The sequence below is a fragment of the Alligator mississippiensis genome, chromosome 5 (assembly GCF_030867095.1).
Source record: "Alligator mississippiensis isolate rAllMis1 chromosome 5, rAllMis1, whole genome shotgun sequence".
Taxonomy (NCBI): Eukaryota; Metazoa; Chordata; order Crocodylia; family Alligatoridae; genus Alligator; species Alligator mississippiensis.
In genome coordinates, this window is record NC_081828.1 from 210,812,075 (window position 1) to 210,882,680 (window position 70,606).

Genomic DNA, 70,606 nt, shown 5'->3' on the forward strand with positions numbered 1-70,606 from the left:
TAATCGCCACTCCTGGGCTAATAGTTCTGCATGAGACAGTATTATTCCTTTATCACTCTTATATTTGCTGCCTTTCAGTTTATCTCTTGCTTTTGCTTTTAGATGGTGATGATAAATGCTCGGTTTCCCTTCCCTGTAGTATTCATTCTACAGCCTCAGCCTTATGGAAGAGCACTATACTCAGACTTAAAAACCACCCTGATGACCTCACACAACAGGCTGATAAGGGGAGTGCCGCTGGTGTCGTGAACAAGACAGCATATGTACAGGAAGCTAAGAAACATCTTTCCAGAGTTTAACATACCCCTGACCAAAGACCCCATGTAACACTACCATAGGAAAGCTCTTAAAGATGAACACCTTCAAAAACACAGGCGAGGATTTATGCTTCCATCTTCTGGGCACCCAAGTCGGACACATTTTACTTATTACCCAAGGTCCACAAACCTGGGAACCCAGGACACCCCCTTGTCTCTGCCCTTGGCATCATCACGGAAAGAGTTTCTGGCTATGTTGACATACATTCCCATATGCCAGTGGAGCTGCCAGTTGTTTGGAGGACACCACATTTCCTAAAGAAACTAGGCTCCGCTGACAAACTTCCAGCAACCACCACATTAGCTATCCTGTATGTCACATCCTTGTACACCAGCATTCTCTACGAGGATGGGTCACATCATCCCTGATGATGACACTACCTCTGTTTCCATCATGCTCGTCTGCTTTATACCTGCTATTGTGGTTCAGTGGTAGACTCCTTATCTGCACGTGGGAGATCTGGGTTTTATTCCCACATTGCATATAACTACAGCTATCGAGGCACCAAATGTCTGGACTTGGTCTGACCTTTGGATGGTGTCTAAAGCGGGGATGGAAGGTCTGGGCAGCCTCCATTCCTCCATGCTCCTTCCTAGGTGCATGTGGCAAAGGTCTTGGTGACCTCTTATGCATACACCATGATCCAGAAGAATTGCCTACTACCATGGCTTTATCCTCACATGCAACTATTTTATTACCGGTGGCTCCCTATACCTATAAATGAACAGCACTCTCACGGGCGCATGCATGGCCTCCCCATATGCCAATATACTTATGATGGACTTTGGAGGCTGCTGTCTCTGCAGCTGCTCTTTCATCTCCACCCAGCATATTCCTTTTTTTGGACACCAGTGGGAAACTTCTCAGTGGTCACATCATCAGCACATTGTATTGGAAACCAACTGACTGCTACAGTTATCTCCACGTCAATAGTTTTCATCCTAAACCCACCATTAGATCCATCATCTACAGCCAAGCTGTGTTACAACTGTATCTGGATCCCACCAACCCAGGTTGTACACTTTAGGAATCTGGATCAGGGATTCCTACACTTACAACACACAGTGGCTTCATCCTGAGCCTTTGCTGGGAAGGGTGGCATATAAATCATATAAATAAATAACCCTGATCATATATATATATATATATGTGTGTGTATGAATGTGGTTTTTGATCATGTACTTTGGTACTACAGCTCTGATTCACTGTGGATTTGCATGCTGCCTTTTGGCATGCAGGTTAAAAAGGTTACGGGCTTGTTTTGTGCCTCTGCTTTAATTTGTATCGCAAAAGAGTTATGTGGGGGACCAGAAGGGATGGCAATGGGAGAAGCAGGCCCCTGAGAGGCAGAGAAGGGGTGGGAGAAAATCTGGGTTGTGACCAAGGAGCCCGGAGAGCCCAGGAAGACTTCAGACTGGAGTTGACCTTTGATGGCATTCCCTCTGAGACTGGTAAACCATCAATAGTGTAGGACAGCTGAAGTCATCTTGCAGGGCTGAATCCTGATGAGGGTGACAGCCCTGTCCCTGAGTGGCCAGAGACTGGTGCTTCCCTGGGGCTGGCAAGTCCCAGCGATGTACTTAGAGTGACCATCCAGAGAGCACCAAGCAGCAATGTAGGTGCCACCGCTCTGGTCTCCAAAGTAAGTGGCAGGTGGGAGCTCCAGCAGCACTCACCGAGTGGCAGTGATCACAACTGGATCTTCCTAAAGGAGAGGTAGGCAGTGACGCACAATCTTTCCCAGCAAAGCGGTGCCTAGCACAGCAGCAGAGTGGGCCAGAAAGAGAGACAAGTGTAGGTTATGAGAAGATTAGGCTCTAAAAGGAGCCGCTGCTTGAACAGCCTGTCCCCTGATACAACTCCTAAAACATCCTTACCGGGGTTCAGGAAGTACCATAGAAAAGTACAGTTGGAAGGGATCTCAGGTCGTCTAGTCCGACCTCTTGCTCAAGGCAGGCTCATCCCTGTCTAAACTTTTTACAGAAATATTTGTCTAATCTGCTCTTAAAAACTTCCAAGGATGGCGAATCCACCACTTCTCTAGGTTGACAACCTATTGAAAAAAATGTCAGTTTTAAAAAACCACAAGCCCTGAGGCTGAAGCTGGACCAGGGCCCAGCAACAGAAGTCGGGTTCGTTTTGGAGCATTCAGCTTAATATTCAATCCCAGTCCATTAAGTTAAGGGACGATGTAAATGTGCGTGTTTGAAGTGTACTTCCCCTGAGCTGTATTTGTCTTTACTTTAGCTGTTGCTTTTATTTACCAGGGGTGGGCAATTATTTCGGCTGGAGGGCCGCTTAATGAGTTTTGGCGAGCTGTCGAGGGCCGCAAGGATAGCCCTGCCCCTTGACAGGTGCCCTGCTCCCTGGTCACCATCTTGGGACCCCCTTACTTTTGCCACCAGAAGGCCCACCCTTGCCCTGAGAAGTACTCCTTTTGGGAAGGGGGTTTGCCATGTTGAAACAGGGAGAAAAAAACCAAATTACATACTAAAAATCAAACCCCGACAAAAACATATTTTAATAAGGACTCTGTTCCAGTGCTGAACCACCCTCGGAGTTAAAAAGTGCTTCCCCTTATTCTCCATATTTTTTTCATGTCACTTCAAGTTTGTGCTCCTGCTGGGAATGATTTACAGCGATTAACAGCAAGATCACATCAGGGCTGGGAGTGATGGATAGGAAAGCTGAGATCGCACTGGGATGGAGTTCATCATGAGATGCTTCTAGCAGAAAGCGCCCCCGTCATTTGTGTTGGGTTTGCAAGTTTGTTTGATGACACTCCCCTCCTGAACTTCTCCCTGACATTTCAGCCTTGTGTTTCAGGTCGGAAGGAGGCGCTGGAAATGAAAGCAGTTTTAATAACACTCTGCACCTTCTCATCCGCTCGCACAAGTTGCAGAGCATTGCATGGTGTCGGAATAATGGGCATCCACTGACCATGGCAGAGGTATGGATGTGACTTGTTTCCCTGCACCCAGAAGGTGTGGGGAGTCCAGCAACCTCCCAGAAATATGGCTGGGATGTGAGCTATGCCTTCGGACCGGTTTCCCCTCAGAAGGTGGATTCACATGGGAAAAACATAAGTAACTTCCATTTCATTAAGCATTGGTGCAAAGTTTTTCTTTGGCTCAGGTATTAGAAGCCTGGTCTAGCTCAAACTAAAGGCTTGTTTTCTGGTATCAGCTTTGCAAACATGTGCTCAGACTACTAATAAACGTGCCTTGCTTACAGCAACTCTGTTGCCGTATTTTCCCTCCCCTGAAAAAAGAGATCAATTTGGTTTTGGGCTTTTAGACCCAAAACAAAAAACCTGCCACCCCCAGCTCAGCTGGGGATCCAGTCATTGACAATTCACAGAAAAAAAACTACCACCAGGAGCAGATGATAAAGCCTATATTCAGTGACCTCCTAACTTCACAGCAAGATGATGTTCAGCTTTTTTTTTTTTTTTTTAGCTCAACACATGAACAAAATCATAGGTCTGACTTAAGATTTTTTTTAATAACCGAAGTCAATACGCTGCTAACTGAGGTGGACTTGTGTATTTATACATGTATTTTTTATTTAATTGCAATAGGATTTGAATGTACAGTGTACATCCTGGTGTCCCTTGTAACAGTGCGAGGGGAGTTATAATTTCACGGAGTTCACAGCGCGAAAGATTCACTCGATCATCTTGTCTGAGCGGTATACAATAGGGACTACTTTGTACAGGCATGTAAAAGATGTAGCCCTTCAAAATTTCAGCCTTAATATACAATTAAACATGAAAATGCAGGCTGTGAGCTACCAGAAAGGCTGTCAAGGACTTGTTTACAAAACTGGGAATTATGCCTTGATCTAGCAATGTGTGCTACAAAAAGGCTTAAAGAAGGACAGATGCTTAAGTTCCCCCTGAAGTCCCACTTCTGCTATTCTGCCACGTAATGAACTTTGCAATCAAAACTTTCCATGTTTTATTCTCCTTTCCATAACCCCTCTCTATCTGGCCAGGACTGCAGCAGAAATTTCTGGCAGCCTAGCTATGTTGGTTAGGGGTAGGAAGAAGTATAATCCTTGACTGGCGTTGCAGTGCCGGCAAAACCCTGTCGTGGAGATGCTATTAAACTAGAAATCCTCTGCTTTTACAGGAAACCTATGTAAGGCGCTTGGGCTCCTGATAAAGGACACAGACGGCATGTCTACACGAGCGCTGTACTGTGCAGTAGACTAATCTGTGGGGAGCAAAGCAGCACCGGGACTGGGGAGCTCTCTGCTTCCCTGCCCAGCCAGGAGCCGTCCTGCTTCTGGGGCAGCTCCCAGCTCCCCTGGCTGGGCGAGGAAATCCCGGAGCAGCCCGGGGCTGGCCGGGAGCTGTCCCGCTTTCCCAGTGGGGCTGCGCAGGGAAGCCCCACTGGGCACGGGGCTTGTCCCCATGTGCACGGTGCCAGGAGAGCTCTGCAGCGGCAGCTGTCCCACCCCCGTGCACATCAGGATCCTTCTCAATGTTCACAGGGCCAGGAGACAGCTGCCACAGACAGCTTTTCTAGCCCTGTGCACGGGACCAGAGCAGGGTAGGAGCAGCCCTGCACCAGGCTACTCCCATTGGGAGCAGATTTGCTCCCAACAGGGAGCACGTGTAGACGTGGTCCCAGGGAAGGCTTCCTGTGCAGTAGTTTACTGTGCAGTAAGCTTTATAGCATTAATAGCATGTGTTGATGCACCCAGAGAGACTCAAGTGGCTCAGGAGGTGGCCCTCTATCCAGACCAACGAGCACTCTTAGCTAGGAGCTACCTGAAGTCAACCTATTCAGCGTGCAACTGCCTGGAAGCAAGCAACAGGAAAAGCAGAGGATGGGGATGTGTCTGAATCCTGCTTAACCCACTGCCACCAAGAGGCCTTCCTTCTCTGGGGATCCAGAGCACAGAATGGTACAGCAGACCTAGTCTTGAGTCCTTGCTCTGCCTGAGGGGATTCAAACCTACCGCTCTTGCCTCCTTGGAGAGGGCCCTAACCACCTGGTGCAGTGCTCTCAGCCCTCCTCTGGAAAGAATTCAAAATTATTTGGGCCAGAGAAAGCACAAGAAGGAGCACGACTCTCGGCATGGTGAGAGCACTCACCCGGGAGCGGTGACACTGGATTCGTGTTCACTTCCAGGTCAGTTCTTGCTTTTTACATTGAACAACCATTAGATAAAATGCACGAAGTGTGTCTGGAACAGGGACGAATGGATTTGCACTAAGGGTTGTGAGGCACAGCTGAAAGCTGGGGGAGCATTCTTGGGTTCCCTGTGAAGTTTAACACGACCAGACCACAGGATGGGGAACATGCCCTTGCATTCAGGCTTTGTCTCAATTAGAAACTATAAAGAGAACCGAAGAGAGGAAAGTGGCAGGGCTGTGTTACACCATGAGGGGTGTGTTCGAGGATGACATCCTGTTACACTGGCAAAAGTGCAGCCCTGCCAAGAAAACATGTGCAAACTATGTGTGCTTTGCTGGTACAGAAGACTGTTACAGCAACACCAGCAAACAGCTTCTCGTGATGACCTGGCTCTTATCTCTCTTACAGTTTGATAGTACTGCTTATCACCATGCTACCTGAGTGCCTTCTGTAGGACTAGGCTTGGCAGGATTTGCTTTTTATCGACAGACATCGGTAACCATCAATTGCACCAGACACTCACGGACTGACGGAAAAAATATTTCCATCAGTAATCATCAGTGGTATAATGGTCACAAACTGCTGGAAGACCATTTTAGATGCTTATCCTGCTGGGGTGATCTGACCCTAGCTGATTTCCTGCCCCTCGGGCAGGGGGCTGGACCCGATGATCTTGCAAGGTCCCTTCCAGCCCTAATGTCTATGAAAATTTAAATCAAGGTGACTTAAAATAAAAAAATCTGGGATGGAGGAAAGGAAATTTGGGGCAGGGATGCACACACACACACACACCCAGCTGCTGCAGGATCTGGGGGCTGTGCTGGTGAGGCTGTCCTGGGAGGGAGGGTTGGAGGGGCAGGGCTGATAGTAAAAAGGGGCCTGGTGCTGTTGGCCACTTGCTCTGCCCAGGTCCCAGCTGGGGCAGGGACCAAAATGCTGTGGACCCTGTCCCGGCATCTGTGTGAGCATGGCAAACTCCCGTGGAGGCTGGAGTAGCACAGGCTGGGCTCCATGGGAGTTTGGACCCTGCCCTGCTGAGACCTGGGCAGAGCAAGGGGCCAGCGGCGCTGGGCTCCCAGGTACTACCAGCCCTGCCCCTTCCCCCCTCCAGCCTTTCCAGTATGGCCCCCGGCTCCTGCAACGGCTGCCACACATGCATGAGTACATGCATGTGCGCTAAATTGATAAAAATTGAAAAACACCCCTAATTTAGATGCTTAAAAATTAAATATCGATTTTAGCTGTCACCATTTAAAAAACATAAAAAGCGAATTCTGCCAAGCCTGCATATATCACACATGACAGCAATAGCAAAGTCTCCAGGACAGCGGTTCTCAACCATTTTGGTGCTGTAGCCCAGTGGTGTAATCGAGGCAGGGCTACCAGGACAGCCCCCCAGGTGCTGACTTAAGGGGGGTGGGCAAACCTTTGTTGCTGCAGCTGCCTAAATGCAACTGTGATCATGCGATGCCTGGTGCATGCCGGCTGCCACGGGTGCCCAGCCACATCGTTGTGCCCTTGCTACAGCCCACTTTTAACTGCACAGCGATCTGAGGGCCACTTGCTTGGGGTTGGCAGACAGGTAGACTGTGAGACCCCACATGAGGCCTCATGCTTATCTAATGGCACCAGGCCCAGCCTGTGCCTAAAGCTACCCTGGAAGTAACACGTTCCTGGATAATTTTGCCAAATTTTGCTAAAGAATGAGAGGATGAAGTTTCCTAGAAAAATGGAGATAAAAGAAGGCATTTTTAGGCACAGATTCTACCTTAAGTTCTTCACGTTTACTGAGGAGCAAAACAGAAGTGAACATCTCACATCTTTAAAATGGGAGTTTTGGTCTTAGTGGAAGGTGGAGACAAGTGAGCTTCAGCCCAAGAAAGCTTGTTCGTTCGTTCGTTCGTTCGTTTTTTCTTTCTACTTTGTTTAGTTTGTAAGGTGCAAATCTAACCTTGTCTTCTACATTTTGCTGTCCACCTGATTTTAACTGTGTTCAGCCTGAACCAGCTGCTCTTCAGCCAGGAGCTCAATTATTGTAGGCAATCTGACACTTCGATAGTGGGTGAAGCTGTATCAGCTGAGACTGAGATATATCTCATAGGTCTGGCAGACACAGCGAGCCCCTTGGGGCAGGGAATATTTCTTGAGTCTGGGAAGTTAGTTAAAATAAAGTCCCTGCAGGGTAAAAAGAAGCAGAAGAGAAAGGGGAACCTTTCTGCTCAACTATGTCCTGTAAGGGATTCAGTGCTCTTTCAAGCTTTGCAAAGTAGCTGCTGGGGGGTAAAGAGGTCAGAGATAAGAGTCTGGTGGAGCTGGGAAGCTCACACACCACTAGACTCCTGCACTGTAGTGAAGGTCTGGGCGGGACAGCAGTGCCTGTGGAGGGCTAGATGGGGAATTATAGAAACTGTATGCTCTTCATCAGCACTTTAGATAATAAAAGCAAGTAAGGTAATTAACTGGGAACAATTTTGTTAATTTTACATTAGGATTGCTTCTAAGTATGCATGCCAAAGAGTGTTACACAGGGGTGGGCAAATTATGGCCTGTGGACTGAATCCGGCCTATGGCGGGTCTTTATCCGGCCCACGGCGGGTCCCTCGGTTCCCTGGACAAGGCACAGTCCAGCCATGGTGCGTCCTGCTGCCCCCTGGGCACGCAGTGCGGCTGGGGCGGCTCTGCAGCTGGACTGCCTTTCTAGGCAGCTCAGGTGGCAGGCAGCTCCGTCCAGCTGCCGCTGCGGGCCCCAACCCCAGCCCCACGGTACTGCACTGCACAGTCCTGACCCTGTGCGCTGCGTGCCTGCTCCGGGCTTGCCGCCCAGTCTCAGCAGCGGCAATGCCAGACAGAAGCTGTTGCTCAGCGCGGGGTAAAAGCAGCCTCTTCTGCTCCCACTGCCAGCAGTTCCCTGCTGCAGCCGCCCAGAGCCCGCGCAGGGCTGCCCTGCGTCTCCACTGCCATCACTACCACCTCCAAACTGCCCTGCCAGGCAGCAGTGACAGCACTGAGCAAATGCAGGACAGCCCAGCATGGCACGACTTTTTTTCTGGAGCAAGTGTGCAGGGTCAGGGCTGTGCAGTACAGATCCCTGCTGGTACCGCGGGGCTGGGACTGGTGGTGGCGGCAGCCAGGAGCCACTGTCACCTGCGCTGCCTAGAAAGGCAGGTCAGTTGTGGAGCTGCCCCAGCCACGCTGCGTGCCCAGCGGGCTGCAGGATGCATCACAGGTGGGTGGCACTGGGCGGGCCAGGTCAGGGCAGTGCCCAGGTTCCTGCTGATCCGCTCCAGTGGGGGTGAGTCTGGAGCGGGCGTGGGGCCTGCTGGGGCTGTGCATTGCTGGTGGTGCCAGGGAGATGCTGCAGGGTATGCAGGCTCCAGGCTGTTGCAGGGTGGAGGTGAGTGCTGACCAGGTCAGAGGTGCGTTTGCGTTGGCTCCCATGCACACCCACCATACCCTCAACCCCCCCGCACAAACCCCAGAACCATACCCTCCCCATACACAATTACACACCCCACAAACACCACACCCTTCCCCCACACACACACCCATGCACCTTTGGGAGGTGTCCCTCTCACTGCTCTGCACTCACACCTTATAGGGTGGCCATCATAGAGGACAGTCTGGTTATCCTCTGTCCTCTATTAATACAAAAACCGGACTGTCCTCTATGATGGTCACCCTAACACCTTACCACACCTGCGCCCAAACCCCCTGTGCACACCCCACACCCAACCTCCCACACCCCCCCAGCCACCCTTTCTCCCCCTCCACACACCCCACAAACCCCATATACATACACACCTACACATCCCCACAAACACTCCCCCACAACCCTCCCATACCCACACACCCACATCCACATCCTCCCCCGCACCTTCCACACACCCCCACAAACCCCATACTCCTCCACCTATACCACCCTTTACCCTCCCACGATATACAAGAGTAAGACCTCATTTTGAGCTAGTATGCAGTCATCTCCACATACACCACACAAATAGAAATCAGGACAAAATTTTTTTTTTTTAAATAAAATTAAAATATGTCATTGTCAATGTTTGATTTTTAGTATATAATTTTTCTCCCATTCCAAGATGGCAAACCGCCTTCCCAAAAGGACTATTACTGGGGATAAGGGGCAGGACTTCTGGTGGCAAAGGTCAGGGAATGGGACGTCCAGTCCCAGGATGGCAACCAGGGGGCGGGGCACCTGCCAAGGGGAGGGGCTATCTTTGCAGCCCTCGACAGCTTGCCAAAGCTCGTTAAGTGTCCCTCCAGCCAGAATAATTTCCTATCCCTGGTATTACAGGTAAATAAAAAACAACAACTGTAAACAGCGATAAAAATAGCAGCTAAGTAAAGACAAATACAGCTCAGGGGAAGTACACATCGAACACGCACGTTCACATCATCCCTTAAAATACTGAACGGGGACAAAATATTAAGCTGACTGCTCCAAAATGAACCTGCCCTCGTGTCCCTGGGCCCCGGTCCAGCCTCAGCGACATCGCTTGTATTTTTTAAACTGATATTTGGCATTTTTCTCAACCTAGTGCCTCCCACCCACTAAATGCACTACGATGTTTTAAAATGTCCCTAACACCACCTCCGAATTACTCAAAGCAGCTTGCACGGGGATATTGCGGTCCCAGTTTGGGCACTGTCCATGCGACGGGTGCAGTCCCTTACCCATTACAAATTAGGGTTGCCAGCTATTCTGGGAGTATTTTCTGGGAAGCTATTCTGGGAGTGTTTTCCCCCAACATGACATCATGGCATTAACCCGTTCATATCCTATTAACATTTCCTAGATTGCTTTCAGTAGTCACTGGGAGATCAATGCCAACCCCATCACGAGTCTGAGGCGTCCTGCTCAGACCAGGTCTCCTGACGTCAGTGAGCGTGCTCACTCGTGTAAGGGCCAGTTGCATTTGCAAGGCAGGAGCAGGACATAATATGACTTTACACGGTAAAGCTTTCCTTTCCCGTGTCCTTTTTGACACGTGGTTTTAGCAGAAAGCACAGATTCGTTGGGATCTGCCGGGACTGCCCCACGAGCGCTTCTGATCCGGCCTCAGACTTGCCACCTCTGGGCTGACAACCTCGTGCCTTAGCGCCAGCACCCACGAGGGAGAAAGAGGACGGGGAAGGATTTTGCACGAGCCGTGCTGCAGCGATGCCGTCTGCGAACGCTCGCCACCGGACACTCAAAGCAGCCGAATGAAACAGAGGAAGGTCCAAGGCATCAAAGAAAAGCAAAACGTGGTAAATTCGCAAAGCCACCGAGCTATGTGAGCTCAAACACTGCAGCAGATGGAAAAAACAACAGGTTCGCTTGAGTCTTTAATGCGTCCCTTATCTTCCCCAATGACTATCAGGCACGTGAAGGGTGATGTCAGCGCCAGCAAGGTAATTTGGGAACCACAGCGTCCTAGAGCCATTTTTTACCAGCGTGTGCAGTGTTCATGTCGGGAATCAATTACTTTATTTTTTCTTTTTTAACCCGTTCCCCGGTCCCGCTCGACTCGTATCACGAAAACAGGCGACGCACCGAAGACCCCTGGACCCCGGCCGGCTCCGGATCGAGGGGCGCGGTGCAGACCGGCTCGTAGCTACGGGGACACGCGTCAAGGCAGCCGCTTCGGGCCCCCGAGGAGGGAAAAAAATTGCTCTTGAATATGGGAGGAGAGGCAGCCCGGACCCCAAACCTGCCCTCGCAAGAGAGCGGGCAGACGCAGGACGGCGCCTCCGCCCCCACGTCGGAGCGAGGCACGGACGCACCCGCTGAAAACCCCTCTCCCCCCCAAAATAGCGAGGCTTCGGTGGGCAACACGCCCGCAAGGCACCTTCGAGGGCGGGTGTTTGGGAGGGGCACAAACCCCCAAATTTCAGGTTTTAACCCTTGAGCGTGCATGGGGGGGGTGGAGCAGAAATGCCCAAACTGGGGTCTTAACCCTAGTGTGGGGGGAGGGTGGAGATCCCCAAAACTGGGGTTTTCACTTTCAAACGTGCGCGTGGGGGGCACACCTGCTTTAACCCTTGTGTGTGTGGAGAGCGCAGAAACCCCCCAATCTGCAGTTTTCACCCTCAAATGTACGGGGGCAAAGCCCCTAAAATGGGCTTTAAACCTTGTGTGTTGGGGAAGGGGAGAAACCCCTAAATCTGGGGCGGGGACATCCCCACATCCGGGGCTTTACCCCCGTGGTGGTGGGGGCGTGGCCGCGCCTGCGCAGTACCCGCCGGCCCGTGGAGTGCGGGGCGGGGCCGGAGGCGGGGCCCATGCGGTGGCCCCGCCCCCAGCCGTGACGCAGCGGGCCGGTTGCATCACCCGCGGGGGGGGCGGGGGGGGGGCTCCATGCCGCTGCCCGCCCTGCTCCGCCGTCTCGCGCCGCGCCTGCCCCCGCTCCTGCCCCGGCCCCTGCCCCTGCCCCTGCCCCGCGCCGCCATGGACGGGCCCGGCGCCGCCGAGACGCTGCTGGCCCCGCTGCGCCACGCCGTCCGGCTGCAGGTAACGGGGGGGGGGTCCCCTATAGCGGTGGGCTGTATAGCCCTGCGCCCCTATAGCGGTGGGCGGCACAGGCTCTCAGCCCTGCCGGCTCCGCTCCACGTGGGTGCCCGGAGCGGGTCGTGTCGGCTCTTCCCCGCCCCACGTGGGGCTCTTTCCCCTGTAGAGCCAGGTGTGCGCGTCCCCTGCACCTCGCCCCATGCGGTGCGTGGCGCCGCTGGCCCCCTGCCTGCTGGGTCCATAGGGGCTCCCTTGCTCCTGCAGCCCCGGTGTGGGGGGGGGGCTACACGCCCTTGCTGTCCGCGGCGCATCTCCACGGCCGGCCTGGCCCGGCCCCCCCGCGCCGTGTGGCGGGTCGTGCTCGCGTGGGTGGGTTTGCGCCGCATCTCCTCTACGTGAGCGAGCTCCTGTGCATCTGTGCGCGCCCCCCCCCCGTACATCCTCGATCTGTGCATGTGTGTGATCTCCATATTCATCCCTACACGCGTGCATGTACGGCTTTTTAACTACACATCTGCTAAAACACCTCCGTTTGGGTGTATTAGGAATAACCCTACAGCGTGGTGCCTAGGCAGGGGAATCGCCTGGAAAAGAAAATGCTGGTGGCTCGACTGTGCCAGGCTCTTATCTTTTTAAAATCCCCACCGCTCGGAAGAAATCATCCGCCCTTTAAAATGGGAATATGCCGGTCGTCTCCCCTCCCTCCCTCCCTCCCTCCCTCCCAGCTAGCGGCTCTGGGGATGGGGCAGAAACGTGGGGCGTCCAGGGGCGGCTGGGGCGCGAGTGCTGTATGGGAATCGCCTCCTGCAGTAATCGTATAAAAGGTGTCATTGCCGTAAAAATGAGGAAGATTTTCTTTTTTTTGTCTTGGTTTTGGGTGGTTTCTGCACCCTGTCATCCAATCCTAAGCGAGGGTGGACGCAGTTTAATTAGACCCTGAGGAAACCTTGCCGGAGCCAGTGTGTATTTGTGTTTCGGCGCAAACGAGCGGGTGTTTCCTCCTGCAGCAGTGCCTGATGCAATAAGCCGCCGCGATCCTGGGGTGGATCCCTCTTGGCCTCGCTCTTCCACGGGACAAAGCTGCAGCAGCATCGGCCGCATCGAGCGCTGCCGGGCGCTCCTCCTCTGGGCCAGGCTCATGGCTTTAATTAAATTGTATCCAGTCGGCAAACATAATTGTTTGCTTTGTTTCTCCCGTCTGAACCCTTTTTTTCCCCTTGTCAGTCAGGACAAAGAGTCGCTGCATGCCGTGGTGTGCGCGTAGTGGTTGTGCTCCATGGCGAGCAGTGCGATAACCTATTCTGAATTGCCACTCCTTGCTCTGACTTTGCTCCCTGCAGCCCCCACCCCAGCCCAACCAAGACAATTTTGGTTTCCTTTTTAAAAAAAAAAAAAAAATCAGATCCCTCCCTCTGCCACGTTAGCCTGGAAGCACAGTTCAGCCCTGCAGCCCCCGAGTGAAACTTCACATTTTGATGGAAGTAGTTAACAGGAAGGAAGCAGGTCAGCACAGTCTCCACTCCAGCTTTTTTTTTTAATGATTATTGGCTGGGTTGTGCAAGCTGCTTGTGCAAAGTGCACTCTGAGCTCAGCCTGTCAAGTTTTATTGTCCTCTCCTCGTATGTGAATTAATTTGCTGTTTGACCCCCTTCTTTGTGAAGTCTTATGACTTCCGTCATTCACAGGAGCTATTTTTACACTTCTCCCCATCCTTAAAGATAAACTCCCAACTGCAAGCCTCTGTCTGCCGTGCACTCGGTAGATGTAAGCATAATGCAAAATCATGCAGTAAAAAAAACAGGTAGATACCTGACAGTGGAAAAGCTCTGGATTATTATTATTATTTTTAATGAAAGAAATGATGTACTAAGAAAGACGCTAAGCTGAGCGCGTTAAACTACAGAAGTGATTGAAGGTCACGCTTATTTTATATCTGGTCCCTTAACACTTCTTTAATAAGTCAGGACTGAGCTTTGCTTTTGGAAAGAAGACTCTTTCCACATTAAGAAAAGACTGTTTGCAAGCAGCCCACGCTAGAAACAAAATCAAGCTATCACGTAGTCGGTGATGTGCGTTATAAACCAGACTGTAGGATTGTTGATGGTTTCGTGGGTCACCGATCGCAGTACGTGGTAGAGGGGCTGGGGGCGGAAATCCTATCTATGCAGGAGAGAAAAACCTTCCTACAACCTTCTCAAGATGACGACAGTTCATTTGTCTTTGTGGCCTTGTACCTGGATTTATCACTGGTTGTGTTTGGTTCCTCCAGTGCTTTGATAGCTTGCCGTCTTGAAATAATAACTGTTCTGTGTTTGTCATCCCTCTCCAAGACCATTGGATAGACTAATAATTGTGAGTTGTGGTGGTGCCTATTCAGGTAGCCTTAAAAAAAAATGAGTATGCGCACATACTGAGATGTGCAACAGTGGCAGGGAGGTGGGGGAAAATTCATTTCGGAAACTTGAATGATCTCAAACTCTGCTGCTGCGTGCACAAGTTTCTGAGTGCCCCTGCCTCATCCGGAGCCTCGGCTTGTATCCGTGGGGTGAACAAAGTCCGGGGAGATGGTGTCCGGGACGGACATCTAGGGCAGAATCCTTATCTCCTACTCTTGTCTCTTCTTCCTCCAGGGGGAACTAGTAAGAAAGTTGAAAGAGGAGAAAGCTCCCCAGGTGGACGTAGACAGAGCTGTTGCAGAGCTCAAAGCTAGGAAGAAGACCCTAGAAGCCAAGGTAAGCGTCAGAATTAATTCCAGGTTCCACAGAGTTTCCTGGGAGCCTCCTTTATAACTTAATAACTGTTCTCAACTATTTGGGTTGGCCTAATAAAAGACATCAAATTCACCCAAGGAACCTTGTCTGCCTGGGAGCCTCCTTGAAATTTTACCAGTTCACCATGTTGTTAAATATGGACCTGCAGGCTTAGACGGTTATAACTAGTAGCTGTTGTATTCATAGAACCACAGAGAAGCAGGGCTGAAGGGGACCGCCACCGGCTGCTCCGGTCCAACCCCCCGCCCAAGGCAGGACCACCTCCATCCGACTCTCCCACACAAATCTATAACTGCTTAGTAAAACTACCATCAGCTCTGACACAACACCAGACATAATGTCCAAACCACCACAGGTAAAGCAGAAGGCAGAACCACAACAGTCAATACCCTGCTTCTGTAAAAGGTTAATATATGCTCAAGAGATCCTAGGTAGAGGCCATGCCCCCTGCTACAGATGAAGGCAAACCCTCCCATAGTCCATACCAATCTGACCTTGGGATTACATTCCTTCCTGGCCCTAAATATGCCATTGGTCTGACGCGGAGTGGAGGGGCAAACCTTCAGCTTTAAATCCTGGCAGGAGCATTGGCACACCCCAGTCAAAATCCCCAGCCTTGGTTGCAGCCAACACCCAAGGCCTCTGCAGAAGGTTTAAAAAAGACCCCCTGACACGTGTAGTAGCAAAGACGGGGTGGGCAGCAGGGGAATGCCCTGCCAGCCCCATGTGGCAACCAGCAAAGCCCAAAAGCATAGTGAATACCCACAGCAGAACATAGGCATAGCTATACCTAGATCATCCCCGACCTGGTCTTGAACACCTCCAGTGATAGAGACTCCACAGCTTCCCGCTGCCGTCTGTTCCACTGCCTCGGTGCTCTGACTGTGAAGAAGTTTCTGCTGATAATCCAATCTACTGAAACCTACTTTCTTCATATCCTTGATAATTACTGATGTCATCAATGGGCTATTTCATTCCTTGCCTCTTTTCAGTAAAATGGTTAATTACAGAGCAAAGGTAGTGACTGATAAGTTGTAGACAACTAAAAAAAAATCAGGTATTTTAAAGAAATGCATTTCTTTCTGTCTTATGGATAAGAACTCAGATCACTAAAAGGATCAGTTTTGTCATCTTTTTTTTTTTTTTTTAATCCAGTGTATATGTCTCTCTTTGTTTACTTTGCAAGAGGCAAGGATTTTTGTGGGTGATATCTTTTACCGGACCAAGTACAGGCTTGGGATAGACTTAGACAAACTTTTGGATATCACAGTGCCATTCCTCAGGCTTCCTCGGCTTTGTTGACTTTGGCACTTCTTTCAGTGAGGACAGGGTGAATTGAGTGGGTCATTTTTTTTGCTTATACTTAGTCTCACCTTCAAGGTCCTTGTACAGTGTTTAGGCTTCAAACTCGGCAGTGGGGACGTTTTCATTTTATGTAACTTAACAAAGATTTTCAAAATGTTTCACTGTTTTATCATTTTAAAATTGAGGACCAAATATATGTTGCTTCCCTCTTTTTTACCAGACGCAACTCTTCTCTGAAAGGCGACTTAAATGAAACTGTGGGGTTCTGAGTTTAGCATGCAATTTTTGGATCAAATTTTGCTCAGTGTACAAAGGGATAAAAACCTCTCTATTTTTACAATAGCTAGTTCCCTAAACTTACCTTGAGGTTTGCGGGCAAACATCTCTGTCCTCTGTGTCACCCTAGAGCTGCCAAAAGAGAAGGAAGTGGAGGGGAATCCATAGAGAAATTCTCGGTTATATTTTTGCAGTCTCATTGCCTTCAGGGATGTTGTTTGTAAAACAAAGGCAAAACTCACCCTTATGTTTGGAACTTGAGTATCCATTGGAGCACCTGAATCAAATCCAACTCCTTCTGCTAGAGCTGCAAAGTCAGCTGGGGTGTTTCTCATGTCAGTAGCTCTTGACTGAGTAAGAAGATGCCATTTTTACTTAGTCACTGTTCAGTGCAGATCCATGTATTATAACCCAGGATTTGGTTATGACGAGTCTCATTTGCAGTGACTGACTCGTGAAATCTGTTTGCTGGTGATATCTCAGTTCTTGCAGACTTCATGCAGAGAAGCAGTGAGTCGGGTTAGAGTCTTGGCATCCCCTTCAACCACACCTTATTCATGGGAAAAAGGCAGGGCAGAGGCTAGGTGGTAGTTTCACAATTTGTGTGGGTTGCATCTATCTTATACTGGGATGACCTTGCAACAGCAGCCTGTGTCCTCATGAGCACAAGTCTCTATTATTGTAATTCCCTTCTGGCAAAGCATCCTGCAGTGCATTGTCATTGCTTGCAACTCGTGCAGATTGCAGCAGGCTGCATGCTGGCTGCCATGAGCCTCTGTGATCATATTACATTGGTCCTTTGACATCTGTGTTGGTTACCTATAAAGGGGAAGTGTGGTGCTAAGTGCTATCTTCTAAGCCAGTAGCCAGCACCCTTCCCAAGCCATATGCTGGGACGACCCACCCCTAGTCTGACTCAGATGGGTCAGGGTGTGAGGGGAAGGACTTTGACCGCACGTCAGTGGTCACGGGCTTTGCCCTCCCCGCTGTACTGGGGCCAGGCAGTGCGGAGCTGCACCCGTGCCACCACGGCTTTCCTCCCACACCACCCCCAGCTGTGCCCAATGCAGCTTGCCCACTACGTGGTCCTAGTGCAGGTGCGGACACAGGAAAAACCTGCCACAGCCAGAAGGTCATCTACGGGCCGTATGTTGCCAACCCCTTTTCTCGGCTGTTAATGTTCAGGACATGTCTGTGTTTCAGACTTTCAGTGGATGAGCTTAAGCAGATCAGTAGGTGAACAAGCCACCAGCTCCGGTGTGTAGAACTTCCCCAGACAGCTGCCCAAAGCTTCCCGCCCCAAGTTGTACAAACACTTTCTGAAACCCAGGGGTTAGCAGAGACTCCATTTCTTCCTCTTAATCCCTGTAACGCAGCCAGCTCGGCAGTCCTTCTCTGACTGTGACCACACATGGGTTCCTGAGGATACCGTCTGTCCCCCTTTATTCATAGCCACTTTCTATTAGACTATCTCACTGTCACTTCCTTCTTGCCCTTCTCTCCCTGAAAAATCTTGGCAGTTTTCAGTGTTGATTGACTGACACTCTTGGAGAGTGACTTTCTTAATCTACATTTAAAAGCTTTTGTTCTATTGCTGCCTACTTTTTTTTTTTCATTCAGAGCAGTGGCCTTGTATCTCATGCAGATTCACTCATGCCAATGGGAGCTGCCAAATACTCAGTATCTCTGGAAATCAGGCTGCTTTTATAGCTGAAAGGTGGTAACACAGTCAATGGAGGCACAGCAGGTGGGACTTGGGATAGGAATCCATTTATAAGTGGGGAGCCTGAAGCGCCCTTGCAGTTGTTTTAAACAAATGTAGGTATTTGTTGGGTGCAGCTTGTTCAGCAAGTGTGTTGACAATAATTACCTAGAAGGGGAATGGGTGAAATAACATCTCATGCGTGTGTCCTAAAGTCAGCTGTTGATTTTTATTGCTAATGTCACACTGCAGTACTTGGATAAAATACTCGCAGCTGTATTTGCTCTGTCTGTTTGACTTCAAGGAATGTGGCAATGGACACCGTATGGAACACTTTCCTAGATTTCAGTCGGTGCTACAATTCGATTTTTTTTTTTTTTTTTTCTTCCAGTACCTTTAGCCTTTATTGTGTTATACAGCATCCCACAGGTCTCAGAGGGAGAGTGCTTTAGAAATAGTTATTTTTGTACATGTAGCTGAGTAGGTTTCCTTGATGGATCACAGCAAGGATGCTTTATTATCAGAAACCTTCCAGTAAGTTTCTGCTTTTCAGAATTTGGCATACTCGGTGATCTCACACACAATGCCAGAATCCAGCATTTGACCAGTCATTACAGCAGGAAGGCATATCAATCCCAATTCAAACCCTTCAGCCTGGGAGGCGAGCAGCCCAGCTGAGTGTCTGGTTTTGAAAATGCCTCTTGCAGATCACTTTGACCAGAAGCAAGGATTCATTTTACTGTTAATGCCTGGATCCATTATTTATTTTCTCTCTGCTTGTGTGACAGGAACTGGCTTTGCAGCCCAAAGATGATATTGTGGACAGATCTAAGATGGAAGATACCTTGAAACGGAGATTTTTCTATGATCAGGCTTTTTCTATTTATGGAGGTAATGGCTTACACCATTTACATCTAAATCCCATTAGGGTAAAGTCGGTGTCTTCTCAAACGTTTTCTGAAGTGCTTTGCTCGGTCTTAATGCTGTCTTAATGGTGTTGTGAAACATAGGTGGGTTTCTAGAAAGTTGGCTTTAAATAATCTCCTCCTTTCTTTCAAGTCTTGGTCTTGAGCTTTGTCTTGTGCTTTCTGAATGCAGAGATGTAGGCCAGAGAGCGAATGTCAGCTGTATGGGGAATCTAATGGAAATAGGCTGCTTGGGAACCTTTTGAAAACTAGGTGTTCATGTTACCTCCTCATCCGTGCCACTTCAAAAAAAATCCGATTTAACCCTTTGGCCGGGCACTGGTCAGCAGCAACAAGGGCTGAGTTCAAATTTCAGGGTACCCAAAAGTTTTTTTACTGTGGCTCGAGCTCCCACCTAGAAACCTGGGATTATGAGTTTGGGTTGAGTGCCCCACATAAACAAAATCCCCTCCTTGCAAGCAGTATTAACACAAAAGGACAGATTTATTAGAGAAAACAAAGGCAAAGAAAACACCAAATGCAGGTCAAACACTCTTAATTACAAGGTACAGTAGTTTACAGTCTCCCACTCTTTTGGGGGGACTCACCCAAAGGGTTAGTTCTGGGTGCCTGCACCCCTATACGTGCCACATAGCATCAGGTTGGACAGAGGGGTCCACACCGGAGGGTCTTATGAGCTGTTCCTTGGGGTTCGCTGCGCCTCGGGGACCTGCTAGTGGGTGCTGGTCCCTCTACAATGCAAGGGGCCCCTTCCTGCTCTCTGGGAAGCTGTAGGGCGCTGATCTCCACTCCCATATGGTGGCTTTGAGGCGGTGACTGTGGTTTCAGTCAACATACTGCACTCCCAAAAATCCTAATCCCAATCTGCCCAGCTGCTTCACCTGGGCAGAATAGCTGCAAAATAACTCAAAGAGAAGCCAGGCCCATCCTGCCATGGGGCCTGCTACACAGCTAGGCTGAGTCAAAGAAGCTGCAAATGCAACCAGAAGAGCCAGGCCTGTTTGTACCAGGGCCCGGAATAGAGCGAGGCTCAGCTGCACAGCTAGACTGAGATGCAAGAAACTGCAATGGCGTCAAAGAGCCCGGCTTCAGTCCTGGCCCAAATTTGCCCCAGGGATAAATACTCGTATGGTGTTATCCCACTCAAAAGAAAAGGGGGGCGGGGAAGAGGGAGAGGAGAGGAGCCCAGACTTTCAGAGAGACTCTTTCTCCCTTTACCGCAGATTTCCGCTTCGCATAGCTCCAGCTCACTCCCCCGTCCCTCCCCACGGGGAGCAGTTTTCTCCATTTTTTTGTTTGTTTCAGGGGCCAAATCAGGTCCGACTTCTATTGGGCAAAACCCAATAGTCAAGCTCCAAGTTTCAAATGAGCAGAGCTCAATCGTTCAAGTCCGTGTGTCTCTACCACTAGGCAAGTATCCTCCTTCCCAGACTCATTAGTGGGCGCATCTACGTGTGCAGTTAATGTGACTGAATATATTCTGGCTCAATTTGAGCTCCAGTAAACTATTCCTAACATCACCGTCTACACATGCGTTTCAGCACAGTAATTTACTGGAGTGCCAGATACTACTTGTATCTGATGGGACTATTCAGCAGCACAATAAATTAATCTATTGCACCCTAATTACCATGCACGTGTAAATGGTGGTGCTTCACTGTTCAGCAAATTAGTCTGCTGTGCAGTAAAGCATCTTGTGTAAACATGTCTCCTCTGGGGCTTCAGATGCTCCCCAAGTCTATGGCTAACATCTCACGTGCAAGCCCAGGGACCCTAGGTTTCAGATGCTCTGTAGTCTCATTTGCTCTTAGTCAAAAGGCCAGGGAGCAAGCCAGGGAGAAGGCAAGAAAGCAAATCCCTCATTACTGCAAAATTGTGCAGTTGGGTCTCCTGCATCTGGAAAAACTCACAGGGGTCAGCAAGCCCACAGTGCAAGGGACAGGCCTCACCCTGGGAAAACCACTTCTTACTGCACAAGAGGCCTGGTGATCGTGGTATTCCCCTGCCAGGTTCTCCAGCTCCTAGTCTGGCTTCCTCAGCTGCAGCTGGAAGACTCCTATATACATTGGCATAACATCACCCCGTGTTTTCCAGTTGGGGATTGCCATGCTTCCAGTGTCTGTCCTATCCAATTAATTTAAATGAAAACTGCCCGGTCTAGTCTATCAAGCTCATGATCTGCTCTGCCCTGCTGCTATCGGAGTGAAACCAACAGCAGGCTGGAGTCCAAAATAAAAGCCACAGGTTTCACAACACTGCACGGGGCCTTTTTTGCCTATGTACTCAGACAGCACTTTCCTCCTCAGTTTACTCAAGACCAGAATGCATCAGATACAAAAACACAATCATATTTAAACTACAGCAGTATACACAAGAACACACTTTGCAATACAAACAAAATACCCAGCAACACGAAACTAGAACATCTTTGCAGGACAAAATGGTTTGTACATTTTGTGTGCGTTACACGGAGTTTTCATGGATAAGCTTAATGTTAACAGGTTGCTAAGATATCACACCGTGCTGTAAACTTCAGATCTTATTACTCTGATGGCCATGGTCAAAGAGTTGAATTAAAACAGTGGATAAATTGCTTTTTAAACTTTTACAAAGAATTATGTTCAGAACTCGTTTGCTTATAATAGAGCAGTCTGTTGGTGTGTGTTTCCTATTTGACTTCACAATCTGAATTGCATCTTCAGTGTGGGTCAGGCCTTTCTCTTTCTGTTCTCTTTTACTGTGACAATGTTTTCTCTTCCCTTTCATTTTTCACTTTAAACTGATGGTTGTAGGATGCACAGCTGTTACAATAATCATTTGCTCTTGGAACAAATTATCCCATTTTTCTTTGTGTTCGGCTCCCTCCTTCGATTTTTTTTTTTTTTTTTCTCCACCAAACCTGCCAGTAATCATTTGTTGGTGGAGGAAATATGGCATATAAAATTATAGGAAAATATAAGTCTCTTTATTGGAGGCTTTTGCTATAACTTGATCACTTTGCCCTGTGTGAGTGAAGTATGGAAACCATTCCCTGTATTACTCAATCCTTTTAAGTGCTCAGTTCTGTCTGCTTCTAGCAGTCTGCATGTTTATCTGCTGCACTGCAAATGTGCTAAGGCAATGGAACATATCTCATTCTTGTTAGTTGTCATAGCTGGTCTTTCATACTCAATTAATAACTCCAGAATGACCCCTATGGAGTGGAACTTTGGAATGGGTGGGCAAAATTTATTTGCAAGTGATTACGTGACCCCTAGTTTTATCTCTCTCTTGCAGGTGTTAGTGGCCTTTATGACTTTGGGCCTGTTGGATGCGCTTTGAAGAACAACATTATCCAAGCCTGGAGGCAGCACTTTATCCAGGAGGAGCAGATCCTAGAGATAGACTGCACCATGCTCACCCCAGAGCCAGTCCTGAAGTAAGCATGGACGCTTCTTTCTGTAGCGGGTGTTTATTTCTGGAAGTGCTAGACTGTTTTTCACAGGCTTCTTTAAAAATAATCGCAGGGACATGAGACTAGGTCCCCTGCATTTGATGGCACGTTAGTCTGTTGCAGTACAGAATAATTAGGTGTCTGTAGTCAGGCAGGTAAATGGAAACTTCAAACAACAAGCCTATAAAGGTGAGTAGGTACAGTGAGCAGATACTTATTTTAGATGCACACATGGGCCCTTTTAATGTAATACCTGAGCACTAGGGATGTAAATACTGATTTAAAAAAAAAAAATTCCTTTAACCTGTTGTAATTACAGAGGTTAAATAGTTAATTGGTATGACAACCACAGGCTTGGCCCATGGTGGGCTGCTCCAGCCCAGCCTGCAGGGAGCCCCTGCTCAGCCTGGCAGGGCACTTCTACCCTCCCAGTGTGCAGCGGGGACTCGGGGCTGTTGGGTGTGCTTTGAAGAACGGCATTGTCCAAGCCTGGCAGCACTCACAGCCCATCTAAGCCTCTGCATGAGCCAGGTAGGTGGGTCCTCTCCAGGCTGTGGAGTGGGGCATGCTGTGGGGCTGAGCTGCAGGGCTGGGGGAGCTGCCCCACATCCCCTTACCTCCACTTTGCCCCTCCCAGGCCTTGCAGCCACCACGGGTCCAGCTCAGGGCTGGGCACCACTGGCAGCTGCAGCAACAGAAGGTGCCACATCCATTTGGGAACGGGCAATGCAGTGCTGGGCTCCAGCCTGCAACAAGTGGCCTCTGACTTGCACGCTTCCTGGTGGGGGAGCTGAGCTGCTTTCCTTGTGGACAGCAGAGGAAGGGGAAGAGAGAGGGGGGAAAAGGAACTAGTACTTAATAGCTAGGCTCTGCTGACCCCAGTGCAGCTGCTTGCAGCTCCCCCGCTGCCTGCTGCAAGCAGCCCAAGCTCTGGTGGGTGGTAGGGGCCTGCCTGGAGCCTGGGCTGCTCATGGCAGGTGGAGGCTGCAAGCACTTGCACCGGGGTCTACAGAGTCTAGCTATAGGTATTAGTCCCCGCTCTTCTTCACTCCTCCCTCCCACCTGCCTTGCCACGTTCCGGTTCCTGCTGGAGCATTGCACAGCTTCACTTACCCCTTCTTCCCTGCCAGACTGCGCCCTGCTCTGTGCTAAATGATAACTGGTAAACTATAGTCAGTTATCCCTGGGTTATCAGTTAAATGATTAACTGTTTAACTGTTCACATTGCTACTGAGCACCTCACAATCTTTTCTCTATCCTCAGCAATGCTGTAAGGTAGGGCAGTGCTATTATCCCCATCTTACAGATGAGAAACGGGCACAGAGAGGCTAAAAGTAGCCTGCCCATGATCTTTCAGGGGATATGTAGGAGATAATGGACCCTCTGGATCATCCTCACCTTCCATGTAGAAGAGAGCTGCAAGGCAGTAGTGTCCATGTAGCTCCATCAGCTGTCTCAGCCCTGACTTAAAGGGAGCACCTCAGATGGTGAGGGTGCAAAGCAACTTGCATACCCTGCCCATCTTGGGATTCTTTGCTAAGAGTGCCAGCAAGGGCGCTGAGTGTTGGTGGGTTTTATGAATTGCATGCTTACCCACTAGAAACTCAACCAAGACCAGGAAGTTGCTTTGGGTTGCTGTGTAAGTCATCAGATGGTAAAGGCTTTCTTCCAACACCAGCTTGGGTCAAACTTGAATTGGTGATAGAGTGGGGGGTGGTTTATAAGTCCTTGTACCACTGACTTCCCCTCACAGTTGGATCCTTAGTGTGCTCCAGTAATGAGTTGGTGAGCAAGGAAGATAACATGCCACTATTTTGTTGACTCAGAGCATGAGCCTTAAAGTGAAGAAGTACCCATCTTTTCTGAAGGATCAGGATGGTCACAAGTGATTGCTACTTAATATAAACTTTAAATTGAAGGAAGAATGTATCTGCATTTTTTTAGATGCTTGATTTGGAGGATAGCTACTTAATGTCAGTCTGCTGTGGGCTGACAATACTATGCTTTTGCTGTTCAGTGGTAAAGTTTTGTGAATCTAAATGTGGTGTCTCCTATTCTAGGACCTCTGGCCATGTAGACAAGTTTGCCGACTTCATGGTGAAAGACGTGAAGAGTGGGGAGTGCTTTCGTGCTGATCATCTCTTGAAAGGTGCGTTTCCTGTTCGGAAACCAGTGCTGGCTGAGAGATCCTTGTCAGCGGTTTATGCGCTGTCAGGGAATATGTCCTGCTTTACAAAGGGATAGAAGAGATTAGATGTTAACTTGCAAGAGATTTATTAGCTGTTGTTTAGCACAGGTGACATTCATCCCAATGACTAAGACAACTACTCCATTTAAATGTTATATTGAAATCTTAAGCGATGCATGGGACCTTTGCATTAGAATAACCTTTATTCAGTAGTGATACCATAAAATCAGAATTCTGTTTTTTATATTAAAACTTATCTTTTCAGGTCTCTTATGTGCTGAGATCATGTGATGCAGTGGTCTAGCCAGTTTTCTTTCCTGACAAACGTAGTCCCTCAAGACCATGCTTCAGACTTATTAAGTTGGCTTTAGATAAAACCTGCATTTTTTTTTTTTCCTCAGGTCTCTGGTTACATTGAATACTGATTCAGTTATAGAACACTGTCGCCCCTCTCTCAGAGAAGTCTATTATAAAGTTATTGCAATGCTTTTTCCATTGATTATGTCTTTTTGTTCAGGAATCCTAGAAATGACAGTGGGAACAGGCCTGCTTCTTACCCAGCACCTTGCCAAATAAAATGTCCATAGTCTGGCTCATGCCAGGTGGGCTTCCAGTGTTTTACTTGGAAAATATTCTGCGGTTTAATATGTATTATGCTTGCACCTACGGATGAACTCATTCGCTATTGTAGGGCTCTCTTTTTGAAGTCTAACACGCTTTCTCGAGGCAGGTCATCAGTGGGCAATATGTCCAGGATCTCCAGCGCCAAAGCACAGATGCCCATCGCTTGGGCAAAATATTCAGTCTGTTAGCTCGTTGTAACAGTAAGCGATTCCCTTTGTGGAACTGCCAGAGCAACTCTGGGCTGGTATGGTCCATAAAGGAAGAGAAAAATTAAGTTAAATAGTATAAATATTATAATTAAGTTAAATTAATATAATATAATAATATACTATTAATATAATAAATTAATATATAGAGATATATAATATTTAACTTAATATTTATACTATTTAACTTAATTTTTCTCTTCCTTTATGGACCATACCAGCCCAGAGTTGCTCTGGCAGTTCCACAAAGGGAATCGCTTACTGTTACAACGAGCTAACAGACTGAATATTTTGCCCAAGCGATGGGCATCTGTGCTTTGGCGCTGGAGATCCTGGACATATTGCCCACTGATGACCTGCCTCGAGAAAGCGTGTTAGACTTCAAAAAGAGAGCCCTACAATAGCGAATGAGTTCATCCGTAGGTGCAAGCACAAAATTGAAGGACAGCTTTTTCCGGTAGGGAAACAGAATTCACTTTCAAGCTTCTTATCTATTACAAATACTGGGTTTAGAATACATGGAAGGAAAGGATTGCAAAGGCAGTACTTGGTATATTGAAATTGGGTTGCTCGTCAGGAAACTAGATAAAGATTGTTTTCTCCCTATGTTATGTTATATGACAAACTAGAAATGTTGATCTGGATTTTCAGCTATTGTATATCTGCATCAGTCCATTGACTTCTGTGGGTTTACACTGATTGACTCTAGCTGGCCTGCTGAATGTCCTCTGGGAATGCATATGTACATTTTTCATAGATTTCATAGACATTAGGGCTGGAAGGGACCTCGGAAGTTCATCAAGTCCAGCCCCCTGCCCCAAGGGCAGGAAGTCAGCTGGGGTCATAGGATCCCAGCAAGATAAGCATCCAATTTACTCTTGAAGGTGTTCAATGTAGGTGCTTACGGCAGGCTATTCCAGACCGTGGGGGCTCAGACAGTAAAGAAATTCTTCCTTATGTCCAGCCTGAAATGGTTTTTCAGTAGTTTATAAACGTTTGACCTTGTCATCCCTTGGGGTGCTCTGGTGAACAAACCTTCCCCCAGATACTGGTGGTCACCCCTGATAAACTTGTAGGTGGCCATCAGATCACCCCTGAGCCTGCACTTTTCCAGGCTAAAGAGTCCCATAGCTCTCAGCCTGTCATCGTAAGGTCTGTTTTCCTGACCTCTGATCATGTGCATGGCTCTTCTCTGCACTCTCTCAAGCTTCTCCACATGCTTTTTGAATTGTGGAGCCCAAAACTGGATGCAGTACTCCAGCTGCAGCCTCACCAAGGCCTAATACAAGTAGAGAATGATGTCCTGGAATTTCTTTGAGCAGTATCTATGGATGCAAGCCAGCGCTTTGGTCACTTTACTAGCCGCAGCATCACATTGCAGGCTTATGTTCATCTTGTGGTCAATCATGACTCCCAAGTCTCTTTCTTCCGTAGTGCTAGCCAGCGTAGCACTGCCGAGCCTATAAGGATGCTGCGGGTTTTTCCTCCCAAGATGGAGAACCTTGCATTTTTCAGTGTTAAACACCATCAGGTTCTCATCCGCCCACTTGCTGAGCCTCTCCAGGTCAGCCTGGATCGCCCTCCTGTCTTCTGGTGTGGATGCTTTGCCCCAAAGTTTGGTGTCATAGGCGAACTTGACCAGTCCACTTCTGACTCCAATGTCCACATCATTAATGAAGATGTTGAACAATATGGGTCCAAGGGACAGAGCCTTGGGGGACCCCACTGGTCACAGGACACCATGATGATTGACTTCCATCAACCACCACCCTCTGGGTCCAACCACGGAGCCAATTCCCCAGCAGCCAGCAGATCGTGGTGGACCCAAGGCCACAGTTGGCCAGTTTTGCCAAGAGGTGATCATGGAACACCAGATCGAAGGCTTTTTTGAATTCAAGATATATGATGTCAATCTCTTCTCCCTTGTCCAGGTGATAGGTCACCTGGTCGTAGAAGGTAATAAGATTGGTCAAGCAAGACCTACCCGCAACAAACCCATGCTTCACGTATGCTGTATAGCTCTTTGGATTATTTTAGGGTTAGAATGGTTCAGTGTCTTCGCTCAACAATGTCCTCTGATTCGTTTCTTCCTGTGCTTGCAGCTCACTTGCAGAAGCTGATGTCTGACAAGAAATGTACAGCTGAGAGGAAGGCAGAAATGGAAAATGTCTTAACACAGGTCAGTGTGAACAGGGTTGGCTGAAAACTTGATAGCAAAGGGTGATGTGATGGAAATGTCCTAGACTGACTGAAAAGAGAAGGAGTAAAAAGTTATCTCTACATGCAAGGAAAGTTGCACTGCAGAAGGACTTGGGTCAGGTGGATGCTAGGTTGCAGTTCTGTCCCTGGAGCTCCTTTGCTCTGCTCTTTGAGTGAGGAGCGCTCCATCTCAGATTGAGCCTTTACCGTGTGCAAGGCTCAGCCATCTCAGCATGATGCAAAGGGCAAAAGATACTCAAAAAAGGAGATATTTTAAGCAATAGCTATACTGGATCAAAACATGTAGATAGGCTTTTGCTGTTACACCCTTGGGACTTGTGCCGCTGTATAAAATTCCCAGTCTGGATTTCTTTGTTTACCACTAGAATGGCTTGTGCTAAAGGGTGACATTCCTGGGCATCTGCACAGAGAGATTTGCCTTCATTTTGTTGTTCTTGGAGCACTTTCCCATAACCTTTAGGGTAAGTACTTCCAAAGCCACATGCAGAGCAGATCGCGTGCTCAGATAGAATACTGGCACACGACTACAAACAAAAACCCAGCAGCTAGAGTACTGTATTGCATTGTAGAGCTGCCATCAATAGCTTTTCCACAGTATGGCAGTGAACTCTCCTACAGTAGTGCTGCCCCTTGCTGTTGTGTGAAGTAACTAATAAAGCTGGTGCTGCTCTTGCAGCTTTAGGAACGTTCCTGGGTTCTTTGCATCTCTTTGCATCCCAGTTAAGAGTCAAGAAATATGTTAAAGGTGGAAAAGCTCTGTTCAATCATAAGGTCTTCTAGGTTTTCACTGGAGAGTAAGATCACTGATAGACGACATGCCCAATGTGGAATCCTAAGCTTAAAGAGCTGTGCAGTTTCTTTTAATCTAGTCTCTCTCTCTCTCTCTCTGACTTATGAGGGGAGGAAGTAGTGTCTTGAGAGATTGGCACTGTTGTACCCATGCAAGCCCCTGGTCAACAAATTGCTGGTTAAGACAATTGGGCAAGCCTTTAGCTATATCTTCTCTACAGTTGCAGCCTGCTTCTCTAGTGAAGATTTCCTCTGCAGCATAGTGAGGTTTCAAGATATGTCACACATGGAGGTGTCTAACATTGCTTTAGGCCTTATGCACCAGGTCATTACTGGAGTAGGAAAAGCAAAGGGATCAAAAGGCAGCACATTATAGAAATGATCCCTGCCTTCCTTCTACTCTCTCCCCATAGCCCCTGCTTTTCTGCATTCCAGCTATTCCCAAGGTCTGACTGGAACGTGTGGAAAAGAGCGGCTGTGGCATCCTAGACATGCTCTTCTACTGCTTCACACCCACTCTCCTCCTGGGAGACAGGCCTTCTGCACAGATGGCAGGCCTTGAAAGGCCCGGTGCTGTGCCTTAATCACAAACCCACAGTGTTAAAGCTGGACCATCATCTTCCAGTATATGTTTTGCCATTTGTGCTTCACACTTTAGCCACCTCCCAACTTAAATGCTGGGATAAAATCCAACTGCAGGCTCCTGCAGCCTGCATTTAGTGGTGCAAATCACTGCTGTGTTACTCTGATAATGGAAATAACTGTCCTTGTATCTTCCTGCTAGCTGGACAACTATGGTCAGCAAAAGCTTGCAGATCTGTTTGTGAATTACAACGTGAAGTCTCCTATAACAGGGAATGACCTCTCCCCACCTGTGTCTTTCAACCTGATGTTCAAGACCTCTATTGGGCCTGGGGGAAACATGCCAGGGTAGGTAGCAACTTCTGTTCTTGGTCATGAGTTTTCCATGCTCAGGATTCAAAACATACTGGATTTCATCTTATGTATCCTGCAATTCTTTCCTACTTGGTATTGTCCCTGGGATGCTGTTGGAAGTTCAAGACTGCAGGAGCCCCTGTAGCTTTTGCTTTCATGCTTGTTTGAGGTTGGTACGGGTTGGTGGATGTTGTCTTCCTGTGCTGCATTAAGGATCGCAGCTCAGGGTTCTTCCAGGCTTGTGCGGCCCAGTGTCTTGCTCCCACGTATGGAAATGTCATTGTTCCATTGGTGGCTGTCATCTCTGTGAGTATGGAGGAGTGGACTTGCCACATGGTGACATTGCACAGAACAGCAGTCCATTGTAAGATTAATTACACAGTGCACGTTGCCATCATGTAAGTGTGACAGCTGCCAATGCAGCCAGTGTGTCAGGGACTTGGAGCTAAACACATGGGCTGGTGCAGTTTGAACACAAGGCTGTTGAATTGGGCACAGAAGCAGATCTGGAGGGCCTGCTAGCTGGTAGGTTACATGAGCCCTGGCATCAGAAGCCTTAAGAAAGCTTAGAGAAAGATGGTGCCCAACTCAGTCTGTGTGTACATTGTTGTTTAGGCAAGTCTTAACATGCTGTGGGGTTTGCAAGGTGGCGAAGCAACTCCAGCACCGACCTCTACATATGCAAACACCAGAGTGGCACATGGGTCCCTGGATCTCTAGGAAAAAAGCCACAATGAATAGTTACTGGAGTGTTTCCTGCCTTGCTGGAGACTAAACACAGCCTCTTTCTGAGATGAGGAAAGTCTCACTAGACCATGTAGTCCAACCTCTTGTGTGTCCTGGACCACTATATTTCACCCAAGTAGCATGTATCAAGGCCAGGGTCTTTGATCAGGTGACACAGTTCCATTATTGCTTGCTGCTCAAGGGAAAATGAGTCTTTAAAGCTCTGGTTTCCTATGGGGTGCTGCATTTTTGGCTTCTGTTGAGCCTGTTGCCATAAGGTTTTGTGCCTGGAATAAGAGTTGTGATAAAAAGGGGAAGTTGAGTTTGTGCTGAGACCATTTGTTTTGTCTGTGTACCTTCCCCCACTCATTTTTGTCATTGTTTTTCCCTTTAGTTATCTGAGGCCGGAAACTGCACAGGGAATTTTCCTCAACTTCAAGCGTCTCTTGGAATTCAATCAAGGCAAACTGCCCTTTGCTGCTGCCCAGATTGGAAACTCTTTCAGAAATGAGATCTCACCCCGTTCAGGCCTCATTAGAGTCAGGTACAGTGACTTTCCTTCCCCTTCAGAATATCCAGCAAATGATCAGCTGCACTGGTGGAAATCCAAGCTCCCTCTTGCTTCAGTGTAATACATGGCTTTTCTCGTACCTGCTGCTCCTGTTGGGTGGCGCCTAATCTTGTGGCTTCTAAAGGGCTCTAAACAGTTGCATAGAAAATAGTTCTCATCAGGGAACTCCAACTATGTAGGGGTCATCTTCAGTCGCTGCAGACTTCTGTCAGCATGGCTGTGTTGGTGAGAGGTGGCCTTTGACTGCCAGAGCTGTGCCAGCAGAAGTACCTAGTTTGGATGCACTTCTGTTTGCAAAGCGGCACTTATCCTAATATAAAATGCTTTGGTTGTTGTGGTGGGGTTGCAGTAGCTTTATTGTATCCATGAGGAGTACAATTTTGCAAGTATAGCTGGGTTTATGCAAACAGCCTTTTGCTGATATGCTCCATTCCTGTAAATAAACTATACTCTTGAATTTGTGCCCAAATTTTCAACTCCTAAGGAGGAAAAAAAACCCCAGCAAACATACTCTTACAAGAGGTCAGTCTCTATAGAGAGTGAATATAAGAGCTTTTTTTTTTAACTTTAGTCTCAGACTGTTTTTAGAAGAAATATTTCATTTTCAGGTGTCTTGTTTGAAGGAACATGGCAATATGCTGCTATAGCACTCTTACCGTAGACACTGCCTGTCTAGCAAGACCTTAACTTCAAAACACTGACAAGTTTTCATTCTTGGCACCAAAACACAGTTAGACCTTGGAACAGAGTTTCTGTCTCAACTTGGTAGATCTTATGACAAGGAGCAGGTAGGGGCTGTATATCTTGGATAAGATGTGTAACATGTTGGGGTCCTGGGGTGGCGGTGATGCCCCCTGGTGGCTCTGCAACTGTGCCCGCTCTGCCCCTAAGGCACCTTCCCGTCTTGCCTGCCATGGCTTGATGGAAATGATGATAAATAGGGGGTGCCCATAGACCTGTGTGTGCCCAGTTCCACTGAACCCCCACTAGGATCCCTGGCACCCTACTGGTCCTCGCTAGTCTTCAGGCCCCTCGCTGGGCCTTATGAGTCAGGTGTGCTTGGCAGGGTACCCAAATCCTTAAGGGCTAATTGTGTGGCTCCGAATCCTCCCCTACACTATGCCCCATGCCTCGCAGATGGTACTGTAATGTTGTTCCCTCTGAGGCTTTAGCCTCCATAGCCTCCGCCCCTTTAATCTCTCTAGGCCCATTGCATTGGACCTGGCCTTGAGGCACTAGCTTCAATCCATCCTCTCCAGTCACTGAGCCCCTGGCCCCTGTTTGCTGGGCCTCTGGACCCTCTTTGACTGTGCGCTTGCACTCTGCCCCTCTCTGGGCTCAACAGTGGCTTGGGCCTTAAACCTACCTCTGGCAGGACTACTGCTACCGCATACCCCACGAACACTAATGGGACCTCCATAAACTACCCCTTATAGCTCCAACCCAAACCGCCGATTTAAACACAATGTAAACAGTAGCCCCCGGGCTGCAACGTAACGTAAAGGGATAACAGCCCTCTGTCCCTTTAGGAATGTAAACTGTCACCCACTAACACAGCATCCTGGGCTCCTTGTGAGCTCCTTGAGCCCCACTGTCCCTGCAGGCAGCAAAGCAGTCGGCCTAGCATCCCTGGGTGGCTCTTTCAGGTAGGAGCTCCTTCTCCTGCGGCTACTAGGGAGTGACTCCCTTGCCAGCCCCAGCCTTGGGCTTATATGTTCCCAGGGCCCTGCTTGCATCTGGTCAGCTGGCTGCCTGCAAGTGTCTGCTAATTACCCCAATAGCCTGTTACCCTGGCAGCCTGCAGCTGCTGCTTAGCCTGCAGGGCACCCTGGCTGATCTTAAAGTAACGGGGAGCCCCAGGCTCTCTCTTACAGGTGCCACAGGGCCTTCTCCTTCCCCATGGTACCTGAGTTTCCTTAAACTTCAGTGGGTGGAGAGACTACATGGTTAAAGACCACTGTGAGGAGTTTACCCTTCAGCTGATCACATTAGGATGGAAGTGGCTTGTTTACTCGGCAGTGAAAAAGTAACCAACCCATTTCGCCTGACTCCATCTCCTTATATGTAGCGTGCCTACTTCTTTTGTAGATTTGATATCCCAGCTCACATTCATATGGAGCATATTCTGATCTCATGAACTCCTCTTGTACTAGATTCCTGGTGTTGTTACTCTGCCCATACACATCGTTATCTGTTATAAAACTGGTGACAGATTAGCCATAAGTACCAACAGCAAAGTGTGGTGCCATTTTTGGCACTTAGATATCTCATTGGGGTTTCCTCAGCTTTCTCATGCTGTCTCGCATGAGTTAACTGGCAATTTGTCACCGAAACCCTTTTTCCAACAGAACATAAATTATAGGCTTCTGGCACATTTATAGGAAATTGTGCTATTATTCTATCACAGAAAATTATATCTTGATGTTGTGACAAACTTAATGATTATACAAAGCCCTCTTTCCCCCCCAAGTTCTTATCAAGCTAATTTAGTGTAAAGCAATTCAGACAGTGAGACTAAGAAAGGTCCAATATATAAATGTGTGTGTTAAAGCAAGATTGTGAAATGGCATGTCGTGGTTGAAATAATAAGTCTGCTACGTGGTGCTAGATTAATGTGTCAGTTGTCTGAGTCTTTATTAGAGTTAAACACAACCTCTGAAAAGACGGTAAGATCCATCTCTAGGAAAATAAAGCCAGTGTTTTTTCCAGCACAGATGCCTAAGGTTTAGGCACCTGAATAGCAGGTTTGGCTTTTACAGCTGTGCAGCATCTGGAAATTCCATTGAAGTCAATGGGAGACATAGGTGCTAACTTCTGTTAGTAATCAGGCTAGTTAGGCCCATAAATGTAGCCAAGTAAGAAAATGAAATAAGTAAACTTGTTTAGGAGCTAGTAGGTCTGAGTCCTGGAAAATCCCATGCTTTTAAGTGCCTCTTGCTCTCTTAAGGTGGAAAAATGCTGGAGCTTCCACTATTTCATGATTAAAAATGTATGAACGAGGCTGTTCCTAGCTTTTCGTAAAGAAATCTAACCGAATCTGGGTAGGTTATTGATATCGAGAACAAGGACGTTGCTTGGATGGGAGACGTCCAAGGGACACATAGGTGACTTAGGAAAGGGGTTTGGGTATTTCAATAAATCGTGTTCTTCTCTCCGCTGCACCAGGGCAGTGCAGAGCTTGCAGCAGCAAAGAGCTTTCCTGTGTGGCCTTGCTGTGCTCTGGGTTGCACCGGCTGGGCTGTGGAGGCCCCAGGGGAGGGCAGCCGGGCGGGGAGCCTGGGCCCGCAGCGGACAGCCCACCCCCACCCTGTGCACAGATCTGGGGGGTATGGGTCCCCCCCTTTCCCCCAGGAGCGTGTGCAGTGGTGGGGAGCCACCCCCACCCCCCAAGCCTAAGGCTGCAGCAGGCAGTGTGGGGAGCTGGGCTTCACCCCACTGCAGCCTCCTGCCGGGGGCTGTGGACTCTGGTCCTGGCCATGTAGCTCTGGCAGCTGGGGGACCCCCTCTGGGAGGGCTGGGGGTAACAGGGGGCTATGGGGGGAAGTGAGGGGTACCAGCAGGGCCATGGGGGCTGTGGGGCATCTTTCACTTTAATCGTGGATTTTGGGGTTTATATCAGAGAATTCGCAATTTTATTTTTTTTAATCAAGGGCGGGTGGAAATCAGGATCCCTAGTTATAAATCAGCAGTCTGCATTTAACAGACTAAGCACGCTCAATATGAGAGTGGGGTAAGTTTTTCCTGGGAAGAGGGTGAAAACACAGTGTGTCTGTCTGTGTCCTGCTTAGGGAGTTTACTATGGCAGAAATCGAGCACTTTGTGGATCCCAACGAGAAGCAGCACCCCAAGTTCCAAAACGTGGCAGATCTCCGCATCCTCCTCTACTCTTCCAAAGCCCAGGTCAGTGGGCAGTCTGCCCACATGATGTGTCTGGGAGATGCTGTTGAGCAGGTAATGTCACGTGGCCATTTAGACTTGAATTTTACAGTCTGCTCCTCAGGTTAGAATCCCATCTGTTGTATGGGTGTAAATCTTAGTCCCCATGTGCGCGCCCACACGAGAGTGCACGTGCTGTTTGTGGTGCTGCAATCTTCATGTGCTGCACTTGCACACGTTCACTGTTAGTTTGGATTTTTTTGACACCAGGAGATCCCAGGGGCATGCCCAGGGACAGATATGTGCCATTGCTATTTGTTCCCAGGGAAATGCACGTTCCTGCCTGTAGGGACATGCACCATGTGTCCCAGTATAACAGAAATCAAAATCAGGCCCTTACTGGTAAAGAAGGGAGGCACCATCTCACTCCAAGTACCCACACAGGTGTAATTTTACTTCATTGTGCTCAGGTCCCTTATCTGACAAGACAGCAAGAAATTATTCTTTCAAAATGAAATGTCTTTCTCTTTTGATACAAAAAATATCAGCTCTGATGCAGTGGGAGTTAACCTACTGTTCTTTTTCTCATCTCTCTAGGGTGTAATCAATAACTCAGTTTTAGGTTACTTCATCGGCAGAATCTACCTCTTCCTTGTAAAGGTTGGCATATCCCCAGACAAACTGCGCTTCCGACAGCATATGGAGAATGAGATGGCTCATTACGCCTGTGACTGCTGGGATGCAGAATCCAAAACCTCATACGTAAGTAACAAGGTTAAACCCAACAGCGGGAGTTTGGGTGATAAGTCGCACTTTCTCCAAATGCTTCCTAGTCTGGCATAAAGAAGACAGGACACCTTAATCGTGTCAAGCCTGTATTCAGAGGGGAAGCTAAATATGCTGGTTGTCCTCTGGCTTTACACTGTAACTCTCAATTTCAATGTTGTTACACTAGAGTTATACCTGTGCCTGGTAGTAAGACTTGTGTCATGGATAGGCCTTGTGTAAGCTGTAAAATATATGGATAAATTTTACCTTAAGCAAGAGGAGAGGGGGGCCACTGCCTTTCAGCTTGTGTATTTCTGTGACATTGGTACAGAAGGAGACGTGCAGCTGGAGAAATGTTCTTAAGGCAGTTTCCTTACTGCTCCCTCCTGCTGGGACAGCTATTGCTGGGGCTGTTTTCCCTGGCTCAGTCCCTTCCTGCTGTGCTCCCCCTTCGCTGCTGGAAATAAAACAGCTTTCTGACTTTGGGACTGTGTACACTCTGCAGACATCTGACAGACAAAAGGAGGAAAGCAATCTTAAGCACCTTCCTTTTCAATGAGCTAGCTGGAAGCTTGCTAGGGGTATGGCAGGGCCTTAACGTCCTCCCCCCACCACCCACACTTTCCCACTCTCCAATTACTTATTTTAGAGAGGTTATTGCTACACCTAAGAATCTGGAGAGTTTATATTGGTCAGGGGTGAGAACTGAGTGGTGGCATCTCAGGGGTCTTGCTTATGAGTGAGTTAGGTAGGGCTGGGAAGCCCCACTGGGTAGAGCATTAGGATTGACCCACAAAGTTGAAATTGGGTGGGAGAAGAGAGGGATTTTTCCCATGAGTCAAGTTTACTTTCTCACCCCAGCTTAGCCTAAGAGGCCAGAGCTATGCTGCACTACAAACTGCTGCAACTACTTTGGAACTGAATTACAAAAAGGGGCCAAAAAGTCCGATGGGATTGCAGCAGGCACTACGAAGTCTGTTCAGGGCAGATCCCTGTCTCTCGAATTGCTGATAGCAAGAAGGCCAAATGGGACGTAGGGGGTGCTTTCAGACTCGGAGGTTATTGCAAGGAGAACTCTTTGCAGGCTTAGGGCTTAGACGGTTCAATCAGCAGGCATTTGTCTTATTTCCAGGCCGGGTATGAACTTCTGGGTTTGGCTCTCTGTGGAAAGAAATGCTTCGGCGTTCTGTTAACTGTTGCATCCACTTGCTCAGAAGCAGGTCTCTGACCTTTCTGAAGTGGCAAATTGTCTCTCCCAAGCTCAACAAGTGAGAAAAGCCCCAAAGATGCCCCGTTACTTACCTGTGGTACATGCACTTGAATATGAAGGCAAAGAAAGTGAGATGCAGGCCAGATTCTTAGCTGAAGCAAGGCTATCTCTAGTGTCACCTGCTTTGGTGGAAAACATGGCCCTGTGTGAACATGCACAGGGTGGGTTGTTTCCTCTGGAAGCGAGTTGATCCTTCAGATGGAGGAGTGCTGGTGGAACAAGCTCTGCTTATCATAACTGAGCTAATTAGGTAGAAAATCAGCCTGGGGAACGTAGAGGGTTTAAGAGTGAATAAACACACTTGATGGTTAAATGAACAAACAGAGAGAGATGATAAAAGCTGCTGCTCTTGTTTTTCTAGGGGTGGATTGAGATTGTTGGTTGTGCTGATCGCTCTTGCTATGACCTCTCCTGCCACGCCAGGGCCACCAAAGTTCCTCTTGTAGCCGAGAAGCCTCTGAAAGAACCCATATCCTTCTCGAGTACTACACGTCTTCCTTACAGCTGTGCAGACCTGGCATCAAGCTGCCCCCCTGAGCAGGACAGCTCCAAAGTTAGACCTTCATATGGCTCCATAGGTTAAGTCAGGATGCTCACAGCAGTGTCAGTAATGCCTATATGGCAGGTCCAGCAAAGATTTGAGCGTGTGAGTAGCTCACCTCAGGAAATGCAGCGTGAAAATGGAGTAACTTCTGTTCCTTGGCTTCTTGCCTTCTGTTTTTTTCAGGATCCACTTAATCTCTTAGCCATTCATTGCATAAATGATTCATTTTTCTTGAAGAGCATGGCTCAGATGTGGTAACTCAGGATCTGGAGATACCACAGTTGCCGTTTCATTTGCGCTGATCTAAAGAGCGCAGATGACAGGACTTGTTCCAGTTATAGTTGTGACTCTTAGTCACAACTATATGCCGATACACAGTATTTATAGGGATACCTTATTCCTTTAGAGGCAAATGCATTAAGCCAGTAGGAGCCGATAACTAAATTTAATGAGACAATGCGATCCCAAGTTTTTTGGGTCCTGAAATTATTGATTTGTTGCATAGAGTGACTGTCTGAATGCGGTGTTCTCTGGTCTCAAATACCTTAACTACTCTGTACAAAACAGTTAATGTTGTTCAATTCGAGGCAAATAAGGGAGCCATTGGCAAGGCTTACAAGAAGGATGCAAAGCTGGTGCTAGAATATCTTTCCATCTGTGATGAGTGTTACATCTCCGAGATGGAGAAGCTGCTGAACGAGAAAGGGTAAGAAAGTTTTCACCAGTGCTGCTGACCTCCTTTGGTTGAGAATGAGTGAGTGTGTGCATGTAGGTTAAATAGTTTCCCTCACCAATCATTTTTTTGCCAGGAATACCCCAAACGCAGCTTGATTAAACTGCAGCTACTTTCAGTAACTGCTGGTGACAATTCGATCACTGGTAGGGTTCAGGCTATGGACCAACGAGCAGTTTCTGAGTATCCCTCAAGATACAATTATATAAAGACACATAAACATAATATTTTTATACTTCGGTTTTTAAAGTAGATGCATTCTCCCAAGAAAATCCCTCTTTTACACTTTTTAGTAGTCAGTGCTAGTGACTTCCCCGGGCACAGGGTCTAAAAGTGATTTAAAAGGAAGTGAATCTAAAAGGATTTGCGTGCCAGAATTGGCTGGTGTTGACAGGCGGTGAAATGTTACTTTTAAAACGTGGTCCCCCATTTCTCTGACAGGCTGCTACTGTTGTGTGCTAGAAGGTCATTTTCTGTGCAGGTAAGGGCAGCAGCGATTAGTCTGAATTCAGGCTTCATTTGGGTGACTGCTATGCTGGAACATGGAGGCAACAGGCAGAGCTATGTTTAGTGCAAAGGGATGAATTAGGATTTCCTCCCAGTCCATCCAAAGAAACGTTGTTATATTTCCAGGTAGTTTTATCATCTTGAACAATCTGTTGCGCCTAAATTATTTGAAACTGTAGGCAAAGAGCAGTGGGGAATAATGGGTGTATTGTACCGTGTGTGCTTAGCTTTGCACTTTGTCAGTACTGGTGACACTTTCTTTTAAAAGTCAGTGCAAAAGTAACAAAGTGGAGAAAAAAGCACCATTATACGGCATTCAAACCAGGCTTTGTGAAAGCTGATGCACTCATCCGACAGGAATCCAAGCAGAAGAACTTTAGCCTAATAACTTTAACCATTCAGTTTGGAGAAGGCAATAATGGCCAGATCCTACTTCCCATATTAGAGGCTGAAGTGCCGCCCTGCTTGAGTCCCTGAGAACCTGCTAACGCAATAGCTGGGTGGGTCTTTCTCTTCACTCTGCTTTTGTGACTTAGTTTTAAAGCTGGGCTGGCAGCATGGTAAAAAAAAAAAAAAAAAAGATGCAGTAATAGGCTTTTTAGGAACTCCAGCAGGGTGAAACAAGATCACAACTAAGTATCTGCATTTACTGTGGCACCAGAGAGGTGCAATGGGGTCTAGTAGGCTTGTGTTTGAAATTGGGTACACTGATTGTGTATAAGAGTTGCAGCTCATACTCCAGATTTACTTATGCCCCTCGTCAGACTGTGCCTCCATAAACTCATCTGGACACTGGGTCTAAATGAAGACATTTGCCCTTTAATACATTCTTGTGCTTTACCAAGCTATTTGCCTTCATGTGGGAAGCTCCTTGGCTGAATCATCAGGTGGGGTGCATTGACAAACATCAGCATGCTGATGCCTCTGTGGTTAGTCCTGTTTTCTGGATAATTGTATTTATGTAATCCTTTTATGTAGGTGCTTGTGTCAAAAATGCAGCCAAGCTAGCATAACAGAAGCAGTTTGCCAGCAGTAAATCTAGTGAACCTCCCTAAATAATGAACTGGATATTTAAAGCCATGTTAACTTCTGCCTAAGTAAATACTTACACTGCTAGCTTTTAAATAGTTGCAGATTTTTGGAGGGGTTCATTTTTCTGAGACGGCTACATCCCAAGCTCTATATGTAAGCGAACAAATAGGTGTTTGGCCTGACCACTTAATTTAGGAAGCTTGAACAAATCGGGTTTTGGGGTGTGAATTGGTAGTGAATTTTTGAATCCTGTGAAAACATAAAGTGCCCTTCCATCAAAACCAAGTAGTCCTGACAAGGGGGTCTGTGTGTCTGTGTATGAGAGAGACTCAGTGGTGAGTGCATCCCTGGTTTTCCTGCAATTCATTTCTTTCACCCTGCAAGTCTTCCATATTTTAACTTAGTTTATTAGTCACACTTTTTACTGTAAGTAATGATTAGGAACATTGTTACTTTACAGCCATAATAAAAATACTGGTACAGATGAATATATTTAAAAATGAAACTTCCCTGTAGTTCTTCCTTTCATCACTGGAGTGTGCTCTGACTTGCCCTATAGCCCCAGACCAGAATTTAAGGACCAGCAGAAGCAAATGAAGTGACTCTTACTCGAGTAATAACTTGCACTGACTAATACTTGCATGCATTGCCATCACCCCTAAGTTACTGATCTCTTTTACAGGGAATTTACTGTTGAAACTGAAGGGAAAACATTTAATTTAACAAATGACATGGTCAGCGTGAAGAGATTCCAGAAAACACTGCATGGTAACTTTTTTTTTTCTCTCTCCTTTGTAATTGCAACTGTTGAATCAGGAAGTTATAATATACATTGAATGTAGAAGTTTTAGACAAATGCAGAGCCTGTGGCCAAAGTACCTGAAGTTATGTGCCTGAAGTTTTATCTGCTTAAGTCAATTTGTAGACATCTAGAGAACTGGCCTGTTTTTTTCCTTTATTTCTAGCAAAATCACTTGTCTAACTTGCATCTTAGGCACTACTTAGGTTCTCAAGTCAAGGAGAGCAGTTTGCAAAACCCACACCTGATCTGCTTAAATACTGGAGATCCCTTGGGTACCTAAATTTTCTGGTGGAAACCTATTTAGTCACTTAATACCTAATTTTAAGGCAGGATAATCTGATAGTGGAAGCATCAGACTTGAGGAAATGCAGGTTCAGTCTCTGACTCTGCCACATCTCTCTGTCACCCTGAGTAAGTCGCTTAAAGCTGTCTGGGAAACCGGACGGGAGTGCTGCTTTTCACATGATAGCTGCGTGCCAATAGAGCATGTTGCCCGGGCAGTCAGTGTGCTGGGTTTTAAGCTCTTCTCTGTCTGTCTGAAGGGACCTAGACCCATAGCTCCTGTCCCCCAGGAGAATGCCCTGATCACCAGGCTATAGAAAAGGCAATATGAGGGCATCTCTACCTCTGTCTTGTTGAAGACGGGCCACTGGACAGCCAAGAGCTCTCTTGTCTCATGACTCTTGTAAACAAGCAAGGGAGAGCATGGAGGCTGCAAGGGAAGAGGGGAGAGAGCAGCTCAGCCTGGATAAGCCCTGCATGTATGCTCTTCCCCATAGCATTCACCTTCCGCCAGTGTGAGATGCAAGGTAGAGAGCCTGGGTCTGACCCAGTACAACACTCACGTTCTTACTCTGTGGCCCAGGGGTATGGGTGCTGCCCGGGGGGTATAGCTCGGCTCCCTGATCCTGGGATTGCTCATATGTCTGGAGCCTCATCTCTGGGCTATAGTTGGGCTCCCTTTCACTTGGCTTTCTTGCTCTTGGGACTCTTTCATTATTTGCCTGACTGCTAAACAGAGTCAATGGGCAAGGGCTGGTGAGTGCCATCCACCCAGTCTGTTTGTCCTTCAAGGGAGACCCTCCACTTCTGCCTGGCCTTGTCAGCATATGGGTGTCTTTTACATGTGCTCCGGAGTTGGTGAGGGGGCCTTTTAATTAGAGCAGCTCTGAGAGCTGCTGTAGTTGAAGCACCTGCGGCATCTCGTGTATTCGGTGTCCCATGTTTCAAAATAGCGGTAGGGGTGCTTTAACTAAAGCTTGTTCGATGAGCTTTACTTAAAGAGCCCCCCGTTGCCATTTTGAAGTGGGGGCGACATTGAATACAGGAGATGGTGAGGCTGCTGGCGTGTACTAATTAGCACGCTCCAGCAGAACTGATTCATCGAGTCTGCTCTGACATGCTGCAATTAGTGTGTGGGAGCAGCGTCCCCATCTGCATAGGTACCCATGTGGGCTGTGCTCATTAGCTCCCCTGCTGGTTCATCAAAATGTCTCAGACGCTTTCAGAGACTGCATCTGGCCTTGAAGCCTTGAGACCTCAGAAAGGAGCTGCAGTTGCAGTGATGTACATGTCACCCTTCATGAACTGTATAAATATTAATTCTTAGGCCACTTCTTCTGGCCTGTCACATAGGGGGACACTGAGAGAGGGAGTTTGAATGATTTACTCAAGGATGCTAGGGGAATCCTAGACGGAGCTTAAGTTAGAACCAAAGTTTCTTGTTCCCATTTGTCTGCTTCGATCATGAGATACAGATACGCCATCCCTGGGCTTGGTACAAAGAGAGTCCCAGACTTTTGTCTCCAGGTGCTCCCTGTGGGCGCATAAATGTTTAAAACCTTTCTCTGTCATATGATCAGCTGCATTAATCCCAGCCTCCTGTGCAGAAATGCAGCAATGATAAAACTCTGTGCTTTTACAAACTGCTCTGCTAACCGCTCTGTGGTTTGTCTTCAAGTGGAAGAAATCATCCCAAATGTGATCGAGCCCTCCTTTGGCATCGGGAGGATCATGTACACGGTGTTTGAACATACATTCCACGTCCGGGAGGGAGACGAGCAGCGCACGGTGAGCTCTTTCTGCCGCTTGCACCCTGCTCTGGACTGGAGAGTCCAAAGTGCGGACAGCAGATGGGTGTGAGATTTGAAATGATGTTGTTAGAATAGGCAATCGGTGGGAGAAGCCGGGCGGAGCAGGTGTGGTTACCTGCTCCTCCCTGGCAGGGCGTGTGCAGGATCGTTTCAGTATTGTGGCCTCGTCCTTCTTTATTGGCCATAACTTCTCATTGCCGTGTGTGCGCATCCTCATGGTTTTGACCTGAGACCGCTCTAGAGGTGTGGCAGGAGGGAAGTGTGTCTGTGTGTATATAAAGTAACTGGTGCCCAAACCGACTGGAGAAGCCCTGGTGGCAGGCCCAGGAAGAGCTGGCTGGAAACCTGGCCATACTTGCGTTTCTTGTATCCATTTACTAAATTGTTCTTAAAGAATCTGAAAATAACACATCCGTTTTCCATACAAGTCCTCCCTGTGGTTGTCGGCGGGGGGACAGTGTTTCTGAATGATGGACAGCACCTTCAGAGACTCTCGCAGGCCACCTGTGGACACGTTTGGGATCACTTATTATCTGCAGCAGGAAAATAGGGGTGCAGGGATGAAACAAGTGCTCTGAGGGCTGGTGAGGCCACTGATCCTGAAAAGTCCTGCACCATCAAATCCAGTCCCTGTTCCCTTTTGAATGTTTGGTATCTTGCTTTATGCATAGATGCAGTTTTAATTTGTTATTCAGCTGTTTTGAAGCCATGCTCCCTACCTTCAAGTCTCTATTGGGGTGCAGTAGGCTGTGTTAAACCACAAAAAGCAACATAAAGCGTAGTGTACGAGACCTGCCTCACCTCCACTCGGAGGTGTTTTAAGTAAAGATCATCTCTGTTAAGTTTTAATGGGTCACAAAAGTCCCAGTGGTCTGCAGGCATAAACTATCCTGACCGATAGCAGTGAAGAGTCTGGCTCAGAGTATGGCTGATGATGTATTAACTTTTGTATTGTTTTTAATTTTTACCCTGTGCGTAGTTCTTCAGCTTCCCTGCTGTTGTCTCTCCGTTCAAGTGCTCCGTCCTTCCTCTGAGCCAAAATCAGGAGTTCATACCTTTTGTCAAGGAACTCTGTAAGTGAATACCGCTCTGCCGTTCTCTCTCCAACTCTGTTCGTGGGGGTGACTTTCCTTTTTAAGAACACAGGAAAAAGACTGATGGGGGTAAAGTGAAGGGTCTTTTTTATGGTGTTTCCCTGTGTAACAAGCAGTTGCCTGCAGTGAAGGGAGCGGAAACCTACGCTTTCATCAGTCTGTCTTCTTCCGAAGACATCTCCAGCAGTTGAAATTAGGCCAATCTTGCAAAGTTGCTGTGTAGACATAACCTAGGCTCAAAACCTGCTCCCCTGCTTTCCTCCATGATGAGTCATAATGCAAAAGCTAGCTGCTTGCATGTTAAAACCCACGCAGCCTCAGCGAAACTGTAGCAGGCAGTGTGTTTGTTACTAAGGAGGGAAGGAGCCAGGCCTCCTGGATTCTGTTTTCATCTCTGCCACTTGCTTGTCATGTAACTTTGACATAAAAACCCAGACCTCCCGACACCCAGCCCTGATCTCTAGCCCCTAGACAGTCCTTGGCATATTGAAACATTTTGCTGCTGCCAGCAGCATGTCTAACATGTTGTTCGCAGTGAGCATGGAACAGCTGTGATTTGGTCAGATGGTGCCTCTAATGCAGCCTAGCGTGTTAGGATCAGGCTGGTTTTCCACTTCCCTGTGAGCCTTAGACACCAAGGTTAACTTATTCTTCAGTTAAGAAGGCAAACCTTCACAACAAGCTTAAAGAGACCTTTGATTTTTTATTTATTTTATTTTTTTTTAGTATTTTCCTTTAGAAAGAGACTAAGCAAATGCAGGGTGCAGTGCTCAATCTGCACTGTAGTGTTTTCATTGGGTGTGAGACTCGACATCATGAGTCAAAGCAATCTCAGCACTTGCTACTATCCTACAGTCACTATCTGCTAATTAATGACACCCAAAAACGTGCAAGTTGCTTTACAAAACTCAGCTGAAGAGAGAGAGGTAGATGGGCCCCTTTTGCTTATGTGAGCAGCCCCACTGGCATTACTATGACTAACTTCAGGGAAGTACGGGTGGTTTTCTCGGGCCTGATCAATGCATGAATGATGTGGGAAGAGCAGTAGTAGCAGGCATGAGGAGGAGCGTGTCAAATGGCGGTAGGGTTGTCTTGCTGCTGTAGTACGGAGGCAGCTTTGTTTGTGGCAACCCCCTTTGCTTGCCTCTCTGGGGTTCTGCGTTCGGATCCTCCGGCCTGCCAGGGTTGTCACTAATCCCAGCAACGTCCGGTTCTTGCAGCCGAAGCGCTCACCCGGAACGGCATCTCCCACAAAGTGGACGACTCCTCGGGGTCCATCGGCCGGCGCTATGCCAGGACGGACGAGATCGGCGTGGCTTTCGGCATCACGATCGACTTCGACACGGTTAACAGGACGCCTCACACGGCCACGCTCAGAGACCGTGACTCGATGCGTCAGATACGGGCTGAGGTAAAGGCTGGGCTGGCATGGGAAGGGAGCAGAAATCCCTCCTGCTCCTGTGGGGGAAGGGGTCCGTTTGGCAGCTGCAGCGGGCTTTCTGTGGAGAATTCACAGGGAGAAGGGTACGAACCAAACAGAGCACCACCAGCCAGTGAAGAGGCTTTTGTGGGAATGGGAGACCAGTGCTGCCTTCTGAAAAGGGGAGCTCTGGAGCGATTTATGCACCTGCAAGAAGCTGGTGCTTGTGATGTGAGCGTGCTGTGTTGGGTGTAGCATTACCCCTAGAAGTGCTGTAGCAGCATAGGAATACTAGGTGTGGTGTAATGGCCACGTCTGCCTAGTGTGCTGCGTACTATAAGATCACTCCTCTGGTGTAAAACAAGGCTGTGTTAGGACACGTGCAATATCCACTGACAGGCTTCTCCTGGCTTATCAGTCCAGCTGGGAAGTGGGTGTGATCCCCGACCAACCTGGCTGTGCTAGCTGAAGGCTGGAGTATGGACATGGCCGAAGGCTGCTGCATGGAAAACCCAGCTCCAGCTTGACGGCTGTCCAGTAGAGTGGGCCTCCGCAGCACCCTTCCCCTCGCATGTGAATTTGCAGTGTGGTTTCTGTGTAGTTCAGTGTGCTCTTGACAAGCAGCTGGCCAAGCCTTCTGCAGGTTTTCAGCAGGCTTTAAAGCTCCATTCTCAGTTTTGTGCCTTGAAAGAGCCTGACTGGGGGGGATATAGGGCTAGCAGCACTGAGTGGACCCACAGCCCCCTGTTCCAGCTAGATCCTTCACGGGGAAGACTGCTCAGTGTTGGATCTGTTGCCATTCCCTGTGTGGATAGAGCATTTGCAAATCCCTCCCCCCAAGATCTGGCTCCTCTATCCTCTCCAAGCCAACAAGCAGCTTGTCAGTGACCTGTCCAGATATAAACATTAAATAATAAAGAGCAATATCCCCCCTCCTCTACCCCCTCTCTTTGCTCAGCGATTAGCTGACACTTCTGTGGAGGAAGGGATCCAGAACGGGTGCCCTAGCTGATGTGAGGAGAGGCCGCGAGTTGCAGAAACAGGAGGCTCCAGTTCTCACTTCTGCAGTTGGCAGCACTGTGTGTGTTACCAGTGTTAATATTGGCATACCGTCCAGGCAGAACCGTATGTTTCTGACGGGCCTTGATCTAAAGCTAGTTGTAGTCACTGAGGGGGAAACCTCCAGTTGATTCCAGTAGGCTTTATACTGGGGCCTGATGTAAATAGCCAGCATTTTTACTGGTCTGTAAATGGCTTCTGAAGTTGTGTAATTCTGTGATGAATATGCTCACAATCTCTGCAGAAAGAATAGCAGCTCCTGAGCCAGTAGCTCCTCTGTGCTAGTGCTATCTTGTATGGGGCCTCTCCAGACCCCTCTGCTTGCCACTTCATCTGGGTAAATTTGTTCTCTACCTATTCCAGCCTGTGGCATGATTCTGCCGTGTACCAACTCTGCTCCATCTTAGTGATGGCTGCATTTCTTTAATGGGTTGCGCTGCATAGTAGCTCCGCATGAGCTAGAATGAATGGTGATACAGCATTAAGATGCCCTGTTGCTTAGAAACTGTAATGTGGAGGTCTTAGCATTTGAGAAAGAACATAGCATTTGGGGAAAATGAAATCAGTAATTATCCAGGCAATATTATGTAGTAACAATGTCGAGTACTGTCGGTGTACCTGTAGGATTACACTGCCGCTCAATTTGACTTCAGCGGCCTCATACCTTGTCTCTTGCACCTTCCTTTAGGTCTCTGATCTTCCTACCATAATCCGTGACCTGGCAAACGGTTGCATAACTTGGGCTGATGTGGAGGCCAAGTATCCGCTCTTTGAGGGACAAGAGACTGGCAAAAAGGACACAATAGAGGAATAGACTATGAACCTGACACAAACCCTATCAGATGCCCACTTTTTACTGTTCATGTTAATATGAAATAAACTTATCATGTGTATTATTCAAAGCTGCATTGTTTGTGCACCCAGGGACTATTTGGTTTTATTTTTTTCTCAATTGCTGCCTGATTTTAACTTCAAACTGAAATAATTGCAATTAAAGCTAAAGGTGTTCTGAATAAACACGCCATTGCATATGCTTGCTTCTCTGTGTTATGCAGCCTTATACTTTTAGGAGGCCTTTCATGACTCTCTTTGAGCCAGTTCTTTGTTGTAATTTCTTGGGTTTCAGTTAGAAACTTTGGGCACATGGAGAGAACAGATGGTTCAATGCTGGGGAGGGCTGAGTTGCACACCCCTGCTCTGCCACAGATTCCTGTGTGACCTTAAGCAAGTCACTTAGCCTCAAACCCACAATGGGACTTGGGCGCTGTGATGCTCTGCACTGCAGCACCTGGCCCCCATAGCAGAATACACAGGTGGTGGGTTCCCTGCCTACCTGGAGAGTTGGGCAATTTGGAAGGGAAGCCGTGAAAGCCAGCATGCCCAGTGGGGCAGCTCCTTTGCTAGCCAAGAGGAAATGCTGAGGATGAGGTTGTCTGCAGCCCGAGAGCGGAAAAGATGTAAGCATCACCAGAAGGCACGCCCATTCACTCAAGATGCACAACTCTGGTCCTTCTGGAGTCCTTGGCTGGATCACTCCCTTATTAAAGCATAGCTGGATGCCTCACCACTTGCAATGTAACCATAGGAGTGGGGGAGGCAAGCCCTGCTTTTCAGAAGCTGACCCCAGTATGGATGTCTGTCACCATCTGTGCATGCACGCTGAGCTGGAGTCTTCAGGGCGTTGCTACTGAGCACGTGCCTGCATGCACTGGAGTCACGGAAAAGCAGCACATCTGTCCACATTGAAACTGGTTTAACTTCCTTTGCATGCTTGAATGCCTGCACTGCATAGCCGGACAAGTCATGCTGAGGTAGGTAGAGCAGCTGCATGAAGAGCATGGGTGAGAAGGTGGAATCCTCTTGGCCGTCTGAGATGTCTGGGTGGCCGGCTCCTGAAGAAACCCTGCTTTGGCAACCCCAAGGTAGAAGGAAGACAAGTTGACGGAGGGGAAGGGTCTTTCACCTCCTGGTCCTAAGCAACCACCTTATGAGTTAATGAGCTGCGAGGAATGGAGTCAGGACAGGACCGGTTAGTGAAAACAAACTTTTGCCTTATGCACCTGATGGTGGGCTGTGAGGGGCTCCTTCCCCTTGTCATCTGGGAGCTCAGTGTTGGAGCACTCTTCCAGGAGGCAGGAAATGTAGGATTAATTCCCTCCTGCCTAGTCCTAGAATAAAACCCAAAAGCAGTTCTGGGAGCACAAATCTCCCTGCCCCAGTTCAGTGCTTAGCAGGAGTCTACAGCCATGGTCTCACTAGCGCACATCCTTGCTTTGAGTTGCACCAAGAATTTGAGATTCACTGGGCAGCTGCGAACTCCTGCAGCCTGTGGTCAGGGTCAGTTGCTGGGGAGTGCGGGAAGCGGAGGGCCCTGAGCCGGGATCAGTTTCCTGCAGCCAGAAGCTAGGTACCTGTGGGGTGGGTGGAAGGCTTTCCCTCGTGCTGTATTTCTAGTGGTCAGCTCTAAGCAGCTGCATATGCAGCTTGCAGGTAACTTTCCCCTGCGTTGTGTGGGGAGCTAAGGGGGTCTCACGCCGCGTTCTGCATTCACTTGGGCCAGATACTAGGAAGTTATACAACACATTGCTTAACTTTCAGGCTCCTCTGGATCTGACTGCGAGTCCCCTTATCCCATGAGTCTTACTGGCTTGCAAGGGGACTGGGTTACTGAACTAGGACTTCTACCCATGTATATCTAGCTGGGGCAGATGCTTCCCTGTGGAGAGGCTCCCATGGCATGTGAAGGGAGGAGGCTGCTACCTGTTCCTGTCTGGGAGAGGAGGAGGAAAAGCAATGCAAAGAGTAAGCATCCAAAAAGCTCTTGCTACAAGGCACAAGACAGGCCAACAAGGCCTGGAGCTATCAGCTGTTTTGTGCAGTCTGTTTATTGCTGCGTTGCTTACAGTGCACGGACAGGGAGGACCAGGTATGTGATGGCAGGGTCTGGCTACAAGAGGTGCGGTGAATGAATTACACTAATGCCAGGAGTGTCAAAGATAGGACCCGTGGAGCTGTTTCATCCAGCCCACAGGGCTGTCTGTCACATGCACCATGTGCTGGCCCTGGCCCAGCACATGCAGCTGATCTAGGGTATGCACACGTGATACCCACACCAGACTGGCTGTGCTTGCTAGATCCATGCCAGGTCCAGATCTTGCCCGCAGACCAGCCATCCATGTTGGATCCAGTGCACGGGGCCCTTCTGGTGTGGGCTCCACGTGCAGCGCGTGCCCCAGACCAGCCCCACATGTCACACGGGAGGCTTGGGCTGGCGCATGCTGCATGTAGTGTGTGGGGCTGGCACAGGCACACACGTGGCTGCTCCAGGGCACATGCTGCACGTGGTGCCTGTTTGTGGGCCCAATCCAGCCCCAGACCCGTCATTAGGCCCTTGGAGCTGCATGATTTTTGACACCCCTAGGCTGCAGAGTCAGGCCAGTGCTTTTCCTGAGTGACCAGAAATTTCAGCGCTTGGCCTGAGGTTTTCCCAGGGGGCCTAGTTTGTACAGCAGGAGCGCTCAGCCTTTTCTAGGAGCTCCTTCAAGATGTCTCAACATCGGCCCCCAAAGTCAGTAACTGATTTTGGCTGGTGGCTCCAGACCAGCAAAACAGGAATGCACTGAGCTTTTGTGTCTGCCGGTCTGTTCGCTTGGCCGATAGCGTGAGTAAAAGCTACGCTCAGTTTAAACTTGTTGAATTGCTGCATGCTTACTCAAACCATGTTGCAGTAGGAAGAACAGGTCCTTGGGTAACCTGTTATTCAGGACCATCTTGGGGGGCCCCTAGACAAAGAGCACCCCTGTCTGCTGAGCTGCTGAACTCTCCTGGTTTGCAAGGCAGCAGTTGGTCTAATTTAGTGAAGCTGCAGCCTCTCCACCAGCCACCGGCAGCCTGGGAGCAGGCAGAAAGCCCAGGAGCCTGGGAATGGTGTCCATTCTGGCTCCCACCGCTCGGTCTTCATTGTGCGGTTCAGCACATCATAGCAGGGAGAGAGACTTCATGTAGTCTCGGGAGGAAAATGCCATTCCCATTCCCGCTGTACCCATTCAAAGGCCCCACAACAAATTTGAAACAAATCTGGAGAGAGACAGACAAGTTAGAGGGAAGCCGACAGCACCAGGAGCCGTGCACCTGCAAGAAGCCATCTGACCCCCCACCCCTCCTCATCTCATGAAATGCAGCTTCTGATGCTCATTTGAGACCAAATGGAGGCTATGAATATTCTCCAAGCTCCCACCGCAGCTGCACAGGACCCGTATGCCAGTCTGCAAATTATGGCCTGGATGATGTATGTCACAGTTGCTCCATTCAAACCAATGGGATCCTGGCTGAGGTAGTTGATTAAGGATGCCGAAGACAATAAAGATAAGTGGAGTGATGCGGATTTGCACCAGGTGCCAGACCCCAGGAGCTCAAAATAAGCATCAGGGTGTGTAGTCACATGATTTCAAACTGGCATGGCATATCTCAATGTATGCATTCAGTGCACCTGTGCTATAATTTGGAAAGTCTGGGTCTTATTTTTAAACCAGATGCAGTGCAGTGTAGCTGGGCTGCAGACGGTGTGTTTCCTGCGTGGTTTTCCTATTGTGGGAAGCTAAAATGCAAGTGATACCCATTCAGGATGTGTCTGACAAGCAAATCCTTGCCTCAAGCAACCGCTTTAAAGCATTTCCCAATGGGGCTGTCTGCGGGGAAGCTCGTCTTTGCTGTTCTGTCGTGATTTTGATCTCATCTGGAAGGGTAGACGCCGGCCTTGTTCTTCCCACGGGGTGGCACTGTTAGTCTGTAACTTCCCCGATCAAGCTGCAGTCCTTCAGGAACTCAGGGAACCTGATCAAGTTTTGCTGCTCCTGGCAAAAGGGCTGGTGAAGTCTCAAGTCTTGTAGTCGCTGATGATCCTCTTAAAGCTCCCGCTCCAGGTGTCGAGTGATTAGAGAAGCCACTCGCCTTTCATTTAAAAGGTAAGTTTCTAGCCCTGGAAAAGCTGGAATACGTGACCCTTCAGTGCTCAAAAGAGAAAAAGTGTTCTGAATTGACATTTAATTCATTACTTTCTATTTCATGGTTTTTAAGCGATCCTCATCATTGCAGAGATGTCTGGCTCATCATTTCTAAATGTATAGGGCTGGCCGGGCTGGTTTTGTTGGCTATATGTGCTAAGGTATTGCCAGGATTGGGACCCCCAATTAACACAGTACATGCATGTCATCAGAGGCAGTTCCTGTCCCAAACAGCTTCTCGTCTAATGCTTCAACCTCACTCATCACACCAGGGACTTGGCTTAGTATAGTGCCCCCCTAGGCTTTCATGCCCTGCCAGCTTTCTGTGATGAAGCAGTGAGGAGGTTTAGGGACCACAGCCGACGAAGCTGCGGTCCTTTACCTTCCTCCTCCCATGACTGCAAATTGTGCATGTTCCTGCCCTCTGGGACTTTGGGTTAAACTTGGGGCACTGCTATGGACCCATCCCTGTGGGCACAGAGGGCCAAGGGATGGGAACAGCTGCCTAGAAGCCACCTCCTGGGCACAGTTGTTGAAGTCTTTGCTACTGGGATCTCCTTTTAAATATGAGCCTGGAGGAAAGCAGTGAAATCTGCCCATGACATGCATTGATACCCCCTGCTCTCCATTGCGGTCTGTGTTAGCAAGGTGGGGGATCATTCTGGGTTACAGCTGCCTGCTATCGGGTCCTGAGGTCTCTGCCCCGGTGCTCTCATGGACAACAGCAAAGCTGCTCTTTGCTCTGCTGAAGTTCGCCAGAGTGTGAAAGGGGGCTGTGCTGCCCAGGTACCGCTGCGATCACCCAAAATGCACTGGTCACTACCCCTGATGGCCGAGGCTGGGGCTCGTCCCCGGTGCAACCTCAACCTGGCTGGCACGTTCAGTGCTGTTGCCTATGTCTGCTCTGAGCTGCATTCGCTCGATCTGTTCCCGGCCTGAACAAGCTGCAATATATTTCAATGATTGAGGGTTTAAAAGGGAGAGAAAAGGGGTGCTTGGAGATGCTGGCGTGTTGTGCAGTTGGGGTTGGTTTCGCTGCACTAGCTGCTGGCGGGTTCTCTGGCTTGACAAGCAAACACTGAGTATCTAATGCATCTGAATAATGTGTTTTATTGCTAATGGCGGCAAATGGCAAAGGGGCAGCGGGGCAGCAGCCGCTGGTCAAAGGTTCCTGAGAGTCGTGGAGCGTGGCCAAGGATGAATAGCTGTTTGCCTCGTGCTCCACTCAAATAATCCATGTTGGTTGTTTTATGTTGTTTGCCTGGATACATCGAAGCGCTGATGACGTGTGTTCAACTTGACCTGGACTAGCGAGGTAGTGGGGAAGGCCACCTGCTAGTTTAGTTTAGTACGAATGATGTCTCCCTTGGCCTGAGTCACGGTTGTTCTCTCCGGGGATTTGGTCTGAGCAAGGCCGTCAGGCCAGTCCCGCTCAGTGACTGGAGGGGGCTCGGCATCAATGGCAGGGCTGCACTGTCGCAGCTGGGTAGGGCACTCGGAGGTGTCTTTGGCACTGGGGGACGGTAGCGATGACTGCCCTAGAGACGCCCGGATGGCGCGTTGTTCTGCCCTCTGCCCATTGATGCGGTCCATCCAGTCCCAGCTTCCCCAGTGCCCGTAGTGGTGAGCTAGTGCAGCCAGAGTACAGGCAACTTCTCTCTTCCTCCCAAACCACTTTGCAAAGGTGCAAGCAGCACATCCTTCAAAATCTTGTTTCTTAACAGCGGTAGAATAACACACTGGGGTGGCCAATAAGAGTCCAAGCCAAACCCATCGGTGTCCAACTATGGGTGAATGGGTAGTTCCTCAGGAGGTGGAGTGGGCTTCTCCATTGCCTCGGGAACAGCAATAGCCTCCTAGTATCACCTACCTGCTTCGCTCACCGTCACCTTCGAGCCATCTTCCACGTTGCCTCTTAGGGCACGTTGTCTCTGCCTCCATTCGTGCAGCTGCTTCTCCGGGCCCTTTCTCAAGAGCCGTGAAACGCTCTGGGCAAAAGGTCCGCGGCCTGGCACCGTGCGTCTCGTGCCTCTTACCGTAGCAAACGCAACAAAACCCAGGCGCTTCTGAACAGTTTGCTCTGAATCTCTGCCAGCTCCTGGTGTGCGTCCATACCACTGCCACGGTGCCCCCAGGGATGCCATCGCTGGCCCCCTCCGCCCGCCCCCGCTCCACGCACGTCAAACCCAGCTGTGAAGCAGGGGCACAACCTCCCATCCCCACTCCTGACCTCTCGGTCTCCAGCGTTCGTGACAGCGACCACGGGATTTGGCACACGAAGAGTGGAAGTAGGTACGTGACGTTGTTTTTCCCAGGACTGGTGTGGAAACCACATAGACATGCCCAGAGTGAGCTGGTATTTCCATCTGAAGTAAGTGTCCTTTTACATGGATATAGCTAAATCCTTTTTAAATTACACAGGAAAGATGTTTCTGTGATGAAGAAACTTTTTCTTTTGTAAAAATACATGTATTTATATCTATATAGATATAAATACATATATTTGATATAGATATACATATATCTATATATAAAGATATACATATATTTGATATAGATATACATATATTTCATATAGATAAAGGTTTACACTGCTTCTCTCCTCTGATCATTGCCTCCTTAACCCACCATGGGAACCTGCGCACCCGTTCCAATACTTGCACCCTTGCGCTGGTCTGCAAGTCATTGTGCCCCTTAAAACCCCCTCGTCTCTTTGTCCTATCCGTGAATACGGGGCTTAAAACTCATTTAATTCACTGTCACTTCCACCGGAGGACTTGCTGCTGCTGTCCTCATCACTGTCTTCTGGTCCAGTAGTCTCGACGGCTTCTTTGCTATTGCTGTCCGTTTTTCCACTGGAGGGGTCTTGAACGATCCTGCGCCAAGTGTCCGTCTGCCCAGTGGCTTTGGCTGTGACCTCCTTGTCCTCTGCTACCAATTTCCGGTAGTAGGACTACGTCAGGGCTTGGGGGACCTGGATTTGGGTCTTTGCCTCACCCAAGACCTTTAGCCTGAAATCGGGCCAGTCAGGTCCAGCTCCTCTGAGATAAATACAGTAAATCCAGGTGTCTAACTCTTGGAGATAAAGTTGGTCACCATCTGCCTCGTTCGTGTCTCTTGTCTCTTCCCTTGCCTCATTGTCCATCTGCAAAATGGCAAAACCAGTGATTTTGCTGGGGTGCCGTGAGGATAAACACAACACGGATGGTGCAGCGCTCTGATATGGAGGAAGCGAAGGCCGTACGCTGCTTTGCATCGTTAAACCGGTGCAACGTTCCCAGGCAGACACGAGAACGGCTTGTCACGCAGACATCCTCAAGCTGCTCTGTTTGTCCTGTTGCCTTTCCAATCCCATTCAGCTGATTTATGCACCGGCCCTAATCCAACACTGGCAGCATTTTGCTTTGCTGTGTGACTTTATATGAGGCACTTCTTCATTTGATGCCTTCGACGTGGGCCAAAGCTGCTTGGTCCAAAGCGCTGTGCAAGCACAGTGCTGGAGCTGATTGCTAAAAAGGAAGGATCTCCAAATACGACCAGAGAGTTTGAGAGCTTCAGTTTTGAGGGCTCATCTGGGCACCCATCCATATTTGGGGCCCAAAACTTTTCCTGTCGGGCAAGTGGTAGAAATGATGGGATCAACCCCTCTGCCATGGACAGCCAGGCTTTCCACAACCAGTCTTCCTTCTTACCATGCTTGCAGCTTCCTTCAGGAGTTTGCTGCTTTTCATCCCTATTACTCAGCTGGGGGGAGCTGCAGTTACAGGGTTTTTTTCCCCCATTGTTCCTTCCTCATCTGCCACTTCAGCTTCTCTTTTTTTTTTCTTTCTTTTTTAATCACTTTAAAGCCAGAAAGAGGAGAGGCTGGATTTAGTCACTGTCAGTTTTCAGCACTCATTTCAATACAATAACAATAATAACAGCCTTGCTAATGCAGCGGAGTTTGACATTTAGAAGAAAAGGGACTTTTCAAGTGTGGGTTTTTTTTCTTTCATTTAAATGGGGTTTGAAGATGCTTATGTTCTTCCTCCTACAACCAAGTTATCTACCCACTTCTGGCCTAACAATTGTGGGGGGGTTCCCTTTAGCATTTATAGTCATTTTGTCTTGTCTCTTATTGGGCAGAAACAGTGTGAACTGTGGATCCTAAGACCTGATCATTGTCCTTTTTCAAGCTTGGCAGAGCTCAGCATGAAGAAGCAAAGGGAAGAAAATCACAGAATCATTATGAGGGCTGGAAGGGAGCTCAGGAGGTCACATCTAGTCCAACCCCTGCTCAAAGCAGGACCAGCCCCAACTACACCATCCCAGCCAAGATTTTGTCTAGCCGGGTCTTAAAAACCTCCGAGGATGCAAATTCCACATCTTCTCTGGGTAACCGGTTCCCGTGGTAAATGCAGCGCTGGATGGCAACTTGGGCAGCAGCAACCATGAGATGACTGAGTCCCGGACCCAGAAGAAAGGAGAGCAGCAGAGTAAGGACCAAAATGCATGTTTGGACTCGTTAGAAGAGTGGGTCTACATGTCATGGGACTCCCGGCACCCCTCTCCAACTTGTGCATTGAGTGGCACCGTTTCAAAAACCAATTTATATATTACAATGCTTACCTTTTTGCAGAGGGGCTGGGCAGCGGGTGTAGGGGACTGGCCAGCCTGAGCTCGTACTTACCTGCTCGTCTCCTCACACCTGGTGGCACGATCTGGTGTCAACCTGGTGGTGAGACCCATTGCATTAGATTTCCTAGGCAGAGAAACATGGTGGGTCAAATCCTACTATACCCAACTTTAGCTCATAGCCTGTCGTATTGGTGTGATAGTGGAAATCACAGTCTTTCCTAAACCGATGAGAGAAAACAGCTATCCCTACAGGCAGACGGAAACATCCTTCCACGCAGCTTGAGTTCTAGCTCTGTCTTCCTGGTATCCCCATGGCCAACCATTGTGAAGCACATCAAGGGGTATGAATTATTCACTGTAAGAAAACCCATCAGTGCAAATCCCTTGGGCGTAGACGCCATGCCAAGTTGGCGTCACCAACAGGAGCCTATTATCCCAGAACCGACTGGGTTACAGATTGTTTCTTGGTTTCTCCATTTTTGTTTTCAAGGGGAAACAACACTAGGTCCTAACGAGGTCCTCTATTTTATATTGGTGGTGTATTGGATGTTACTTCAAAACCTGGTTTCCTTACCGCCAGCTGAACCCAGGCCACGTGGTGCCTGTTTCATGCATTTCTGACACTTGGTCCAGGCGGGCGACTGAACGCGGTAGTGCCAGAGACGAGACTCTAGGCTGCTGCCCAATACCAGATGAAATATAGAGTACTGAAGAGAAGGGGATGGCTGCCAGGGACAAATATAAAGGCTGCATAGACTTTTCCAGGGTCCGGCATGCCATCCAAGAGCTGAGGACTTCTGTGAAGAGTGGCCTTCTCCATACCCTTTTTAAATGTATATGCTTCTGTCATTAAGAGACAAAACCAGCTAGCTGTATCTCTTCTATCCTGCATATATATGCACCTGCAGAGTCTCACACAAAGAAAAGCTCCGGTTCAGTTGTCTTGCATTAATTGATTGATTTCGATGTGTAAATCTGCAATACAGCTGCAGACGTTAGTGCCCAAATTCACTAGGAAGCTCCATATTCATTGTGCAGCTCGGGCAGCCCCAAGCAGCCACGAACATAAAGCTGGAAGGATGAGACAGAAAACTGCTGGCTGAGCTGTGATCCCAGCTGTGCTGCATCACCAGAGTGAAACAAAGCTCCCATTTGGTACCCATTAATCTGGCCCTGAGGCCTAGATTTGGGACTAAGGGGAGCTGCCCAAGTGTGCCCTGCTTCACAGAAGAGGAGGTTGTGGGTCCACAAGTGGGTTGTAGAGAACGATGGTTTTATCTCCTGTGTCTTGGGCACAGGCAAGATGTTTCTAGGTGATGCCCGTTATTGGACCGACTGTAAAGTTGGGAGAGACGCTAGACAAACTTCCAGGCATCAAGTGCATCTCTGTCCGACCTCCTCCGTCTGACCTGAGCTGCTCCTAGCACCCCCGTAGCTGTTAGACCAAGCACTGCAGTGTTCGAAAGGGCACGGCGTTAATTAACGAGCTCCATTGTTTTACATGAAACAAAGTTGCTGTCCAATTTTTATTGTAGGTGCTTATTTATTTATTAGCTAGATTAAAAAAGGTGCCGGGTGGCTTGCGGTAAAAGCCAAGATAACTCTTCTAAAAGCAGAATAAAAGAGGAAAATGAGAGAGCATCACCAACCAAACTCCCCGCCTCCCAAATTCAAGAACCGTCTGCCACCGCTCCACCCACCCTTTCCTGCTCTTCGGCCTCTCACCTAGGAGAGCATCCACCCTACGCATCTCAACCACACTTCCCAACCCTTGGTCACTACCTCTTTAAATTAAAGCAAAAATGTTTCCCATGCCCCCTCCCCACTCCCTTAATATTGCTCCCCAGCCTGTACCTCCCTCTCTCGTAGGGAGGACATGCCGTCCCCAAAAGCCACTCGAGCAGGCTGGGCCCTGCCACCTTCCAGCTCATGTGGTCAAGTGGTGCCTGCCCTGGGGCTTGGTCCTTCCCCGCTCTGGGCTTGGCTTCCAGCGCGGGAAGGCATCCGGACCCTTGTTACCAAATTGTAGTTCAGCTTCTGGCCTTGGGACAGAAATGTTAATATATTATCATTTCAGAAGTGTCACCTTTTCCCTGGGATGCTTGCCAAACCACCCAGACCCCTACTTGAGGGATGCTGCCTTGCATCCAGCCCAGCCCGGCAGTGTTACCTGACAGCAGATAGCCCTGCTCTGAATATCACGCGACGGCGCTGGAGCTGGGGATCATGAATAATGCTGTCGCTGAGAACCAGGCAAAGGATGGGGATGAAAATAACCTGTGATGGAGGGGGACAGTTTGGGGCAGATTCAGTGACTCTGGCATAAATCTGGAAAGAGTGGAAATTTGGAATTTGGCCTGGCATGCTGCGTGCTGGCAAACCAGTTCATCTGCTGTGGAAACCAGTGGGGGATGGACCTGGGCCTAGTGAAATGAATGCGGAAAGGCCGTGCAAGTCTTAGCCATCAAACCAGACACTGGAACAAAGCCAAGGGAAAGAATTCAGCAGGTGTTTGATATGGTGCAGGTGTCCCACACTGGAGGCTGAAAAAGATCACAGTGAACCAGGGCAAGCCAGACAGATGTGCTTTAAACCCTTGTGATTTGCATCCTTGCTTGGACCTGCATCTCACCTTTCAGAGGGAGATGGAGATGGCTACATATTTATAGGCAGACCACCAAAGATACATCCAGCTCCTTGTTCTGCCGTACTCATTTCCATTTTCATGTCCTGGCTGATCATGTAACATGCTGCTGTTGGTTTTAATCTGCTGATATCTCCCTGATCAGCAGATGGGGAAACGTTGCTCATTCATTTCCTTTTAATTCGGATACAGCTATGAAAAATGAACTCCAGTCTGCCAGCAAACCTACAGCTGCTTCAAAGTAGGTGTCATCTATGCCAGGCTAACCCCCAAGGCATCTTGCAGTCAAGGAGGGATTGAATTGAAACGGGATACAGTCCCCAGCACCGGAAAGTATCCAGAAGGCATCTGAGAGATTTAGAAAGAGCAAAAGCCATGATCAGTTGTACAGATCCAAGGTTTTGCAATTGTGAAATACTCGTGAACTGCAGCTAATGAGGAATTTCTGCCGCCAGTGCAGCACTGCAAACCCACAATGCATGGTGGGAAATGTGCACCTTCTCTTGAAGTCCCGGGCATTAACTATTGCTGGAGATGGAAAACTGCATTGGGTGGGTTATGATTAGTTTGTTTCCAGTTCCAAGCTAGAGGCTGCCTGGGGCTGCTTGACCTAGGTTTTTATTGGTACGCTTCTAACATATGGAGTTTAACATCCTACTTCTACCATCAAGGCAATGTCTTTGAAAGAGCTCAGTTTTCCTTTAGGGACCCAGAGAAGGGCCAAGTTTTAATAAATACTTAGCACTCTGTCCCCATCAGTATGACAGGTTTCTTTTTTTTCAAAGATCCCAGCAACCAGTATGTACATAGACCCATGCAAAGTAAAGCTAGATAAGACCATTTTAAATAGCCATCACTAGGGTAGGGAGCAGGCTTTATCTGCTTTTGGCCAAACTGGTGCAATGTCTCTCTTTAGGTAAGGCTGCAGTCTTGTTGCCTGTAAAATGAGAATAATGCTTTTTGGGATCAGGTGAAATTTGAAGGCACAAGGAGAGTTCTTGAAAGACTTCCAAGTGTTGGATGTTGATCTAGAAATAAGGAACATTTCCACCACATTTCCTCCTGGTTTGCAACTGCTAATCAAACTGGTCAATATTTTTTAATTCTGATGGAAAGCAAAGGCAAAACTGTCAAAAAGCATGATTTTGTCCCCTTTTTCTGTCCTACTTTTTGACCTGCTTATTTACAAGCGATTAGAGGCTCTCAGCCGAAAGGAGGTGTAGCTGTTCATTATTAGTGACTGGGGAAACGTATTTCCTCAGAAGGGAAGCCCAGTTTAACTGAGATGGAAATGATGTGTTGAATGAGAGGCTGGTTCTGGGTGTAACCCATAGACATTCAGACTTTGTGTTTGATGAATAAAGGATGTGAGTTTGTTATAGCTCCTGCTTAGGAAGGGCTTGTTCTTTAGCACAAGCTGTAGAGTCTACTACCTTCAGCTTTGGAGGTCCCCACTCTGGATACTAAAGATCAATGTCCTGACTCTCAAACAAGAATATGCCATTATTTACCTTCATTTTGATAGCATCTAAAGCCTCCTAGCAAGGCTCAGGACCTCCAGTGGACTGGAGAAATTGAGGTTAGGTAGAATTACTATTAGTTGGAGGCATCATTGATTGAATAACCACAACCAAAGAGTAACTATAAATGGATTGATGTTCAAATAGCAGGTGGTCTCAAATGGGGTTTCTTTCAGGCTCAGTGCTGCTTAGCATGTCCATGAATGCCCTGGATATGGCAGAGAGCTGCCTGATCCAGTTTGCAGGTGACACAGAAATGCAAGGGCTTGCAAAGCTTTTGCAGGATAAGAGCAGTATTCAAAAGGATCTGGATAAAGTAGAGAACTGGGCTAGAAGCAACATGGATTTCAACCAAGTTAGAACTAGGGAAGAAAAAGCAAATGCACGAGTATGGAGTAGGGCTGGGTGGTAGCACTAAAGAGAAGGATCTTTTGGATGAGGGGTCATCTACATGTGCACATTACTTGGAGTTGACTAATTAGCTCTGCAGTAAAGCATCGCTGTCTACACGTGCACTTGTATTAGGGCACAGTAAATGAATCAACTCTACCGTAGGATAGCACTGTTTGGGACAAGTACTATCCTATAGCAGAGGAGTTATGTGCACTTGAATGTATAGATGGTGAATGGGGCTGGCTGGGGCAGGAGGGTGCTGCAGTGCGGGGGCTGCCTGCCTGCCTAGCCCCACACTGTAGCACCCTCATGCCCCAGCCATCAGGCCTCTCCATGGCACACTGAGCTGGGGTGGAGCAACCCCAGGCTGATAGGCTGACCCCCCTCCCCAACCCCAGTCCCCTGCCAGCCTGGAGCTGCTCCATCCCAGCCAAACGTGCTGCAATCTGAGGCACGCATATAAATGCTGTGCCTGGAAGAAATAAACTCCAGCGCAAATGTGCCAGAGTTTATTGCTATGTGCTAATTGCATGTGTAGATGCATCCAGGAAGTAGCAATGTGTTGCTGTTGTGCAAAAAACCCCCTTAAATCATTTTTGGGCTGCATTAACAGACGTCTGTAAGGCAGGTCAGTTGATAGGACCACTCTTAGGTCTGGTTAGGCCTCCGCTGGCATGTTGTATACAGTTCTGTACACTGCATTTTAGAGACAAGAGGGGGGGGCAGAGATGGATAAGGATGTAGAGAGCTACAAGCAAGTGACAGAGTATGCCCAGTGTGCTCTGCAGGAAGTGAGGTTGCACCGATACGTGTTTTCTGCCTTGGGGAGCACTGCAGAGGCCAACAGACCCTGGAGTGAAAGCCATTGTGTGGAAGCAAATCTCACTGTACCTTCTCTGTATGGCACCGTTTCCTTTTACTGGCAGGCATCTGATATAGGAAAGTAGAAGTGATATGAAATAAATGCGGGGGAGGCTGGTGGTAAGGTCCAATAGCAGAGGCATTGACCTGAGAATCAGGCAGTCTGGGTTCTCTTCCTGTTTTGTGCTTTGTGGTTATGAATGAGTCACTGCGCCTCAGTTTCCTCATCCGTGAAGTGGGAATAACGATACCTTTTGTGAAATGCTTGGAGTACTACGGATGGAAAGAAGCATATAAGCTTCATCCCTTGTCCAGGGAAGTCCATAAAAGTTCTTCCAGTGACTCCTGAGAAGTTGGATGAGGCTCTATATTTATGTTCATATAATAATCAGCTCTTGATTGCATCTTTTAATAAAACAGACATTGCCAAAGGCTTTTTCCCCCTCCTTTGTTAGCAAAAAACATCCTTCTAAAGAGAAATCAAACAGAAATGTAATCTCCCAACTGTTTGCAAAAAAAAAAAAGAAAAGCGATTTAATCTTCTGTTATGGGGAACCAGATATGAAATAATAAATACATATGATGTCTACAGAGCAAAGCCCTGCTGGACTCTAATGCCCACGGATTAATTGTACTAATTCCCTGGAATCAAGGGAAGCTGGTGAGCTATTTCATTCGACTTAATGTGGTTTGTTGCTTATGAAACCCCATCTTGATGCATGAAGGAAAAGTCTTTACATCACTTTGATCATGCAGATAGGAAAGGAACTAACCTCTCCAGGAACACTTGATCTTCCACACAGACCTGGGAATGTAATGGCTTTGCTTTGAATGGCAAGAAAGGAAGACACGAAAATAACCTCCTTGCCCATGTCGGATAGGTCTGTAGGGTTTCCAGAGTGTTCCTCAAGGTAGCATTTGGAAAGATACCTTTTCCCACCTCTCCACACACCACATCAAGAAGTGGGGCAGTGACATGCCCCACTTGAGACCTGTGTCTGGTGCTCATGGAGCAGCTTCACGGCCTCAGTTTTGCATTTGCCACATGTGTAATGGGAGCAGGTAAGCAAGCTTCCAGATGGTGCTGTCTGCGGCACTGTGCCTGCACAGCCATGCCATCTTTCTGGCTCAGATTTAGACACCGCTGCCAGATGGAGGGTGAAGGAGGAATTGCACTTTGCTGTAGATAAGTGCATAGCAGTTTGCACGCTTAATATCCGCACAAGACTCTGAATATGGTGCCCCTTGGGACCAGAGCCGAGCTCCAGCACACAGAGCATGCGTGGCCTAGTGAACAGGTCGTTGGACTGGCAGTCAGTAGTGCGATTGCAGGACTCTGTAGGTAAAGCAAATCTGAGAAAAGACTGCAAGGCTTCCTGGGCAATAAGTCCAGCCAGGCATCTTAGTTCCCAGAGGAGAATGGGCAGGTGAGGCATCTGACGCTCAGCTCCTATAGCAAAGACAAATTAATGCTGAACTGACTCGAGGCAAAACACTTTGGTTCACCCAAAGGCAAACTGACAAAGCATTAGCAAAACTGAATCTTTCTTTCTTCAAGTTTTTCCAAATTGAAACCTGCCATTTTGGTCAGCTTCCCTTTTCATCCCCCTCCCCACCAAAGTTCCCAACCTGGTCTAACATTGAATACTAATGTGTCCCTTCTTAGTTTGCTGATGATGACTAATCTGATCCTGTTCCAGATGTGCTGTGAAAGACTCCCACTGCTGTCACATGCTTATCAGTGGGTGCATCTATGCGCTTTAATACACAGTAGATTATTAAACTGCGCATTAAAGCAAAAAAACCAGTGATGTTATACTAATGCGCAGCAAAATAGTCTACTGTGCATTGTGTCACTAAAAAAGCATGTAAATGTGCTACTGTGCATTAGTGCAGCCTAATGTGCATTAATTTAGTACATAAAGGTACTAAATTAAATGCACATTAGAAAAGGCACATTAATGCACGTGTCGATGCACCCTGTGTGGCATTAAAGAAAAACTGAGGAGTAAAATAATTGTGCTTCACACTTGCATCAAATATTAGCTATGTAGGGCTAGAAGGGCCCTCAGGAGGTCATCTACTCCAACCCCCTGCTCAGGGCAGGATCCTCCAGGTCTAAACCGTCCTGGCCAAATGTTTTTTAACCTGCTCTTGAGATCTTCCAGGAAGAAGAGATTTCACAGCCTCTCTAGGGAATCTGTTCCTCCTAATATCCAATCTAAATCTCCCTATTTATAATGTAAGCCCACTGCTACTTGTTCTGTCCCTTAGGGACGTAGTGAATAATGGATTGCCATCCAGTTTACAAACACTGCTTTTGCATTTCAAGACAGTTATCAAAACACCATCAGTTTTCTCTTGTTTAGGTGAAATAAGCCCTGTGCTTCCATGTTGCCTCATATATCATGTTTTCTAGGTGTCGAATGGCTTTTTCTTTTTTTTTTTTTGCGTTCCTCTGGACTCTTCCACTTTGTTCCCACCTCTTTCTCTTAAGCATGGTGCCCGAAACTGGACATAGTACTCCAGATAAGGTCTCATCAAGTACTGAATAAAGTGAAAGAATTGCTTCCCATGACTTAGTCATAGAAAATGAGGGTTGGCAGGGACCTCAGGAGGTCACATCTAGTCCAACCCCTACTCAAAGCAGGACCAGCCCCAACTACATCATCCCAGCCGAGGCTTAAAAACCTCCAAGGATGGAGATTTTGCCACCTCTTTAGGTAACCCATTCCAGTGCTTTATCACCTTGTGAGAAAGTTTTTCCTAATATCCAACCTAAACTTGCCTTGCTGCGACTTGGATATGACACTTTTATTAATACCTCCCAGCATGCTATTAAAATACTCCTTTTGCAACAGTATTTCAGTGTTGATGCATTCAGTATGCAATCTCCTATAGTCCCCAGATCCTGTTCAACAGTACTACAGCCTAGCCAATCCTCTCGTTTCATTTTTGTTCCTTCCTTGCATGGTCCTTGTCACCTGCAAAACAGCAGTACTACCATGGCACCATGAGCAAGTATTAAACCCATTTTCCAGATTTGTAAACAGAGGCTCAGAGAGGTTGCATGATCTGCATGATCTGCTCAGGGTCACTATAGTGAGCCTCCATTTGGCAAAAAGCTCTGTTCAGCTCTATTATCCAGGCAAAGACCCACAGGCCCACGTGCCTGTCTTCAAACCTCACTTCCCCCCATCTCAGTCCAGCTTAAGCCAACTAAAGTACGGCAATGAGATGGCACATATTAGTTTAGTAAAGCCTTTTATTCCAAAAATGAGAAGCAAATCAGAAGAATCCAGTAAAAATCTAGGCTAGAGGTAGATAAGTACAAGGATCGCGTTGCGTGTCGCCCAGAGTATGCATGGAAGGAAATGAGTTGATTAAAAAGAATTACGGGAAAAACTTAATTTATTTATTTTTTTTTTATAAAAAGAAACCTAGGAAAGAACGACAAGTTAAGACCACCAACTCGTATGTTAGATTTTGGAGAGAAGAAGTGCGTTCCCAGGTGAGGTCCACAGTTCTCGCTAGTTCATTAATATTCTTCAGTGATACAATCTGGATTTTAATAAATAAAGACTTAAAAATGTATCAGGGAATTTGAACACCCTCCTGACACACACACACACACACACACACACACACTGTGAACTATACTGGCCTCTTCACAAAGCTGAAAATCTATCTCCCAGTCTCAGCCAACTTCACCTTTTCTTCAAGGGGCTTCTCTACACAAGGGTGGCAGCAGGTCCCGGGCAAACCAGGCCTCAGCATGCCCCACACACCGCTGAGGCTGCTCTCAAGTTCCCAATCTCCTGGGAACCTGAAAGCAGTCACGGGGCCTAAGCCTGGAACAGCTTTGCCAACAAATATCCGGGTTGAGAGCATGCCTGTAGATGCTGATGGATGGGGCTTGCATGGCGTGGGATGTGCTTCGGCCTCTCCTGGCATATGCTCCTGCCCTGGTGTAGACATCTTCTTTCTGATACCAACAGGGCTAGCGATAATGCGGAGTAGTTCGTTAGCACTGCAAACCAAAAGAGCCTTTTCGGCAACGTTAGCAACGTTGCAGAGCTCGTCCCTCTTCTTCCTTTGCGTGCAGGCTGGTGACCTGTAAAAAGAAGGCTACGTTCTTGTGCGAACTACTGATCCTACAAACCATTCGCGGGAGGGCGAGCCTGTGCAACACAGGTGGGCCACTTTTGTAAGTCAAGGCACGGTGAGATCCTGCTGTCCTTTTCAGGAGCTCAAGAAGAGCAATCGATGCAAGTCGTGGTGGTTGCTAACCACTCCAGTGAATCTGTTCCCAGCAGCTGGGGAGTTTAGAAGACTATGACAGGTCTGATGTGTACGGATGCTATTTGGCAGGAGTGAGACCTTATTTTTGCTGTTGTCCTATTTACTAGAAGTCCTGTCTCTGGATACTTTCACCTTACAGTGTTGCAACCTTGCATTCCTCCCTCCTCCCCCAAATAAAACTTATTTCTTTAGAACAAGGCCCATTTCTCAAATGTAGTTGCCAATGTGGCTTAAATGATCCCACAAACCTCACAGAAAGCTCTGAGCATACTCCTGCAGGTGTCTTTAAAAAATAGCCCTTCTGCTTTTGGTGGTGTTGCCATCCCTAGCAACATTTGCAGGAAAACAGCCTCTTTGCTTTCTTAAGAATTCATCTGCTTCTGTTAATTCGTCCCTCCTGAAGTCACTTTTCTGGAGCTGACAAAAAAAATCCCTCAACAGAGTTCACGAAGAGCTTTGTATGATTGGGTTTTTGTGATCGCTGACGTTTGGGAAGTGTCTGTTCCTTATTTGCATGCCTCATGTTTGCAAACATTTGCTCTGCATCATTTGGTTTCTCTCCTGTTCGGAAACAAACTCGTTATTCTGATCAGAGGGCGCACGTTATCCCATGTGATTTGTGATCAATCACACGCGCCAAATGAGCAGTTCCCAAACACTCTGTAACTCGATTATATTCGTGGCAACTGGGTAGTCTTTGCAAGATGCTAACCCAATTATAGAAGTCAGACTTCATTATAGAAGGGAAGAAAACAGGTTACAGTTTTTGGATAGCTTATTCCTACTGTTGTGGTGCCCAGAGATTTGGCTTAATAGGTAGGGGGATTGCTTACTGAGGCTCCAGGAGATATGAGATAACTCTGCATCTCTACATTACAAACTGAGAAGCACAATACAGCCAATCAAGTGTTTTTGGTTGAAGAATATTTGGCACAGAAAGTTGCTTTTACACCCCCCAAATTCTGGAAAACATCTTGTTGTTTCAATATGTTATATCTTTGCATGGATGTGTCAGGTGTTTTGGTTTCCATTGACACCCTTGGCTTGCTATCGAGACGTTCTGTTGCTAATTTCCCTGCGTTGGGACTGGATAAAAGGGAAGGGAATGATTTTTAAATTTATTAGCAAGCTCTGGAATTAGGCGGACGTTGCACAGGCTACCAGGGAAAATCATTTAAAACCTGGCCTGGGGTATGTCCTTTTACAATGGACTGTTGACTACAGCAATTAATAATTTCACCATCTTGAGTCCCCTGTGACGGCAGAGCTCTTTGCCACGGTTAGCAGAATAAAACTGACTTTTTGCAGAGGCTGAAAGAGCAGCATTAGCTACAGGCAGAAGGATGGCAGGTACCATAAGTCTACGAAGAAATCAAGGCTGCTAATACTAAGGAAGGAGACGTATCATTGAGGCCTTGACCCTGCAAATGCTTTCATGCTTGTCTAACTCTTAAGCCCCTCTAAGATGGTTCATGTGCTTAAAATGATGTTCGCCGCACAGCTGGACTGCTGGGGGTTGGACAAGAAGACTTTAGAAGTCCCTTCCAACCATGGGATCCTGTGCTTCATGATGCTGGTATGATTTAGAAGGAATTTAAAGGAACATTTTAGGGATACCGGGAACTCTCTTGGCATGTATGCAGCTGTGGAAGAGTGCCTGGAAGCAAATGTCCCTTGGGACATTCCCTCTAACCCCGTTGATGTGTGATGACTTCAGGAGGGGAGTATGTGAACTCTTAAGGAATAAAGATCCTGCCTCTCATGCAAGTCCTAACACTTTTAACATGAGACAGCAGAAGACAGGACTATTTCCCAAACCACCGTGACCTCTGCCACCATCTCCACTGCATGGGGGATGACGGTGAGAGCAGAATATCCATTGGGATGGCCCAAAGTTGACAAAAAGATGAGGAGTGCATCTGATATACCACTGCTCCCTTCAGCCCAGAGTGGAAAGAAGCTCCTCCATGTTGCGGGGACTCAGTGGGTTTTCGTGGGCTCGTGTTCAGCTGAGACTGGAGCTAGGAAACACTGGCTTCACCTAGCAATCTCAGCAGCATTAATCCATAGGACTAGACGGCAATGGAAGGATAGGTGCTCAACAAGACCTGAAACCATGAAGGGGAAGAGCGCGGGGTGGGGATAAGCAACCCCTCCTTGCATATGCTCTGGGGTCGGCAGGCTGGGCAGCATCACTCCTGTAGGATTGCGCTGTTGGAACTACAGGGTCACAGGACTGTGCCACGTATTTCCTTCTCCGAGGGGTTTTATGCATGTCAGTGCAATGCTAGGGTTAGGAATTCAAATGCAAGGCAGAGAAGACAAGGTGCAGGGCCTTCCAGCAGCCCTAGCAATGCTCCCTTGAGTACACCCCATACTCAGTAAAATGACAGTAAAATGGCTAGGTGCAGGAGTGCCAGAGCTATGTTTAGGGTGGGAATCATGGAGCAGATGCTGCATGGTATCAGTTGGCTGGTTTCCAACAACATCATTCCACTCACTCATATATTGCTGCGGGTCTGAAGCATCTCGGGCCTGCTTTCCCCCTGCGTTACTCCAGGTTTACACCTTGGCACACCCCAGAAGTAACCTGGAAGAAGGCAGTGGTCAGACAGGCTGAGGAACAGCTGTTTCAATTCCTAACCATAGCATTGCGTGGAAGCTGTGTCTGCAGTGACCTGCCTTTATTAAAAAAAATAAAATAATGTCAGTGATCCCAGCGTGAAATAAAAACCACGCAGGAGTTTTTTTTAAAGTGTGATCATCGAGAGCATCAGACTTTGAAAAAAACACTGTCAGCTTCTAGCAGGTGCTCTTTTTCCAGGGCCCCACTCCTGCAATGTGGTCCACACTTGAGAACATCTGCATCCCCTATAGAGCCTCACTAATTTCGATAGGGCTCTGCATGAGCCCCGGGTCCACCCTTATGGGGTCCCTTGGTGTTGTCGTCCTCTCTTTATTGCTCTGTGGAATGAAGGATGCAGAAGATGTTCTCCCAAAGTCTACCTGGGACTCAGGAGGGCAGGCTGAATATGAATTAGTGCTTCTGGTGTCCGCAGCTGAGTGCTAGGGTATGGGCTCTTATCCAGCTTCCACTGAAGCCCATGGGGAGAGTCAGTGTTGCTGACTCTCATAATATTTGGTGTTTTTCCCTCCCTTAAATCTCCAGCTCCTGGAGTCAAGTGCATATATCGGAAATCACAGATTTCATTAAAAAAAATAAGTCAGCTTCTCTCCCACGCGGGGGCAGAGAAAAATTGTAAGCACGATCCCCTGAAGGCTCCTAAGCCAGAAGGCAAATAAAGGCAACCCCCAGTACATTGTTCTTTCGTCCTGAAACCTTGTGGGTTGAAGCCAGCCGTGCCCTTGTTTTCAGGTTGGCTTGACTTTAGGTCGCTCTGGGTTGGCAGCGCCGGGAGTGGGCTCTGGGCTCCCTTTCCTGCATGAGCTACTGGATGACGTTTTTGTAAGCACATCTTGCTCTGCTAGGGACCAGTCATCATGGGACCGGCAGGATCTCGTAGCCGTCTGCATTGACCTCCGTCTTCACCACGATGACGGGCCCGTTGTGCTCGCCCATCTGCTGCTCCCCGCCCGCGTTGGGCCTCTCTGCCGCATCCTTCCCATCCGCAGGAGGGTCCTTCTTCTTCAGGTGGTTCCTCTGGTGCCTCTTGAAGTGCCCCACCGTGGTGTAGCTCTGCCCACAGTCCGAGCAGATGAAGGGACCCCGGCGTGCATGGGTCAGCTGGTGCTTCGTGAGGTTGGCTTTCTGGGAGAAACTTTTGCTGCACTGGACACACTTAAACGGTGCCTCACCCGTGTGGATTCGCTGGTGGGTGATGAGGATCTCTTTCCTCTTGAAGTCCTTCCCGCAGGTGTCGCATTTAAAAGGCCGGTCCTCGGCATGGGAGGGCTGGTGCAGGAGCAGCTGGGCCCGGTCGGGGAAGACGTGCCCGCACTTGTTGCACCGGTTGGGCTCGTACTTGGTGTGGACCCGCTGGTGGGTGATGAGGGCGATTTCCTTGCGGAAGCCGCGGCCGCACACGGGGCAGGGGAACGGCCACTCCTCCCCGGGCTCAGCCTTGTAGTTCTCCCCGCACTTGGAGTACTTGTAGAGCTCCTGGGCTGGCTTGTGCTCCCGGGTGTGGACCCTCTGGTGGGTGGTGAGGGCGATCTTCTGGGTGAAAGCCCTCCCGCAGGCGGCACACTGGAAGGGACGCTCACCCGTGTGCGTCCGGCGGTGCACGATGAGACGGGACTTGTCGATGAAGCTCTTGGGGCAGTCGGCGCACGGGAAAGGGCGCTCGCCTGTGTGGATGCGCCGGTGCACCACCAGCTGCGCCTTCTGCGTGAAGCTCTTCCCACACTCCTCACACCCGAAGGGCCTCTCGGCCGCGTGGAGCCGCTGGTGGCTGGCTAGGTTCTCCTTCGTGCTGAAGCATTTGCCGCACTGGCTGCACCCATGCTCCTTGCCGCCACTGTCCTCAGGGGTGCTCGCAGCCCGCTCGCCCTCAGGGTGCCCATCCAGCTTGGCCCTCTCATGCACCCGGTGGTGCTTGACCAGCGCGATCTTCTGGCGAAAGCCTCTGCCGCAGACGGCGCAGGGGAAGGGGCGGTCCCCGGTGTGGATGCGCCGGTGCACGGTGAGCCGGGACTTGTCGATGAAGCGCTTGCCGCAGTCGGCACACGGGTAGGGCTTCTCACCCGTGTGGATGCGCTGGTGGGTGACCAGCTGGGTGCGCTGGGTGAAGCGCTTGCCGCACGGCCCGCACGCGTAGGGCTTCTCCCCGGTGTGGATGCGCTCGTGCTTGGTCAGCTCCCCCCGCTTGCTGAACGCCTTGCTGCAGACGCCGCACCGGTGCACCCGCTCCTCCGCGTGGGCCCGCTGGTGGTTGGCCAAGTTGCCTTTCTTCGTGAACGTCTTGCCGCACTGGGGACACGTGTAAACCTCGCCTTTCCGTGGCACCGCTGCGGAGGAGTCCACTTGGTGGCCACCACCTGCCCCATTTTCAGCAGGGGGCTTCCCTTCTGTGCCCCCGTGAGCTCCTGCCTCACTGGGGCTCCCCTTAAAAGCCCCCTTCTCCCTGTCATGGACCCTTTGGTGGGCTGTGAGGCCCACCTTCTGGCTAAAGCTCTTCCCACACTCGCTGCACGTGTGGGGCCCCTCACTTGAGTGGTGGCATTTCTGGTGCCGCAGCATCTCCCCTTTGCTGCTGAAGCTGTCCCCGCACTGGGCGCAGACATGGGCATGCACGCGGGCGTGGGTCCTCTGATGGCGGATGAGGTGGATCTTTTGGCGGAAGCCCTTCCGGCACTCGCTGCAGTGATACGGCTCCTCCCCAGTGTGGATTCGCTGGTGGGTCACCAGGATGGACTTCTTCTTGAACGCTTTCCGACACGTGCTGCACCGGAATATCCTCCCCCC

General features: G+C 48.5%; 2 protein-coding genes, 1 long non-coding RNA gene and 1 pseudogene across 3 annotated transcripts in view; 2 read left to right on the forward strand and 2 right to left on the reverse strand.

Annotated features, from left to right (window-relative positions):
• LOC109286154 (uncharacterized) overlaps positions 1-3,555 on the forward strand; it is an 8,139-nt gene extending 4,584 nt beyond the window's left edge. The window contains exon 2 of the long non-coding RNA XR_009462730.1: positions 103-3,555. This is a non-coding gene — a long non-coding RNA (uncharacterized LOC109286154). The remainder of the gene's footprint in view (positions 1-102) is intronic.
• Positions 3,556-11,833: 8,278 nt separating this feature from the next.
• GARS1 (glycyl-tRNA synthetase 1) lies at positions 11,834-46,874 on the forward strand. The gene is made up of 17 exons (XM_006275856.4): positions 11,834-11,973; positions 14,601-14,702; positions 18,813-18,915; positions 22,227-22,368; positions 24,444-24,532; positions 27,504-27,580; positions 29,195-29,340; positions 30,467-30,616; positions 34,432-34,594; positions 35,117-35,281; positions 36,919-37,026; positions 37,662-37,807; positions 40,056-40,141; positions 42,136-42,245; positions 43,248-43,341; positions 44,583-44,773; positions 46,530-46,874. Exons 1-17 carry the CDS (start codon positions 11,911-11,913, stop codon positions 46,653-46,655), a joined length of 2,061 nt encoding a protein of 686 aa, XP_006275918.2. The 5' UTR covers positions 11,834-11,910; the 3' UTR covers positions 46,656-46,874.
• LOC132251087 (U1 spliceosomal RNA) lies at positions 20,784-20,964 on the reverse strand (annotated as a pseudogene).
• A 17,252-nt stretch (positions 46,875-64,126) lies between the features above and the next one.
• LOC109286158 (zinc finger protein 585A-like) overlaps positions 64,127-70,606 on the reverse strand; it is a 10,945-nt gene continuing 4,465 nt past the window's right edge. The window contains exon 2 of the mRNA XM_059729224.1: positions 64,127-70,606. This exon is cut by the window's right edge and continues 995 nt beyond it. Within this exon, the coding sequence (XP_059585207.1) occupies positions 68,681-70,606 (1,926 nt within the window). The 3' untranslated portion in view covers positions 64,127-68,680.

What these genes read in the sequence shown, in the direction of transcription:
- GARS1 (XM_006275856.4), top strand. Translation starts at nt 11,911, where the DNA reads ATGGACGGGCCCGGCGCCGCCGAGACGCTGCTGGCCCCGCTGCGCCAC. An exon ending in AGAAGACCCTAGAAGCCAAG is followed by an intron (nt 14,703 to 18,812) that starts GTAAGCGTCAGA and finishes CTTGTGTGACAG; the next exon opens with GAACTGGCTTTGCAGCCCAA. An exon ending in TCAGGCCTCATTAGAGTCAG is followed by an intron (nt 30,617 to 34,431) that starts GTACAGTGACTT and finishes TGTCCTGCTTAG; the next exon opens with GGAGTTTACTATGGCAGAAA.